The sequence below is a fragment of the Typopeltis vanoorti genome, chromosome 12, assembly GCF_054136105.1.
Source record: "Typopeltis vanoorti isolate ZY-2024b chromosome 12, IOZ_Tvanoo_1.0, whole genome shotgun sequence".
Classification (NCBI taxonomy): Eukaryota; Metazoa; Arthropoda; class Arachnida; order Uropygi; family Thelyphonidae; genus Typopeltis; species Typopeltis vanoorti.
Genome location: NC_143560.1, coordinates 63,375,009 through 63,447,097, shown reverse-complemented (window position 1 = coordinate 63,447,097; position 72,089 = coordinate 63,375,009). Strand labels below are relative to the sequence as shown.

The window sequence follows — 72,089 nt, the reverse complement described above, 5'->3', positions numbered from 1 at the left end:
ATTTGTTTTATTTTCTGCAGTTCTTTGTAAAAGGTGTTAATGTCTTCTTTCTTCTCTGGTGCATATGCCCCGATAATCTGTCCGGCTTTTCTTTGATTTTTCCATGACAAGTTGCTAGTAGTAGGATTATTACCTAACGCCTCTGAATAGGCATTTTTAACAGCATTCACTCTGTTGAGGTTATACCCGTCATACCCATCGCCGGTGCGTCCTTTATACTTTTAGAACAGGCTGGGTCGCGACAAAGTGAAGTTAGCATTTGAATGGGAGAGGCTATATGTTATAAGTATTTTAATTTAAAAATCTACAATATGGAAAGTGGGTAACATTTCATTTGACACATCTGCACGACTTCGAATTAGATTAATAAACGTATTTAAGTATTTACTTACTGAGTAGTTGATTAATTGTTCTATTAAGAACGCGAACATAAGAACAAACATTAAGTAACACTGTCGATAACACCGTTCATCTTTTGAAATATAGCGCAGACTTAATTCAAAGGGCGAATTATGCACATACCGGCCAAGAATTAGAAAACTTTATTTAATACCGTGTTCGACCTCCTTTAGCGATTAACAATACCGATCCTCTTTAATTCCCTGTGCATAAATTCATTAAATGCTTCAGTCATTACAGGAAATTGTTTGTCCGTAACAAGCCTTCTCAGACGACGACGATCTAGTTCCTGACAGACTGTCTTAGGACCACAGTTACGTCTTTTTGACAAGCAGTGGGTTATTTTTCCACTGATTAAACACCCGGGATATCTCACCTTTTGAGAAACTAGTCAACTCTGCTGTTTTCAGAATCATGGCTCCAGCCAGACGGGCATCCACAATATCCTCTATCGAACTTCGAAATATCCTTTGTTTTTCCCAGCGATCAACACTATTGACGATTACCCAGAAACAGTCTTTAATAATGGTTTAGAACATTTGGTGATGCGCGTGACCAAGTGTTTTGCATATACGCTGCGTAGTGACCAGTGGCGTAGCAAGGGGGGGGGAATGGGGCGGTCCGCCCTGGGCTGCACTTTTCACATGAGACACAATTTTATTTTTAGACGATTCTTTTACTTATGTTAACTTAGTAATTTTTATTACTTAATTAATAATTAGTTTTTAACAACTATACTTACAACTAAAATATACTAAAATAAACATAGTGTTTTAATTTATTTTCCTATACGACATTTTGACTTTCTGTAGTATTTTTGGTATATATTGAGAGGGATGGCAAACTCAAGAATTGCCCCAAGCGGCAAAAGCTCTAGTTACGCCACTGGTAGTGACGTTTACGTATATCTGCATATAGGTTTTTAATTCAGTGGCCAGTATGTGTATTTGTATAAAAATATATAAACACTGCCGGCGAACTGAACGCGCGCGAGAGATTTTTTTTTTTTTTTAAAGCAAATTAAAAACGAAACTTCAAAATTCGGGCGGAACAGTATACTAGAATCCCGATGGGTTGGTCATCATAGCCATAAAGGACTCTAGATTCATTCACAGTGATAATGAATACCTTGACTAAAGAAAGATGCTATCATAAAGAATGCCTTTTTTATTATTATATTGGATAATCTTGTTTATCAATATACAGATTTCTTGATGTTGCAGTTTCGTCCATCATTTACTCATCGATAGCTTCCTGCAGTGCACCCACTTTTCACTAGTTAGAGTTCTGACGTTTTGATTTGGCTCTGGTATTCATTCCATTCTCGAAATTTTGATTCCTGGTTTTAGAAAACGTAGGAAGAGCTCCCATAGCTGGTGAGGAGCAGCAATGTCCTTTGTTTAGAAAAACTTGGATTCAGTTCACATCACAGTACGTGTTATCCGATGTCATATAGAGAATTTTTTTTTTTTCCCGTCTGGAATCCCAAGTTTTTCATTTCACGAATCATATAAACTAGCCAGAGAACACGTGCACTCCTCAGACAATGCAGACTAATAATAGCTAAGTAGTACTACTACCTATGGTGCATTTATTGCCTCCCCCCCCCCACACACACACACGCTACGAGCATAAGTCATGGGCATGGGTAAAATCCTAGGAAACTAGGGGATAAGACAGAGGAAGAAGAGGGTGTAACACTTGTTATAGGTTCTTTCCCATTTTAAGATTATCGACGAAGAAATCTTTATCTGAATCTTGTAGTCATTTAGCTGCTCAATGAGGAAAACAGTGTGAGAAAGACTGTTCAAAAAAAAGGTAGATGGAATGAAAGAGGAGTATTAGAAGTTGCTTCAGTAGGTTTTCAAGGCGGGCTGTGGAAGTTGACCAGCAGCTGCTCGTTTTAATAGAGAAGAGTGTGTGGGTGCTATGGCATTCATTCCATCTACCTTTTTTTGGAACAGCTAAAGGACTACATCCTTCAACTGATCATGATACAGATCAGTAGGTTTTTTTTTTTTTTTTTTTTCTATTGAAAATCACAGTAGCAGTGTTTCATTTATATCATCATTCCTACAGGAAAACGGGTTTCGTTACCCGACTACCAAATTGAATGTTTTTTTTTTTTTCAAAATGTATAATTTTGATGACATTGTCTATATAACCAAAATCCTTTTAGCCATGGCAATGGTGTTTATGCTTTAAGAAGAACAGATTGCGCACGGGCGCTTCGCAGTTATATAAAAATAAAATAGTTCACGAAACATCTTTAACGTGGAAGACTCTTCATAAGGTCAACAGCAATAAACTTTCATTTACATCACTGTCTACAGATATAAATTGCAAACAAAACAGTTATAGAGAATGCAGCTGATTATATGTTGTTTGGAATTACGGCTGAAGCAGCTTAGACGTTTTAATGTTTTAGTGTATTTGACGTTTTAGTGTATTATGGTTATTAATTACTTGTATTCTTCAAGCTAGTTTTACGAAATGAAAAATCCGAGTTTCCGACAGGGAAAAAACCCTGAAACCTCTTGAAAAAACTCTTGTAAAGGTTCTTTGCATCCTAAAATGGATTTACCCAGATCCTTACAAGAAAGGTGCCAGCGCTATCGACAGAGCAGCATCTAATAATAATGTAATAATCATCGACGTTGAACTTACGCGAAGTTATTACTCGAGTTTTCTTCCAGAAAATGCAAGACTCAACGAAAAAATGGAAGCTATATAAAACATCGGAGTACTATTGCATTCAATATTATGTGTCACGTGATCACAATCATCTTTTAAAATTAAAAAAATATTACATAAATCTTTAAAAAACCTTTTGGAAAGATTCTTACTTTTATTTATTTACATTATTTCATTTATATTTGACTTCTTGTTTCTTTTATTTGTGACTTTCTCTAATGTCGTATTTATTTCTGGGCGATACAAAGTTGGGAAAATATTACGGATGACTGGCTCGTACCAGTGTTTCGGAGCGATTTGAATAGACCGGTTATGCGGATAAATAAGTGAGGATGACAATCCAATATGAATACATGCAAGGTTCTGCACTTTGGCAACTGGAAATGTAATGCTCTATATGGCATTGATGGTGTTGTATTACAGGCGGTGAAGGAAACGATGGATCTTGGGGTCTTGGTTGATAGAGAGTTGAAATTCAAAGGAAATATTGCAAAAGTGATAAAAACAGCACACACACACACACAAAAAAAAAATGTAAGTAGAGCATTGACAAACAGAAATATGGAGGTGGTCCTTCTATTCCACTATATAAGACTTTCGACACTACATAGATTTAGTCGTCTGGATTTCCAGGAGAGAAGCAAACTCTGGTGTTCAGAGATGGATAAAAGTAGTATCGGATCTATGGAATATTGACTATGATAACGGGTTGAGAGAATGTAAATAAACTGCAGAGTTTGGTAAATAGAAGGAGGAGGTGGTGATATGATGGAGACATACAAATTGTTAAGAGGAACTTACCACATAGATACCTAGGATATTTTTCAAAAGGTTGAAGAAGAGAAGGAATAGCGGCAGGTTATCATTTTGCAAATTGTGTCAAGGTGTAGTGCATAAAAGACTGAAGCATGACTTTTTAGATGGGGAGTGGTTGCTGGATGGACACGCTGGTTTTTTACCATACACATGGACAGCGTGTCGTAAAAATATCAAACGTACGGTGATCTGGTGTGCTTATGCCAAGGAGAGGCTAGAGGTGTAAGTCGAGAGGAGATATCGTATAGAGATTTAGCATTATCAAAAATGGTGATGGAGGTGATGTGATTTTTTTTTTTTCCATTAAATAAGATAGGATTGCTTTGATGGCATTCAAGTTGACAAGGGAGTCCTCACCTTACTGAAATATGACAAGTGAGGTTTGTGTTTAAAAGATTATAAAAGCGCATAAATGTAGCTTGGAATATATAGGGAAGTCAAAACTATGGATAAGATTTGAAGTCAGTAAGAGAACGTCATCCAATAGAAGAAATAGTTTGATTGAAAATGTAGAGTGCCGGGGCATTCCAGCAGGAGCGAAGAAATCTGGAGAAAGGACACCATCTACAATGATAGGTTGTGAATGAACAGAAAAGAAATAATAATTAAATCAAGAAGGGTAGATAGTAGATCGCAATTTGTTAAGTAGGCCTCTGTGTTCCATACCTAATCAGATGCCTTGGCAATGTCTAAGGCGACCCCATGGGTTGTACTGAACCTTTCATGGCTTATGTCCACAAGTGAATGATAACCGCAAGGAGATCCGCCGTAGACCGAGAGGTGGGGAATCCACACTAGTAGTCACCGATCAGCTGGTGGACTTAAGGGTCTAATGCCTATCTTATATCGTCAATACAATCTTTCGTACTTATTTAGTACTACATTACAGCATGGAAAATGCTGTAAGGTGCATTCTAGACACCTTATACTGTATGTTTTCTACAGATATTTTCATGGCTTTGTTCCTCTGAACCAGAGCAGCTGCTAGTCAAATATCGGTTAACTGTCCAGCTTTAAACATACCAAACCAACTTCTCATCCTCCTCTTTTATTCTATCTATTTCTGTTGCTTTGGAAGAGTTTCTACCCTTCAGTTTTCTGTAAGAACTGCAGCGTTCAGTTCAAAATTCATATCAACAGGTTTGATCGTTCTTGACCACTTGCTCATCCCCCCCCCCCTCTCTCTCTCTCTCTCTCTATATATATATATATATAGAGAGAGAGAGAGAGAGAGAGAGAGAAAGTGCAATTTACTTCAAAAGTTCCGAATTTCGAAGTGATAATCGATGCATCATTTCATATTTTATATGTAATTAATAATGCTGGTAAGCAGATTTTTCCACAGTCAATACTTCAAAATGAGCTTCATTCGAACGCCACAGATATTTGGATCACATTTTAAGGACAAAATATGCCCACACGTTGAGGCACTAGGTCATTATATAACAAAACTGGCAAAAAAAAAAATAATAATAATCCTTGAGTTGCTACAGTTCTTAACTCGAATCAATTTTTTTTTTATTTTTTTTATTTAAAAACTGCTTTTTTAAACAATTAATTTTTATTGCGCACTTTATTTCTTAACTTCCAAACAACATCTGAACAATTTCTTTTTCGTTTATAAACTGGTCGAACCTAAATGCAGAGTATATATATATATATATTTAGATTTTACGGGGAAAAATGTTATTTTACTTTATTTATTTTTTAGAGTAACATTGAAAATGAAAAAGAATAAGTCCCAAGTAAAAGCCAAGTTTTTTGGCTTTCTTGCTGTTGATTAAAAACGAAAGGAGAAAGAGACGTTATTCACCCAGTAAGTGGTCCTCGTAATATGAGTTAAATAGACAGACAAAAATATGGGCAGACTATTGCTATCGAATACCTGGACGTCTTTACAGTTAGTGCAGTTTTCCCTTTTTAATTTTTATTTATTTATTCATTATTATTATTATTAAACCATCTTCGACTGGCTAACGGTTGGGATTGAACTGCTCTCTCAGACTCCAAAAATTAGATAGGGCTAAAGCCGCTTCGCCTACTCCCTATAAGGGAATAAAAGGCGTTAACTGATTTTTTTAAATAATATATGTGAGTGGAACCGCTGTAATTCAGTGTAGAAGCCCTTTGGTCGGAAAGACTTGGGTTCGATTCCCGTCAGTGACGTGAGGAATAGGTGGCCCACAGTACTTCCTGTGGGCTACTGTTTAGCTGGATGAAACAAAACTTCCCAATAGCAGTGTTTTTTTATCCCTTCGTCTTCACTTCATATCTTTTGCATGTCCTATGCTTTGAAAGTGCCACATGCAAATATCTTTTGTATGTCCTATGCTTTGAAAGTGCCACATGCAAATATCTGCATGTGATGAGAGAATCCTTATCTGATCTTTTTCGACGAAAGGTGACGAAAAGTTAGCTGGTCTCATACGGAGGTAAGAGTTTTTCGTCCCCCCAGAACAGGCAAACCGGCCCTGAACACACGCATCGATAGACAGACACAGGATACACCGGGAGGCATAGGGCCAACCACCTTATCCTCGAGGCGGTCGCGGTTGTGTTAAAGAACCTCAATGAATGTGAATGAATCGATTGTATTATTTGATGATTTATCTGTCTCGTGGGCTGAAATATCCGAGTTTCCTGAAGAAAATCCCTTCAGCATTCATATGAGACTGGCTAACTCACCTTCAGTCGAATACCAAATAGAAGCTTCGAGTTCAAGATGAAATTCTAAGCCTGACCTTTCCAACCAAAGAATATAGTCGTTACTGACTCAACTACGTAGGTTCCAACTAATTACATAACAATGTAAACTTTACTCCATCGGCCATTTTATGCCTTTAGATGACCCACAATACTTTTCCATATATGCAACATGTGTGCAAAATACCCTTTTGATAGCAGTAGCAAATTTTGTTACATAATGTAATACTTAAGAAACACTACCCTATAATGGGCTTAATGCTGAATCAAAGTATCATAATCGTAAATAACTCTTATTAGTTTTTAAATGGTTGGCCGAGTGTTAGCGTATTCACTCTCCAACCCTCAGCTTTTTAGTTGGAGAGCGATATCAAAGTTAAGTATTGTAACATATTTTTAGTTTCCACTGGTCATTGTGGTATCACTACCATTCTGCATATCACTGCAAATTCCCGCAATGTGAAAGAAAAGTTCAAATATTCAAATGAAAGCGTTCGAGTTCTTCATTCAGAAAAGAAAATCTCGTTTGCAGGGAGGGCCCATAAATATAATTGAATAATTACCGACAATTCTTCTTTATATGAAATGCCAAAAGTATGTTCCAAAGAGAACGGGGAAAGGGTGGGTGCGAGCAGCCAGTACCTTTATTTTATAACATTCACTTAAAGCAGATGTAACGTATACTATATTAACTACAAAATACTTTCCCCTTTTTTCTTTTATTCCATTTTCCAAACTGTTTATCCAGCAGCTTTTGATATTGTCACACTAAAGCTTTGTCTCGTTTTTCATTAAAAAATATTTTATGTTAAAAAATAACGAGGATACGACGCAGAATAATTTAAAGAGCTCAACTGCAGATAATTTTCCTCTTTTTTTTTTTAATAGCTTGAATGTAAACTAGCTTTTTAAGACCGGTTTGAAAAATAAATATTAGAAAAGATTTGCTTATAAGTATCCCTTACTAATTAGGAGGAAGTAGACATTCTGATTTCATATACTGCTTTTTTTTCTCTTTTTTTTTTATCGATTGCAATTTTCGTTATTTTTCTGCGAGGCAAACACTGACGAAATTAAAAAAAAAAATCTTTTAATTATTTTAATTTTAAAAATAAAATGTTTGCTTCAGTATCCCTGATTTTTTGTAACTATGTTTACTTACGTAACTATTCTTAGTCAGATAAGACTACATCTTTAAGGAATAAATTATCTAGAGAATCGCATAAAAATACAATATACAAAACAACGTTAGACACAAAAATTTTGATTTCTCAATGAGAGGATAGGACGGTAATGATCCGGATTGGTTGGCCGAGTGATTAGTGTATCGGTTCTCCAACCAACACATTGTGGGTTCGAATCCCGCTTTAGGTATGGATATTTTGTGGAACGTCTCTAAGTGGAAGTGAATTTTCATCATCCGGTGTAAGACAACCATCATCATGAAAGCGTGAAGTGCCTTGAAAAAGTTCTATGTATAATCTATAGAGCAGGGCTTCCAGATTATCTAACCCTTAGCCTACTCGCGGTGCGTTAGCCTATAGTATAGGCTAACATCCTTTTGTGGGCGGGATTCGCATTGATTTAAAAAAAAAATGTCAAAATAGCAGAGTTGAGGATTTCGTGGAAGAACGGATATCGTTATTCCACAAAGTTTACCGTTTTTGAAGAACTTGAAAATTGCAACGATAACCTCGTCCTCTAAGGTTTGCTTTAGCAAGTGTAAATTAAATCTGAAGAGGGAGAGAGATTTCTTTTGTAATAAACTTGATTACAGACTCTACTGTAAGGACTTCACACTCTAATCATCGACCATCTACCTATTCCTTTCTCTCATGCTTCCTTCTGTTAAAATAATTCGATGGTCCTTGACCTCGCACCTCCTCTGGGCTACTGTTTAGCTGGATGAAACAAAACTTCCCAATAGCAACAATGTGTTTTATCCCTTCGTGCTCACTTCATATCTTTTGTATGTCCTATGCTTTGAAAGTGCCACATACAAATATCTGCATGTGATGAGAGAATGCTTTCTGTTGGTAGTAAAGTTAACATGTTTTAAGACTCTGGCTTCTTTGTTTCATTGATCATCATGATCAAGGCCAGAAGCACCGAAACTGTGTGTACGCAATACGGAACATTTTAAATATCAGTTTTAACAACTCTGATAATATAACTTGAGAACTATAGGTGATAATGCCGTTCTATAAGTGAGGTGATTTAATGTTATGCCCTACAAAAATTAAAAACAAACAAAAAAAAAGTACAACGAAATCCACTACTGACTCTTTGTAAAGTTATTTCAAATTCTCAAATGCTTTTTTCAGCACAAGTGCGGCAAAAAAAAAGTTCTCGCAAAATTTCCTTCAAGAATTTAAAGATGTGTGTTGTTGGAAAAAATAGGACATATCGGAACCTTAATATTTCTAAATAAGCAGTTAAAATAGTTTTGTGCGTTATTTGATTTCATAATGAATATATTTCACGAACTAAACAGTAATGAATTCATCTGTGGTTTATATACAATATACAATGCATAACTGCTGGCTTTGATAGGAGTTGGATATCGTCTTCTCTTTCCAAACTTTGAATCATCATGCTATGGATGATTTCGAATGTGTTTTAAACGATGAGCGATTTTTATCGCCTACTCAGCGGAGGGCCTAAACTGACTTAAAATAGTATCATATATGTGATACTTCATCTTATCCTAGTCAACATGTAGTACCAAAGTAGCATAGATTTACAATCGTTCGTAGATGGGATTATGATAACAAAATCAGTATTTCACTCGAAAACTATATTTAGACTACATTATATTAAATACAATTTAGAAATATAGATGCAGATGAAGTTTTTTGTTATTCAGACAGATTTGCGTTTTCTAATCATGCTAAACTCACTTCAAAATTGTGTTCTCCTATATGACAGGGGAGAAAGAGAGAGGGGTGGAATGGATTTTAGTTATTCATATGTGACGCCACTGAGCGCCGTATGGCCACTAGGATTTTTGGAGTGAAGCCTTCTGCTAGAAGTAGTAGGATTGCAGAATCCTTTTCCACACAGAATTAATAGGACAATCACAAACATCCACGCCCGTCGCGGAATTCGAACTACAGCGTCTTCGCTGGAGAGCAGATACGCTAAACCACTCGGGCAACAAAGCCGGCAATGATTTTTAGAATTCACGCAATTGACAGATACAATATAACACCTCAGCGGTCTTAATTTTCCCAACCCTTTGAGTTAGGATTATTATTTGACACTTCGTAGGATTCATTTGACAGACAAAAATGCATTTAACAGGTGCTGGTGTTGTATTTTTAGTAATTATTATTAATATAGTCATTGACAGATGATTAATATCTAATTAGTACTGTTACTATACCTTTCAATAAAAGTTAATATAATTATATTATTAATTAGTTAAAAAATCACTATGCAATTAGCAGTGTTGAACATGTTGGTATTGTTCTGTTGAGTACACATTGTGTAATAAAAATGATTAAAAAAGTGAAAATAAAGAATGAAAAGTGAAACGGAAGAGAGGAGAAAATCAGGTTTATGATTAGAGCGGCGCGATCGATTTGCACCTGGGACTCAGGGATGATAGGGGTGGATTTACTGAACGCTAACTACGGGATACATCCGAATGGGACCCTCCAAGTAGATGCGTTTCATCGAACCAATGTGGTGACTAATTAGTCAGTATATGGTTCACCTTGTGTTTGTTTGTTTTTTCCCTTCTTTTTTTCTTATCACTCCAGATATTATAGCAGTCTGTCTCGGCCTGTATTGTAATATAAATTATCTAACGTCCCTTCATTTCCCAAAAAAGTAGACTGTATCTTCCCTCAGTTGAATTAACTCTACCGATGATCTGTATAGTTACGAGCGACAAGGACATACAGCAGACACTTCCGTCACACCTCGTGTTCCTAAACCTAAATGGTATTACTGTTTGAAACAGGTAGTGGTCTAAGGTCGATTTCTTGAGTTAGGGGGGGGGGGGGTAACAAGCTTGGTAGCTTACTGCAAAAATCGAATAGCTCGGAAATTAATTGGAAAAGAGGCCGAGAAAAAAGATTTCCCCAATTTTTTTTTCTTTCCCAGATTTGTGACACATACTGGAATATTGTATATTTGTAAGTAGAGGGATGTAATATTTAAATTAACAATGGGGAAAAAAAATCGAACTTGACTACTGTGAATTTTCTTGCCTGACTAAAACTAGCATTTGTTGAACTGACAATGTACAGAATATAATTGTAGAGTTCTGTTCGACTAAGAACTTCCGAAACTGTAAGGATTTGGTATAACGCTCCCTCTTAGTCATAAATTTAAATCCAACGTAATGGGTATACGTTGGATTTAAATTACGTTGGTTTGAGAACTCTCAGAGCGTTCTCAGTACAACTCGCATTTGCGATAACAATAAACAAAGTTGTCTTCGTTTTGCCAACTTGAAGAGCGAGCATATGACTTTGGCGTTAAGTGGGAAAAGAAGTTTGTTCTAAAGACAGAAAAACTGCAAATGTTATCTATTAACAGCACTACCTAACGTTAGAATCATTAAGTGTTTTTTTTTTATTAAGGTAACTTCTACTCCACTCCTTAACCTTTGAAAAATAAAATCGTTTTAATAAAGTATGTATTTCCATTTTATTTCCTTACAAAAAAAAAAAAAAAAAAAAAAACATTGAGTTAAGAACTTAGTTAATTCCAGACCCTTTTAGAAACCACGTGATATAGCTTAACTGAAATGAGTTACCATTTTGCATAGATGTCACTCCGCTCGGGTATCAAGTCTGGAAGGCTAATGGCACCACTCTGGTCATTATTACATAAAGCCTACCTATTATCTACATAGAATCTTCGTAGCTCTATCAGTATCGAAGAGCCTTTATAAGGTATTTTTCATCTAAGTTGAATTAGTCGATCTCATATGGAGGGAGAGGGTTTTTTTATCCAGAAAACACGTAATTAATACTACACTCGCCTCATAGTCTTTGTTGTTTAGCAGTAATTTCAAACAGCATATACGATACAAAAATGTTCTAAATATTTAGCAGTATATATTTCCTTACTGAATGGACCTACCCGAAAAGGTTTTACATTCAATGCCTTAACTAGAAAGTAGCAAATATAGGAAAACCCACAGCGCGATTTATAGAAAAATATAGTGAAACATATAGGAAAACTGACATATGGCTGTGAAACACGGACACTGAATGCAAAGGAAATTCAAAAATTAAGAACAACACAATTTAGTATGGAAATAAGTATGCTTGGTATCACAAGATTGGATCACAAAAGGAATACATGGATAAGAAATCAAACCAAACTCTCTGACATCATAGGAAGAGTGAAACATCTGAAGTGGCAATGGGCTAGGCATATTGCTCGAAGAGAAGATCAACGATGGACAAAAGAAGAAGTAGATTGGATTCCACGAGAGGTAAAACGACCACGACGCCGACCTAAATCACGGTGGATTGATGATATCAGATTCGCAGGAGTGACATGAGAAAGGAGAGCCATGGACAGACAGTTTTGGAGTAATCTTGGAAAGGCCTTCATCCAGCAGTGGATCGACAATGGCTGATAATGATGATAGTAAAACAACGAATGTTTTAAAAAAATATGTTTGGTATTAATGTTTTAATATAATTTTCTTTAAGAAATAATTTCTAAAATAAAATTAAAAACTAAGATGTTATTTTCAGTTGGGATTGGAGGATGCATACTTAACATTCCGTCCCAGCACAAATATGTTGACTGCGTGTACCAGCTGTGCACTATTATACAATGCGAACTTTGATTGGTTGATTTCAAAATCTGCTCTTATCAGAAAGAGAACGATGCAAGTTTTCCGTGATCCCAGAGATGAACATTTTTGGAACTTTTATGCTTTTCTTCAAATCTATATCACTATAGCTTTCATTTTTGCTTTAAATCGTTATTTCCATAATGTACAGCGAGAATAATTATGACAAAAATACAATGCATTAAAACGTGTTAACCACCAGTCACTTTTTGAAGACCTTTTATAAAATAATTTTTGGGAATCTACGCCACATGCTTTCGTCTAAAACAAAATCGGGTCAAAGACATACAAACTTTCAAAAGCCTGTCAATATAACAATGTACGTATCTGATTGTGATTTCTTCGAATAGAAACGTTACCTTCTTCACCAGTATTCATTTCATTCTATGCCTACCACATAGAATCGAGCTTTATACGACTTCCAGATAAAACTTTTGGAAACTTTTAAAATTTTATAGAAAGTTGCCCCTTCAACTTTGTTGTATATTAGGAATTGCAACGAGTGCTGATACCAGTATGCGGGTACTCCACGAAAAATATCGGGTGCTGATACACTACCCGAAATTACTATTGATCGAGAAGGGGAAAAAATGCACAGAAGAGCAAGCAAAGTAGAAATACACGTATAAACTGATTTTCTACACATTTAAAAAATAGCATATAAAATATTCTTACATTTATATTATAAAGCACTTAAAGATTTTAAACCTGGGAATATAAGAAATGTTCTGCTACAGTATACAGTGATTCATTGTTTAGAGTGAATAGATTCTGTTCACGGGTACTCAGAGGCAATTTTAAAAGTCCTTTGTAATGCGGATGAAATTAATAGTATTTACATAAATATATACCTGTGTACTCTATTGTTTCCTTCCTTCATTAGGCACTCACACATACAGATGATTTATTAAAATAAGCATATCATGATTGCTCGCTATATATAATTAAAATCCTTAGATTACATTTAAAAAATAACAAACTAGCCGCAAATGTTTGAGGAACATTGGCTTGAAGTATTGATTATATTACTGTGTCAAGTTCCTAGAATCTCTTTATCTTATGCTTGGAAAGTGCAATTTGATTCAGGGCAAAGTTTCTAGCGTACAAAATAAAGAGAAAATTCAAGCTACTACCCAGAAATGTTTTTGCTATCGTAATTTTTAATTCACTTTGCCTCTTATCTAATGGCATTTACTTGTTGATCTATTGGACTTATCAGGTTTTCCTAAAGTGAATAAAACTGTCAACTGCCTAAGGGAAATTCATGAAACAAATTTACACACTTGGTTGTCATGTGACTTGGATTAATAATAATATTGAATCGAGTTGAGTTTCGTTACCATTTTTTATATGTGCGAACAACTAAGAGAACAAACTTCCCGATGTGTTGACGTGTGGCACGTGTCATTTATTGCTTCTGCCACTATTCGATTAGCTCCTGCGCAACTGATCCACTTTCAATTATTGTTACGACGTCATCATTGCTGTTGGGTGTCAAAGGAGACACCCCGCCTCCGTGATGTTCATTGGAAGCTTTCCAGTAGTTGCGATTGAGTTTCTCATAAGATCCAATAGCAAACCATCGTCGCACTTGGTCGTTTGTGTTTCTCCGAGAAACACTTGGCAGTCATATAAAACGCTCACAAGACCGGAATAGATTCTCTTAAGTGGCGGTGCAGCATACGGTAGTAGCAGAAACAAAAGTACCTACAAAGGGTGACAACAGTGATTGTTTAAAGAAGAGCTTATAAAGAAAGGTTAGTATCTTTTGTTTTCTTTCTATTTTTTTATTTTTTTTATATGTCAGATCAGTGATTATTAATGCATTTGAATGGAATTATTCGGTTTCGGGGGCCAGTATATGAGATTAGTAACGGGGAGGGAGGTAATGGAAGGGGCTAAGACCTTAGAAATCACCAGCAGACAAAATTAATTAGATCAATATGTTTCAATAAAAGTAGTGATCTGGTTACCATATTCGTGATAGTAACAGAAAGAATTACTGCCATAATCAGATTTTAAAGTTGGATGTCAAATAATTTCAAAACTTATTTGTAACGCCCTCTCCTATTTAAAACGTTTAAAATCGGTACTAACAAGATAGACATCCACCATTCGTAGAGCACTGTCTCTTCTCTATTAACAAACACTGGTATGCTCTTCCAATTAGCATCGTATTACAAGTTGTCACTGAACAACAACTTATTGTAGTTCTGAATAACAAGGAAACAGATCTTGTTTACCAATCCGGATACACAACTCTCTCTCTCTCATGGCAAGCAAGCACCTTCCTTTAGTCTTGAATAGATTTTATTTCTTAAGGTCATATAAAGAGGCTGAGAAAATAATTACGCTCATTTTTAACCAGGAAGTGCAAAATAAGTAAATTTAATTGTTTTACCTTTCATCTATTATAATTCATATTTTAGGACAATGGTTTCACACTTTATGGTGGTACCGCCTTTATCCGGAATATTTATCATTGCTTTTGGATTATTCTTTGCATTATTTTAATAAATAATTTTCGTATTAAATATTTTATTTACCTAATGCGTATTAATAAATGAATAAATACGAAGATTTATTATTACGATATAGAAACAGACAGTTAATAAAAATATATCACATGTTACGAATTAATTCAAAATATCTGTTTAATTTTTGAATTATTCAGGAATACATGTTTGAGAAGTCCTCTGTGAACATGAGATGTACAGTTTGTTCCAAAAGTCCCTTTAAACCCAAGATGTATTAAGAATGAGGGTGAAGTACTGAAAACGTTTTATAGAATAATGACAGTCTTGAAAATGATACAAAGCATATCAAACAAAACATTCCAGAGGGCACTTCTACGTACACTGAATGACCCCCACCAAAAACGATTTATAGTTCTCACATATATTGTGTGATATTTTGTAAAGCTCTGAGAATTATTTCTTTCAGTTGTACTGTTGATATATACATGGTATTGTGATTTGTGATGTGGGGTTAAGTTGTTATTTTGGCATTATTTCGCATTGATGCAAACCTCTCCTGGGGTGGGGGGGGGGATCTAATAGTTTTAGAAAGCACCATCTTAAGATGGTGGCAATGTGTGATACACATTGTTGGTTGTTAGGCAGATCGTTATGGGACAAATTTGCTCTAAGGTAAATTCCTGAAGTTATAGCGAATGATACAGGAATGGCATGAATTCATTTACATAAGGAAGTCTGCATCTGATCTCAACCAAATCAACTATTTTTACAAATTTTTGCTCAATAGACTTATTTTCTTCTGACGGTTAGCATTTCTGAAGAACGTTTGGTCCTAGGCAAATTATTTTTGCCTAGGGCAAAAAGTGCTTTCCCTCCATCCCCTATGTTAATCCATTAAAATTTGAACTGAGAAGACCACTCAATATCATAAGCTGAGATGCAACGTTATGCTGTTATACAATTATGTTATCAGGCGGTACAGAGTTCAAATACTTTCTTAACATGTGAGGTAACTTTAGCAAGATATCCTTCGATATCCTCACTGGAAAAAAAAAAAGAAAAAAAAATTGAGATCAGTGCATTTTCATAACCTTTAATATTCTGTAATGTATCTGATTAGCATCCATTAAATTAAAAAAATAAAAAATTTGGAGGAGCTGAAGAAAAGTGCAAAACAGCCACTGGCGATCATGATGACGGTGACACAGTGCGAGCATATTATAAACTTCACCCGAAGGTGTACATCCTAGGTTAATCGATTGGTAACTGCGAATTGCTGTTTCTTTTGTCGCATTTCTGTTAGTCCACAACTGGCCTCTGAAGATAACGTTACAAAAGATGAGTAACATTAGATAGATCACATACTACAGTCTGATGCTTATTTAATTGCCGATAAGAAGTCAAAATTATTCGTTACGATTTACACAGTAGATGAAGTTTATCAAATAAAAAAAAAAAATCAGAAAATATACTTAATATATATTTTCATTCCGTGACGGGCAGTCTTTTATCTATAACTTTTATTTTGAAGATCGATTAACGATTACCAAAAATGGAAATCGGTTAATCGATGGTACTGACTTCTTCAACCAACAGCTGTAAGTTTCAATCCCTCTGTGGTCATGGGTCGCTTGGTGATTTTATCATTATCTTCCTATTGGAGGCAGTGGCTCGAAAAAGTTTCGTGTTTAGTCTCTAAAGCAGTAGTCTCAGTTATCTAGCGCACTTACGGCGCTAAAATGTGATGTAAACTTTCCTTGTACATGATTTCTATTTCTATTTTTTTTTTTTTTTTTAAGTATTTGCTCTCTACCTTTCGCTATCGCAAGTAGTTCACTACCCAGAAAAGAATAGGCAAAAAATCCCACATGGTGTTCCATATAAGTATTATATGTGTAATCGTGGCAATGTTTCATATGGTAGTTTAAAAAAAAAAAAAAAAAAAAAAAAAAAAAAAAAACTGAATTTCTTCCAGGAAGGGAAAAACCCTATTATACCAGAGATTGATAAACCAGAAGTGAGATAAAATAAAAAAATAAAAATAAATAAAAAAGAGGAATCAGAGTACATACATAATATTAGTTTCATTTATATAATTTATCGTACTGTGTGGTTGATATGTTATGATGTCCACATGTAAAAGTCCTGGAGATTCATAGAACGTATTTCTTATGTGAGCAGCAAACGAGTACTGCTCAGAGAGGAATGAGTCAAATTCTTCAAGCTTGTATTTTATTTTATTTTATTTCTAGAATCATTTTAAATACCCTCGAAGGGCTTCTGCTAGATTACATTACTAATTAATTTCTTTCTATTGTAATTTGGATACTATTTTCAGCACTTACTATCAAATCTTAATTAAACGATTGCGATCATTCGTAGTATCATTCTTATCAGGATTAGAGAGAATTTTAGTTTGTAAGGCAGGTTACAGCTTATACGAAGCATATAAAATAAGTATTCTACAAAATGAGTTGATTAGGTTAATGCTGTTGTAAATTCTAATATAATGTTCTAATGTACTATTGAGCGGAATTATCATTTAAAAATATAATAAACATTATTTGTCAGGGTATTGCATTTTTCTTAGAGAGTGAAGCATTACGTTTCAAGTTCCGCAACAGTATCGTAGATCCTGATCGTTTTCCTGGTGTCTTTGTTTTATGTATGTATTACATAGTATTCTTGTTTAGCAAAACAAAATAGGGCATTTATTGCTTTTTCTTTCTTTCTTTTTTTTTTTTTTTGTCTCTGTGATGTAACTGTCCATGATGAGTCCTAAAACTTTAGAAGGTGCACTGAATAATAATATTCATCATCATAATAAATATTTTACATTGTAAAAATGAAAATGTATCATGTAAAATGTTTAACCCCTGCTTCATTTCAGTAATAATCTCTTTTCTACTTTCCAATGTTTATTTCTGGTGCCATTTGAATGAAAGAAAAGTGGCCCTTGAGAGTACATAAATCAGCCATGGTTCTGTATTTATGTAAGTTCCGAGTAACTTGATCATAGATAATACATGTTTTCTGAATAGTCCTAATAGTTTATTTGCAAATGTTCATTCTCAACGGAGTTCGAGTTTAACGGAAAGGTGATGGCCACAATATAACACATAACGAAATGTCAGTATACGTATTCAAGATACCAAGTAATTTTATATAAACTTGGTTTTTAATCCAATTTCCCAAGTGAGCAAACAGACAAGTAAGTCAAGTTTGCGCCTGCACGTAGTGCAAGTCTGAGGCAACTCGTGGTAAAGGTGGATTAAGTTCTGATCATTTTCCTTAGTATTTTTCCCTTAATGTAAAGCACATCCCCTTGCGGAGATGTATGATGCTATGCATTAAGGGAAAACTACTAAGGAAAGTGATCAGAACTTAATCCACCTTTACCACGAGTTGCCTAGAGTGGCACTACCATGCCACTCTGAGGCCACTGACGAGACCTCAATAAAGGTCGAAACCGGTATGGGTAGTGACCATTGCCTTTAATGCATAGCATCATACATCTCCGCAGGGGGATGTGTTTTACATTAAAGGAAAAATACTAAGGAAAATGATCAGAGCTTAATCCACCTTTACCACGAGTTGCCTACAGTAGCACTACCATGAGTTGCCTCAGACTTGCACTACATGCAGGCGCAAACTTGACTTACTTGTCTGTTTGCTCACTTGCGAAATAGGATTAAAAACCAAGTTTATAAAAAATTACTTGGTATCTTGAATACATAATATACCCAAGTTAAAAAACTTTCTATCGGTATCGGTATACGTATAGGATCACTGCCCTGGTTTAGGGTTATGGTGCGGCAACTAAGATCAGGGATTAACGGAGTTCGAATTTAAGATAATAGCGATTGCTTGCCCCAATACAAAACATGACAAAAGACTAGTAAACATGTTTACTGCATGAAGGATATTGCATCAGCAAGGCTATTTATTGGTTTTGTCTGGAATTACGGTAGCGGTAACGAAGACCAGAGATTTCATGGTTGATCACAGTTTGCACCTGTATCAGATTAACATATAAGCGCTTGCTTGAGGCCACAGCTTTTTAAGTTGAATGATATACAGAATTAAAAGCAAAAAGTACACTTAATGAACAAAACAAAACAAAAAAAAACGAATTACAAGATGAGAAATAAATGCTAGTTTCGTGCTGTCTTTTAAAAAAGAGAAGATAACATTATTTTATGAATGAAACATTTTTTCTGTATATCGTAGGCCTTTGTTTTTAAATAGCATCACAAATTCTAGGAGCACCAAAGTGCCTAAGGGTTTCATTGGATCTTAATCATCAGTGGTCTATATTATTCCCAAGATCAAAAACGTTAATACTTATCACCATAGGCAGCGTAGAACTGGACTTTGAAACCTGGACAAGCATTTCTCTGACGCAATGAATCTTACAATTGGCGGAAAGTATGCCGTATAGATTGTGATATGTTTCGGGCCAAAGGTGTCCAAAATATGTATGCAATCATTCGCCTAGACTCTGTATTACTCAATACTTTTGAAAACATGGGAACATAACAGTTCCCGAAAAAAGTCGGGAAGAGGGGGAGGGGAGAACAGGTTTGCCAACTCTACGATAGAAAAAGAGGACAAGTATACATATTTTGGGAGAGATGCAGAAAAATATATCCACATATATATTTTTGCAAATTCACATTACCAAGATTTTTTTTCCGCTTCGTTATTTTCAGTTCAACAGATATGTGGGGAATAATGGAAAAAAGAACAAAAGCACCATGAACTGTTTAAAATGCAACCTATAATTTGAGTTTAGTTATCTTTTAGATTGAAAGCAGTATATATTGCGGTTTTTTTTTCTGTATCGTTTTCCTATTTATATAAAGATGAATATTATGAGAAAATATCCATCTTTATGTGTGTATTCGTTATGCTATGTCAGTTTCCAAAGTATTATTTTCATAAAACAAAATGGTTAAAAAAGGGAGGATGGATATTTGTTTATTTGGAAGATTTATTTTGGAGTTCAGGAATGAAATGTAAAGGCAGCTGAGTTCAAGAAATAAGTCATTTGTAAGAGACAGGATAACAATATGAATAAAATATTAGATCAAAGTGCTCGTCTACAAAATGGGGGGGGGTGAAATATATATATATATATATATATATATAACAGCATTGAGGATCGTACTGCTGTATGCATAACATAGTCAAGATGGCGTGTGTTTACGAGTTATCAAATGTTTACCATCATTTCAGTAGTTCGACAAAAAGCATCGAAAGTAATATCTGATATTGTGATACATAAAATAGCCCTTTCCAACATTTTCAATTGCATGACAAATATGAAAGAGATGCTTAGTTTCGAATTTATCTCAATGGTAATACGAAAATTCAACTTGCGATTTTATACCTCTAGACTAAGTAGCTTCTAATATCTTTAAAAGTGAGCTGGTGATAATCGTCTGTTTCTGCATTATTTATCAATAAAGTGCATGAAGGTCGCTTCAAATTGATAAGCCATACAACAGATGTAGGTTCAAAATGTGCGGACTTATCCAAATATATTCGCCACTGAATTCATGAAAAGCAGTTTATATTTTGACTTGTATGTCATGACGTAAGTCATAATTTGGGCATAAATAACCCGTTATTCTTCCGTTTTACTTGAACAGATTTTGCATTCGTAAACAACTCGCAACACACAAAGTTGCTCAATGCAACTTGAAGTGCTTAAAAAAAAAAAAAAAAAAAAAAAAAAAAAAAAAAAAAATACAAAACAGGAATTTCCACTTGAGTTTAATTTCTTGCTCTTGGCTAAGACCAGGAAAACAAATTAACGAATGGCCAGCAGGCATATCCACTTTCTATGGGTAATTATGAAATAATATATGAATAAAAACATCTTAGCAGCAAGTTATTACGCAACGTTTTAAGAATGCTGGTTTTGTAATACGTAAGACGTATTACAAAATAGTTTTAAGAAAGAGAGAGAGAAAATTTAAAAACAAAAACAGATGTCGTTGTTCATGTGATGTAGAAGCTAAAGGAAAACTCAGCAAAATGCGTTACTAGGAAACTGGTTTAAATAAATGTAAATTGTTATATGACCTGTTTGGTTATAATTTTAACACGAGATTATTATTAATATTATTATTAAATTCGACAGTTGAAAAAAATTACTTTTTTTTCCCAATGGAATTCTGTTTTGTGAAACTGTTCAAATCACATATTCAAATATCGGCCTCTTTTTAAAGTGTGAAATATTTATTAAATTAATTCGGATTAAATTTCTGAAAGGGAAGAATTCCATGTGGGTATCCGATGGTCATTAGTTAGAAAAAACCGGGTTCGAATCCATCTTGGACGAAAAATCTTCATAAAGGTATTTTCAATTAAAAATATGGAGATAGTTTTAAAGGAAAACTATCTCCATATAACAAAGTTTTCATCTCGTAAAACAGACAAACCGACCTTGATAATGCAGATAAGATTAACCACCCCATTAGAACATTGATTACGTGTATTTTACAAGTTACTTGACCGTACATGAGATTGCTCCTATTATGTTAAGGGAAAAGTGAAATTTAATTTCCGCTAATAATTGAAATAATTTTATTTAACGTCGAAAGCGATCTTTCGCTGACTCAAATTTGTCACAGGTAATTATAAAGATGGAGACTTAGAGTGACTTGAAAAAGTGAAGAAGAAGAAAAAAAAAGTGATCCACCTACCTAGTACTAATGTATTAGAGATTTACAACTTTTGAGTTGGATTTGCATATGGGGGGGGGATATACTTAAGCAAAATAAACTCTGGGATCAGAAAAGTGTTCCCCCGCTTCTCCCCCACCCCACCCGCGAAAAAAAATATTAATTATCTGTTGTAGATAAATGCCGACTGTGTGAAGCGTGACAGCTGTGTTAAAATCCTTGGCTCATTTTCTCACACACACTATTATTCATTATATGGATATATTCGTATTTTAATTAGTAGTGTTATGATTTCTTTGGCATTCATTTTCATTGTTTATTGCTTAAAAAGGTAAGATGGATTTTGAAGATAACACCAGCATTATGGCTCAGTTTCGAAGTTCAGTGATATGGTACTATTAAAATTGTTTCTGCTGATAATAGGTTAGTTCGACATTTATTATCACCAAACCGCCATGGAATCAAAAAATAAAATAAAAAATAAAAGCACATGACTTCATTTGCTAAATTTCCATCCGACGAACAGCGTTTTAAGATGGAAAGACAGGAGGACTCATAGAAAGATAGGAAAATGTATGACGTCTTATAATTTATAGCAAAGTAACAGCAAATGAATTCAGGAAACAATACTTTTAACATTTTCATAAAGATTATTAATTTTAGTGGATGAAAATGTTATTTTAAATAGGATTCCCAAGTGTTCCACTTTTCCTAAATTATCCAGGATTTTAACAACAATTTGATGTCTCGCAAAAAAAAAAAAAGTTATAATATTTTCAGAAAATAAGGCATAATTAATTTCTAATATTACTTCGGGTAAAATACAGTCGATTGGCTAGTGAAAAGTGACTAACGATTTGTAATTAGTACCATGCGCGTGTGCGAGCTTGAGTGTAAATTATATTTATTCAGATTAAGGGGATATTAATCCCACATTGTTTTAAAACCGAATAAGAAACTCAAAGATAGAAATCAGAGAGTTTCATGCCGAATATAGTAAACTATAAAAGTATCGGCGATTACTAGCGTGAGCTAATGCAAGTAATCCTAGTACGTAGTACAATCTCGAGCAACTCGCAGCAAAAGTGGTGAAGTTCTGATCGCTATTCTTGGAATTTTCCGTAATGTAAGGCTGAAACCGGTCTGGGTAGTGACCTCCCACTATAATGTAATAACAGCATACATTTCCTAGGAAATGTGTTTTTTTTTTTACATTATGGAAAATACCAAGAATAGCGATTAGAACTTCACCACCTTTGCTGCGAGTTGCCCGAGATTGTACTACTTACTAGGATTACTTGCATTAGCTCACGCTAGTAATCGCCGATACTTTTATAGTTTACTATATTCGGCATGAAACTCTCTGATTCCAATCTTTGAGTTTCTTATTCGGTTTTTAAACATGTGGAATTAATACCCCCTTAATTTAAATAATGTTTATATCGCCGAAATGAGGCCTATTGGCTCTTTATATTTAAGTATTTATTCAGCTTTTTTTAAAAAAAGTACAAGAGTGCTGGCCTGGTTTGCCGAGTAATTAACATATCCGCTTTCCAACCAACGTTTGCTGATTAGAATCCAGCCGTGGACATTATGTTTGCGAGTCTTTAGGCAGAATGCGAATTTCATCGCCTTTGTGTGTGTGTGTGTGTGTGTGTGTGTGTGTGTGTGTGTGTGTGTGTGTGTGTGTGTGTGTGTGTGTGCGTGTGTGTGTGTGCGTGCGTGCGCGCGCCATCCCGCTTATTGGAAGCCTGAAGTGGCTCGATAAAGTTCCACATTTGGTCTTGGTTTCTAGAGCAAAGTTTGGGACTTTTAAAAAATAAAAAATTTAAAATTTACAAAAATAAAGTCCGCGCGGTTAGCCTAGTGGCTGTGCGCTTCGCAACCATATGCCTGGGGAAGGAGTGTCCTAGGTTCGATTCCCGTCGGTGACGTGAGGAGCTGAAGGATCTTCCTCAGCCATAGCCAAGTTAGCCAGTCTTGGGCGTGGACAGCAGGGTTTTTTCCCCAGTTTATTCTGGGGGTTTTCATCCCGCAAAGCAGGCAAACTGGCCTTGAGAACTCAACACTACAGGCCATGGGATACACCCGGGTATAAGGCTGACCACCTTATCCTGTAAACGGAGTGAGGTCCGACGATCAATGGACCCTCGACACCGCAAGGTAAAAGAGGGTATAAGATGATGATGAAAAATATAAAATTATTATTGTTATCACTTGACACCTCCAAGGATTACCAGGACTCATCATGGGATGAGTCCTGGTACTCCTTGGGGGAGGGTAACTTCTCACCATCTCCACTACTTAATCCTACATTAACACAGAACGGTACTATACGCCATCTACCATACTAAATAAAAATTATCCTGCCTACTGTACGGGCGGAAGATACAAAAAATAAATAAACGTGGCGAATAAGACTTGGAGGATAATAATAACTAGTGTGAGTACATACTTGCAACACAGGATTGTCAGAATTACCAGTGTTGCATGCGCCTAAATTAATTTTCCACCAAGGTTTGAGAATTTTATATATATATACAGTATAAACGTCCATAGCTGAAAGGTGAAAGCAATGAGCAAATACTGTACTGTAGGTTATTATTATTATTTTAGCCGTTACTGTTGCGTGATATTGATCAACGTTGTAGACTAATATGAAACACGTTGACAAACACACAAAATTCACGTGGAGGATGGCAAGAAAAATTTCAAAGGTAAGAGTTATATTTGAGTGACTTACTACATTCATAAGAAATGGTATTATTGCTGTGTATTTATTATTATTATTATTATTATTATAAAAAACCTACATGGAGTCAAAGACTCATCGTGAGAGGTCCACTGTTATACACACAGTTTATCATACTGTGCCTTAAATATATTCACTGTCTCTGCACACACTACACTCTCGGGCAAAGCATTCCAATCACTCACTACTCTCCATTTAAAAAAAAACCTGCTCCTCACTCCCTTGCTCACACCCTCCTTATACAGCTTCCAGGAATGACCTCTTGTTCTCCTGCTATCCTCGTCCGTTCTGTGCAAAATCTCCCCGACATTAATCTGGTAATAACCTCTTAACAGCTTATATGTCTCGATCATATTCCCCCCTCCTCCTTCTATCCACCAATTTCTGCAAATTGCATTTTGTCAATCTGTCTTCATACTCTACATTCCAGAGACCAGAAACCACCTTAGTCAATCGCCTCTGAACTTTTTCCAACGCAATTTCATCTTTTTGAAAACCAGGTGACTGTGCACAGTAATCCATATGTGGCCTGATCAAAGCCTTATACAAAGGAACCATAACATCCTTACTTCTACAAGTCAATGTCCTCTGCATCATTCCCATTATCCGCTGTGTTGTCTTCACTATTATTAGTAGTAGTGGTATTACATATTTCCAAGGGGTTCTAGGGCTGTTGTCCTTTTTCTTTAAATCTTAATTCTAAATTCATCATTAACTTGCAATTGGAAGGTCTGCCTTAAAAGGGGCTTATTCGCAACAAATAACTTATGAAATTTATATAATGGCGTGGTCCTGTTCCTATAAAGATTTTTTTTCTTTTTTGTGCGTGTGTGATACGTTAATTGAATGATTTCACCTGAATGCAATCACTAAAAGAATTTTGCAGGATCTCGAATCCCTGTTGAAAAATAAATATGTTTAAACTGGCTACATCCCCTCAAAAAAAAAAAAAAAAAAAAAAAAAAATTGTACAAAAACCCTGAGGATCTTGCAAACTTAATGAGCAATTCTATCTACTACTTGTATGGCAACATTTGTTGCGCAATTGAGCGATTTTGCTGTTTCATGGATTTAGTTAAGGTTTTGTAGCTTAAGGTCAGAAATCACTGATCAACAGAACATAGCTCACGAGTGGCGCCCGCTATCTTGCGAATAAACCCATAACGGAATTTGATCGGTCATACTGCGTTCATGGCCGAAGAAGCAGAACACACATTATTATTGACTAATTAGAGATGTACTTCATGCTGAACTTCGTTTCAGCATATTAGCACAAGGCCATCGCTATTCATTCGTTTATTATAAATAAAATTAAATTGCGATCTTTTTAATGCAAAAATAAATAAAAAAATTTTCATTAAGTATAATCATACGAAGACTTTATAAGATGATTTAAGAAAAAAGTAGTGATAAACGCTGCGTAAATAAATTCTTAATACATAATCAGATTGTGTGTCGTATGTAGAAAATACTGGTATGGTTAGTAGTTTGATTGCATAGCAACATTTTTATTCTGGAGATATTCTTCAACATGCTGTTCCAAGTGGAAGCTCTATCAGCGATCTAAGCTGCTACTTTGTGTATTGTATTGAGGAGCAATGTACGAAGCTTTTGAACGGACGGACTGAGAAATACCGAATTATCACTCCGTACATCTCTTTATCTCTTTATTCGCTGAAATGAAAGCGCGTTTGGATGTTCATAGCAGACTACCAAACAACCGATTGTTATTATGTGGGATTCCTCCCAATTTCCTCATCCGTCAATTAGGACTGGTCGAGTCCTCCTAATGAGGGATTTAGTATGTATTTTTTGACTGTAGATCCGTGTGTGTTCACAGTCCGGTTTTCCGGGTGAATATACCCTTTACTTCTGTATGAGACCGGCTAACTCACCTTTAGTCAAAGGGACCAGATAAAGGTTCCTCACGTCATGGACGGGAATCAAGCACTGAGCTACGGAGGCTGAAACAACCGATCGCATTACATGAAAGCAAGCTGAGGGGAAAAAAAAAAAAAAAAAAAAAAAACGTAACTACGGTTGCTTAAATCTTGTACAACAATTAATGAAGTTGATTATATGTCGTATGCACCAAGACGTTTTTAGAATTCTTTTTTCCTTAAAAAAGACGTTACAGCTTCTTAACTTTCTTTTATCGTGTACATCTAAGTACGAGGGTGGTCTGAAAAGTTCTTGGCCTCAACCATTGATAGTAACACTGTCGGCACGATTTTTTTTTTTTTCTAAGTTACATCTGTCATAAGCATCCATGTGCAACTGCAAGTCATTCTATCAAGTAGTCTGTTTTATACAGATATCTGAAGCAAAAGTGTTGTTTATCCCTTGAAATGGATAAAATTGAGTATCGTGCGGTTATAAAATTCTTTGTAAAAGAAGGTTTAAAAAGAAATTCATTCGAAGTTCACAAAAGTTTATGGTCACTCTTCTCCTTCGTTTTCGACAATTAAGAAATGGGCTGCAGAGTTTAAACGTGGTTGTACCAGCCTTGAAGATGATCCGCGTGAAGGACGTCCAAAGAGCGTAATAACACCAGAAATCATTGACCAAGTGCACAGTATGGTATTGGAAAACCGGCGAGTTAAAGTGCGTGAAATTGCTAAGCCTATAGGCATTTCAAAAGAAAGTGTAGGATATATTTTACATGAAGAATTACAAATGAAAAAGCTTTGCGCAAGATGGATGCCGCGCTTGCTCACAGCAGATCAAAAACGCACTCGCATGAAAATCTCTGAAACAGTGCTTGGAGCGTTTTAACAAAAATAAAACAGATTGTGTGCGTCGATTTATTACTATGGATGAGACTTGGATTCACCATTACACACCAGAATCCAAACAGTATCCAAAACAGTGGAGAGAAGCCGGTTGTTCAACGCCAAAGAAGACAAAGTCGGTTCCATCAGCAGGAAAGGTCATGGCATCGGTGTTTTGGGATGCTAAAGGCATTTTGTTTATTAATTATCTTGAAAAGGGTAAAATAATAACCTGGGAATATTATTCCGATTTTTTAACCAGACTAGACGAAAACATTCGTGAGAAAAGACCCAGTTTGCAGAAGAAAAAATCATCTTTCATCAGGACAATGCACCTGCACACAAAGGTGTTTTGGCAATGGAAAAATTATGGGATCTGCACTATGAATTGTTGGAACATCCGCCCTGTTCCCCCAGATTAGGCTCCCTCTGACTTCTATCTCTTTCCCCAAACTAAAACTCTTCGAATCAAGAGGTGATTGCAACTGTAGAGGGGTATTTTGAGAATCTTACTGAGAACCACTGCAGAGACGGGGTAATGGCGCTGGAGCATTGCTGAATAAATGTATTAGTCTTAAGGGAGATTATGTTGAAAAATAAAAATAATTTTGAAATTATAAATTCGTTTTTTCATTGTTAGGCTGAGAACTTTTCAGACCACTCTCGTAAATTTTCTCACATCTTTATGTGTCGCTAAACATCGTATTTTGAAGAATGCGCCGTTTGATTTCAGTCCATGCCAGTAGCGACCGATGAAAATTTTAAGTGGGGGTGCTGCACATACAAAATAAGAAAAAAATAATTCATTTTTTCCTAATCAGTAACCAATATTAATAAGTAAATTTACATATTACAAAAATTGCTTTATTAAAAATATTTCACCCTCACTACGAACACACATCAATAATAAAAGTTTCGTACACAGAAATAACGCGCGCTCGTATAAAATATATCTGTAGAGACACTGCTCAACGGGAAGTGCCGATTCGCCATTCCTACACTGCATTAGATCGCGGTGCATTTGTTTCGTGTAACGATAATTAAGAAAATATAATTCTTTTCGTATTTTCAACAGTTACACTCGTCATAATTCAGCCTTGTAATAAATAATGATATGTTATTTTAACAGCATAAAATAAGATTTATCAAAAATATTTCACCCTCGCCACGAACACACACCAATAATAAAAGTTTCGTATCTCACAGAAATAACGCACGCAAGCATATAATTTATCTGTAGCGACACTGTCAACGGGCAGTGTTACGTGCGGCGACAAGTGCAAACGAATATCGGCGAGTCTAGCTGGAACTGACCGAACGTGATAATTCCGACACTGCGTTAGATCGCAGTGCATTTGTTTCGTAATCTAAAGCGTTAATCGAACAATTCCAATTATTAACTATTCAATCAATGTCGAAACATAAGCTGTAACCTTTAACATGTTGTATTGCATTTATATAATGTTGTAAGCATTGTTATTATTTATAAACACAAAAAAAATTAAATTTGTCATTTTTCCTTGGGAGTGTCGCAGTGTTTATGTACAAGCCGCCACTGTTCCATGCCCATTTCACCGTTGTTGTTTTTTCAATATTCATTAAGGCTGAACGAATACTGAGAAAGTTTGGAGTTTTAAATAAAATATTTTGAGAATATTTTATTAAAAATATCGAAGGCACCTAAATTATGCAAAATGCTAAGACATGATAATAAATATATGTCTACACTATTGTCCCAAATACAAAAACATTTTGGTATGCAATTGTAATAACGAATAAGTCGCAAGAGAAGAATGCTTCGTATTTCTCTAGTTAGCTATGACTAGTGGCATTATTATAGGACTAACGATATTTTATAATCTCTTGGAAGGATAGTACAACTGCCTAAGATATACTCATGGATCTAGAAATTTGTAATATTACAGTAATTAAGTTTATTCTCCTATATTTGCGCATGTTAAAATATCAGAGAAATATTCTGAGCAAATCTTATAATTGTTAGTTATCCCACTATGCCACTCTAGCCATTACGTCTTTCTTCAAATCTTAACAAGGAAATGACATCCAACAGTTTAGAATGTAAATGCAAGATATAAAAAAGTGAGATTACACGCAATATTCTTCTACTCATTAATTGTGCTTGAAATATTTTATACCAGAGTTACTGGATGATGTATATAACCAATCCTCAATGAGTTTGGGGGAAAGTAACTATGCAGATGCTAAGCATACAAAGTTTATTATGATTATTATTAATGACCACCTCCATGGAGTCCCCTAGACTCATCGTAGGACTACTAACCATCATTTGCACAATACCTGTTCTCGTGAACTCACCCACCGACAAAGCTCTCACAACTGATTTTGGCAATCCACTACACTCATTCACCACTCTTCAAGCAAAAAATATGGTCCTCATGCTCTTGCTAATTACGCTCTTACTTAATTTCAAGGAATAACCCCAAGTTTTTCACACAGTAGTCATGTACTAAAAAATTTCCTCCGTATCAAGTTTATAAAATCCCCCTAAGCAACTTACATATACATCATATCCCCCCCTTATTCACCTATCAACCAGCCTCTCTAACCCATAATCTTCGATCTGTCATCATTTGGAACATCCCATAGACGCGCAACCATCATGATCACTCGCTTCTGGATCTGTTTCGCCTCTTCCACATCTCTAACAAAGCCAGGTGATCAGATTTGTATACAATACTCCAGATAGGACTGTACCAAGACTTTATAAAGGGATATAATAACCTCTTTATCTCTGCTTGTCAATGTGTTTTACAATAACGAAGTAATCCTATAAGCTATAATGATGAAGATTTTATGATATTAATGGTGTCCAGCAAAGGTCATACTGCGCCATATCAAAGGTTATAGCAGTATACAAGGTAAAAAAAGCTCACCGCTTATTTCGCTAAAGAATATGAGCTAGGAAAGGTTTTGGTTTTCATTTTGCAGAATCAAAGCTTTTGAAAAATGTCCTGAAAGTTTCCTTTCTTTCGCTTGTACTAATTATACGCTTATACTATCTAGTGGTGTGCATCAGTATCCAAAAAATGTCGAGTTCTCGCTTATGCTTGGAGTGTTGTCACTTTAAGAACTACCAGTTCTTTTGTTGTCTGTTTCAGATTCTTCGGATTATGAAATACAGTTCATGCATTTGGGATAACGAATTTATCTCCGTAGTGTTGTAATTAGCGATACCTATTGTATTAACTCTCCCAAATTATGGAGGGTAGTGAGAGGACAATGCTGTCTCCTCCTGTACAATTAAAATTCATTAATAATTATTTGAGATGAGATTCAAATACTGTTCAGTTTCATGAACGAATGGTAGCAGAACCATATAGCTCATTAATGCCATATATGGGAAGTGGTCAAGGAGAGAGAGAGAAGCCTAGTGATGTGTTACTCGACCATAGTTTTTCTGAGGAATAGAAAATAAAAGTCATTCCGTTTCTCGTAAAAACACTCCCTGTAGGGATATCCAGCATTTTTCCATTTTTTATGTAATTTATTTATTATATAAATAACTGTATATTCATATTCTTAGAAGTGTTTATGAAAAATACTTTTCATAAACACTTCTTCCGCTCTCAATGATATTAAACAACACATTGCGTGTAGAACTACCGGAACGCAAAGTGTATAAGCCAACTGATTAGTGAACAACAGAAAAACATGTTTTCTAAAATAATGGATTAGTGGGAGCAGTGTATGTCTATGATTCAAAGAGAAGAAAGGTATGATTTTATTTTGTTCTATTCGGGTACTTTTTTAGTTATTTGTTAAATGTTGTGTTGTGCGTTTTTTTTTTTTTTCGCTATTTTTTTTCCCTTCAAGACAATACTGATTTTATCTGTAAAAATGTATTGAAAATTTATTCAGAAAATTATGAATTTCAATATAAATTGGCGGACCGCTTTGAAAAGTATCAGTGGGCCGTATGTTAGGCATGCCTGGCATAAACAAATAACTAATTTCCTATTCCAAATATTATTTTTAAAATGTTGTATAATACAATTAATAATTTAAAATAAAATGTACAATAAAAATCAATACTTTTAAATATATATAAATACCGCAAATTATATAATGACCCTAAAATGAAAACTTCACTGCAGCTTATAGCGCATAATTATTTATCAGGGTAGTAGGAACCTACTAAGTCGGTCACAACTACGGCAATGCCGTAGTTTGGAGGGCAGCAAAATTGTCTTTAACTATTGAAAAACACGTTTATTTTTTTTTTAATTTTACATATTTTCTTGAATTTAAGAGCGGCAACCACTGCAGATCTAGGAGTGGCATATAGCTCAACAGCGGTCCTGTTATTTATATTCCTAAATAAGAAAAAAAAGATGTCACTGAAATAGTGTGTATGAGCATCTGTGATTTCGGTACTGTTCCTCTCCCCTTTCCTCGAATTATTTTTTTTTTAAATGGCTTTTTTTCCCTATTATTATTATTATTGTGTACAATAATGAATCACACAAGAGCTCGGTCAGTATAGACATGAAGCCCTTTTGTCGGAAAGACCTGGGTTCGATTTTCCCGTCCAACTAAAGTCCAGATAGAGGTTCTTCATCTGGTCTCTTTGGACTAAAGATGAGTTAGCCGGTCTCATGCGGAGGTAGGGATTTTTTCACCCGGAAACTCGGGTTTTTCGTCCCCCAGAACAGGCAAACCGGTCCGGTGAACACACGCATCTACAGACATAGGACACACCGGCAGGCATAGGTCCGACCACCTTTCTCCTCGAGACGGTAGCGGTTGTGAAGTCCACAGCTAAAGAACCTCAATGGTTCGTGAAAAGCTTAAGACAAGACAATGATTCACATATTTAATTGTGTGATACTAAATGGGAATTTGGTGTCTACACGACAGTGAAATTATGAACAGTAAGAAATATGTCCACATGTCACAAATTAGGCCGCCCAATATGAGTTGAAGAATCAATCGTCCTTCACTTCATGTAGCTTGGTCAATTCACCTAGAAACCATAGGCAACAAAATCATTTAGGTGGGCAATTGTTTGCGGTTCACTTCAGCAACAATGACATGGAGCAGTCGTCAGATTTGTGGTACAGGTAGACACATCTACAGCAGGCTGTTCTGAAGCAGTCGAACGTGGTCAAGTTCGAAACTATGCATTCTTTCATTAGGATCATCGTGTAACAAGAAATCTGTTGAGACATCAGACTCATCCCACCCCGATTTTTTAAATCATTCAATTCCAGAAGAAGATTTGCTGTGTTATTGAAGTTTTCTCTACTTAAAAAGTCGTTCAAACAAGGATGGAGGGGGAAGTATCGTAATCATGTAAAATAGATAGAGCGTGTATAATTCTGGCACAGCCGATGATTATGACAGATCGCTAGCATTTCGGTGATAATCCTTATTGTATCGTTCGGTTCAATGTCTAGTTAGGATATATGTTATTTCCAGTGGAATACAGAACAGTTTTCAGCTGTGGAATACAGAACTGATAACTGATGGGTCCAAGCCATCAAGAGTATGTTCGCAGGCAAATCCGTATCATACAAATTTATTATTTGTGAAAATGCTATTGTTTGGATATTCATTTCACCTGCGGATCGGTTCTTGGGGACTGTTTGTATTAATTATTATACTAATATATTTCCTGCGGTGACTTTCATTGTGGTTTTCTTCTGAAACATTTGATAATTAAAAGAAAAAGTTTTGTTCTCAGCGTAACACCAGATAGGTGTGGAATCTATACTTGAGTAACTTCTCATCAAGAGTCGTCATAATAAGCACAATGTAAACTGAAAATTATAATCCGAGTGCTACAACAGTCTTCGAAAAACCTGGTAAAGCATCAATAGATTCTGAGATTGTTCACTGAAATCAAAAAAATTTCATTTGATTGTGGTATATAGCAGACTTACAATGTTTCGACTATAAATAAATAGTGATATTCTAATGCAATAAGAATATCGTACTTCTCAAAGTCAAATGATTTCTGTTAATTTTATTGTGATTACTTATGTATTAATTCATCTATGTTCATGACTGGTAAAATTAAACACATTCGTATGGAAGTTTAAAAATATTCTGCAAATACAGAAAGAATCCTAAAGAAACCGCATGTTCTGTTATTTTTATCCCCTTAATTGGCCATATTCCAAAGTAATTCGGCCTCAACCTTGACAACTTCCCGATTTTTTTCCTCTTTCGTTTTACCTTCATTCAACTGCCTTCTCGCTCTACTGTCGGATTAAACATGGCATCTTTGTTGACTTCTATTTCAGGAACAATGGTTTAACACTAGGTGTGTTTGGGTAGCGTATTTCGAAAATCAATTAAAGTAGAAAAATAATAAACACATAAATTGTGCTTGAGTTCGTAAAGTGAGTTCTGTATGTAACAGTATTCCAGCTAATGTGCTAATTTGAAGTTTAGTGTGGATTTGGTGGCAACAGGTATCTTAGTGATTAATGATCACTGCAGCTGCAACCAGGTAGGATAAACTTTGGATATCGCTTCTTTAACTCATCGCAGCGCAAAGAATTCTTTAGACAATAACCTTCTTCTCTTTATTAATATCTTTCTTCAAGATTTTTGATGCATTGTTTTAAAGCATCATAAATACTACATAATTATAGTTTCTTCATGATTCACAGATATAATGAAACTAACAATACACACGGCAATGAACTTGCGCTTTGGGATGAAATTAACTCATCACACATGAGGAGTTCAAACGTCAATCAAAAGTGGACAGTGTCTAGGCCCAAACTGTACGGATGTTTAGGTTTATCCAGCCGCTAAACCATTAGTTTGAGAGTAAATTCAAAACCACTAAATTTAGTAAAAACTACTTGCTGAAGGTGCACTAATTTATAACGCATATTTGCAGTATGCACCCTCAGGAGTTAGCAACTTTAATACTTAAACTATCAAGTCCATCATCCGTTTGGATATAGGAGTGCCTAAGGATGATCGATTAAGACCTAATTAGATCTGCAAGTTAAAATCATTTTGTGGATATTTTGTTTTATCGAGAGAGAGAGAAATGTGGAAAGTCTCGAGCTTCGGTTTAAATACAACGCTACATCAAACACATGTGGAAATAAGTTAAAGGGATAAAAATCCCTTATTGTTTTTCAGCCAGTAAGCGAAACTAAGATCGAAAACTACGATCTGAACGTTTCATGCCGACGAACTGTCGGCAGATCCAAGCGTAAGTGACCACTTGGTAGTGCCACACCAAGGCAACTCGTTGCAAAGGTGGAGCAAGCTTCCTCACTATTCTTGATATATTCTCATAATGTAAAAACACACAACTTATCAACCTCACCAGAAAAAAATAGCAGTTTGGCTTTTCATCTTAGTTATAATACATGTGGAAATAACTTTTTCAGCCTATGAACTACCACATACAATACAATACAATACAGTATCCTACGTTGAGACCTTGAGATCTTATATCCAAAACAAATAAGACTAACCAGACGTGGAGAGTTTTTAATGTAATGAATTGTATGGTATAATGCAAAACTATTTTCAAATAGAGGAAGTTGTTTGGACTCTGCAAAAATAAATTAAAAAAAAAAAAAAACTATTTTTATCATGACCTTGATTATTACCTGCGTGGCGTCCAGACTCCCGGTAGGTCCATTCTACACATATGAGCTTATTTACATTATAATCAACTGCTTACAAAGATTTGCAAATAATTTACACCTACCAAATAACAACTTTCATATGGCTGGCCTAATTTCCACAGTGCCTGATAATAAATTACAGTAAGACTGTCATTGAAATTCACTCAAGGAATATTAACATTTAGCTAATCTAAAGAATGTTGCTTATTATAAAATTATACACTCAGTGGCTACTTTAACATTAATTCCTTTCACCTTCACCTATCTCCAAAATGAACATTATCGACTTCTCCAGTTAAATCGGTCCAATATTAAGATGTCGAAGTATTCCCACCTAACGAAAACTCGACTTTTTACTTCCAACAAACAAAAATAACAATAAAGGATTTGAGTATTTTCCAATCTAGGACAACGCGAAATGATATCCATATAACTTCAATCGCATAATTTGCGCTTAGTGACATGTATAGTGTTTGCTTTTCAACATCTCTTTGACTTTCTTCATAAATGTCATTTAAAATAAATACATATTTGATTTAAAATATTCATTTTCCAGAGTGCATTCAAGTAGGAATCCGAAAACTTAATTTCCAAACTATAAGTGTAAAAATTAATTACTATAAATAGCACGTTACAAGGACACGAAAAACTGACCACAAAGATCAGGTCCACCAATCCAAAGATGGGATGATGAGATGAAAGGATATTATTACCATTTGTTGAGCAGGGAGGTACAATATCGGTTAAATAATGAGTCATGTATTCGTCCAGCAGTGGTTACAAAAAACTGTTGATGATGACGATGAAACTATAAATAGTAGACATTTCTGACGCAGTTTTATATAACAAAAGTTGTGGAAATTATTTTCAATCCGTGTTAACCATTTACATGCTGATGATCATCAATATTTTCAACATGATGAAATTTAAAACAAAATGCTATTTTAATGCAGATTTATTATTAATTACTATTCCGGTTATGCTCATTAACCTCAGCACTATGTCAGGCGGTAAGTTATGAGCCTCCTAGATTTCAAAGACACAGTGAGCAGAATAATACATTTTAAATTATATCTAATTAGCCTCAGTTATAATGTTATTCGAAATATGAAAGTTTATGCATTCGACTTCTTCATACATATTAATACTTATCTCTAAAATGTATTAATTTATTAATATGTTATTTTATATAAATAAAATACTTATTATTTATAAACCAATGTAATAAGGTTTATAAATAATTATATTATTTATAAACCTTATTAAATGAAAAAAGGAGAGGAAGCAATGAAAATGTTTCTAAAGACAGCCCCTCATCTTTTCCACTAGGTTCTCCTCCCCCAGACCATATAAAAAATAAAAATTAAAAAAATTACAAAAAAATACATAAAATTGACAAAAAAATCATGCCCCACCCACGGTACGATTGTACTATAGGTTTAGTAATAACCTTTCGTGGGTGGTAACCACATTAAAAAAAAAAAAGCAGAAGTAAACTTGGTTTTTATAAACCTAATGGTTGCTAGATAGGGCGATTAATTCTTATCTCCAGGTCTGTTATGTATGTCAATGTGTGTCCTCTTCCTGTTTACTGCCTTGCGGGAAGGAGAGAGAAATCCGTACGAAACTGGCTAACATCAGTCGAAATGCCCTCATCTTTTCCCACTAATTGCGCTACGGTTAATATAATTTTGCTACATATGTTAACTACTTATTAATAGTAAAACGTTGATATCTTTTAATAAATACTTTAAATGAATCAGTATGTTTTTTTTTTCTATCTGTGTGAATTTTATTGCCAATTTTCTTTGATTGCAATACAAGAAAACTAGTAATCAAAGAAAATGAAGTTTTGAAATGAACTGCTAGATACTGAACTGTTTTAAACAATGGAACAGTTAAACGATCTGTTGGTTGTCATTTCATTAATTCCATAAAACGGCCATATATTTAGAAATATATGGCCGTTTCTAGAATGGGCACACAGTTCTAAGGCTGTGAGGGATAAATAAGTATGTTAAAAGCTGAAAGTTATACATTATATCATAGTGTGAAATTATAAATTATCTTTAATTTCAATTATCTTTTGGAAAATTAAGAAGTTTATTTTAAAATTTAATTAAGAAGGATCGCTAAAGGATCAAAACTATGATATGTTAATTTTATTAGGAGCCTTCTACATAGTTTTTAAGAAATGCAAAGAATGGATTGAAGAAATGAATGAGAATGGGTTGGCAATGCGGCACTTAGACAACTAAATTGTATTCTGTATTCGCTTAAACCAGAAACAAGCATTTATGGTATACACCATGAAGTGTCATACCGGCTAGGGTGAGTCGCCGGTTAAAAACACCTCCGTTGTTTTCGTCAAGAACCAGGCGAACGGCGAACAGTGAAAAACTCAATGTAGGCAGAATTAAAGACAAGCACCATCTTCACCGGGCAGGATTTAAGGTTGCTATGGCCATAAGCTATAAATTTTAACAGCTCCCCCTCCCCCCAGTGTGTGTGTGTGTGTGTGTGTGTGTGTGTGTGTGTGTGTGTGTGTGTGTGTATTCTATGCTATATTCGAGAAAGAGCGATCAGAAAAATGACGGAATAGTGATAGCTTTCAACATAAACATTAAGATAAACCTTGATTGCAGGCAATTTCAGGTAGTTATGTAAGCATATTTCAAAACATGGAAGTGGATGGTGAAATTTGTGCCTATGGCCCACAAAAGGTTCTACTAAGGAGGAATGTGGAAACGTTTCAAGCCATTACAGAAGGCAGGTGACATAAAGAAAGCAGAAAAGCAGCTTACACAAGGCATTTAATTGCTGTGGGCCCTACTGCCTCTCATATGTGGGATTAATAATAATAATAATAATAATAACGAATCACAAACACACAAAAATGTTTTGTAAAAATCTAGAAGAAAGTAATGGTAACAGTCTGGTCAAAAGGTCGAATTCTGGGCGACTGGAGTAGATCTATTAATTCCCAACTATAAAAGGGAAAAAAGCAATGAGAATTACAGAGGAATTTCTATATTAAGTGTTCTAGATAAAATGTATGCATTGGAGAAAAATTTGGATTCGAGAAAATTTGAGAAACCCATATTCGAGAAAAATTTGGATAAGAGAAACTTAGAGGAAGAACAAACTGGATTCAGGCCAAACAAAGGCTGTCAGAATCAGATTTTCACTTTATAAAAATTGTTGAGAAATCATGGAATATAACAAGGATCTGTTTTTAAGTTTTGTAGATCTGGAAAAAACACACTACAAGCTGCCAAGAGAAAAGATTTTAGAAATGTTGCAATAATTGGTGTAAAGAACACTATATTGAGTAGTGCACAGTGTCTATATTTAAGTTGTAAGTCAGCAGTCAGAATTCAAGGATGTACAAGAAGATGGTGTTCGATGTAAAAGCAGGTGGAAGAGAATGATTCACGCTATATCTGCTCTTATTCATTATCTACATGGATCACATTATCAAAAAAAAAAAAAAGTAACATTACACCTCATATCAAAATCGGAGAAATTAAACTCAGCTCTTTATGCAGATGATGTTATACTCCAAAACAAAGCAAATACAAGTCTGTGAATTCCTTAACTAAATTGAATTAACAGCTGGCATAAATCTGACATGAATCAGGTAAGAACATGGAAAAATTCAAATTGCATTCTTAATGGAGAACGTATAGAACTGGTAAAATATTTCGGTTATTTAGGCACGATTTTAGTTTAGTTAGCGAATTAAATATGAAAACAGATAATAAAATAAGCAAAGCCAGTATGGATCTGAGAGATGGTGTTGTGTCCCTATCTACTATTATTAAACTTTCCTTTATCCTTTCAAGTGAATCGCACGAAATATTGCAAAATTCGAATATAGCTTTTTCTCCCCTTAGTGTCCCTAATATTTATATTATACTGCGCCTTTCAGGACATTTAGTTTAAGATATATAATTCGAAAACAAGGAGCAATTACAAAAATATGTCTGAGTGTGAAACTATCAAGCAGTCGTGACCCTTTATCTCATAACTTAACACATAAATTTCCCGCATGATTAGATTCGTACGTTTTTTCAAGTGGTGCATTAGGCAGCAATTTCAGACAACTGTATTATTAATGAACAAAAGTTTATTTAAGATCTTAAACATGGTACAATTCAATTTCTATTATATAAAACACAATTCAATACTAAGAATAAAATTACAAATTTGCACAAGCAAATTACAAGTATTAGGGAAAAATCCTATATGGGAATTTGCAATCATGCCATCATATCAGACTTTATACATATAAATATACACATATAAATCCTGGAACAGATTACCACTTTACTTAACCTTATACTAGTCAGAATGCTCTATATTGCTATAATACCATGGGCATTAATGCTTATTTTCAGTTTACCTTATCTAACTCACAAAACAAAACAATATAGGTTAAACTATCCTTTCGCTATGCCCATACATACATTTGACCTTTAAGATACTCTCATATGAAATACCATGCGCATACATAAATCTCTAGCACATGATGCTTATCAAATAATATAAACTAGTTTACTCTCATTCTACTCTGATTTGTACTAAAGTCCTAGTATATCTTCGACTGTCCAGTAATTAACAATGATTGCAACTATATGCGATTTCAATTGATACAAGATTTTACAGTACCTTTCTAGGATGAACCCTGGTTTTCACGATCTATACCTTTTGCTTGAATTAAGGACACACACAGGATCTTCTACTCTATCACTATGGAACTCATCACGTGGGCACGGACTTCTGTATGGCTTTTCTTTCCCTCGATACGAGTACTGGATGATGAGATACATAGACAATTTCTTCCTTCTTGTAACTATACGGCGTTCCTCGTCTCTTGCAATAGGGACACAGAATTGAATTCCCGCACACTTTGTTTCCTTGTTGTGTCGGACAGAGATAACTCCTACGCCGTCACTCAGGAAAACCGCGTGTTACCTATACGAAGATTTCGTGAAGAAACTCTCAGGAAAAAAAAGCCTCGTGGGGGTGGGAGCTCCTAACCCTTTTATCTGCATGGAACCTATTGGCACCTTCTTCAAATTCTTTTCTTCTTCCCCTAATGGAGTCGATCTCACTCACCAATTAAAGTCGTGTTTTTCTGCCAAAACATGCTGCGGTTCCTTGCACGCGACAACGTCTCACTTCGGGAATTGACCTTGAGTGATCGTCATTTGTTTTAAGCTAGCCTCTATACTAAATTAATCCCATTTTTAGAATTTACTTGAATATTTTAATCTCCTTTTCCAAGTGTTAAACTAGCCTCTCACATACAAATTCTTATCTCTAATGTTCTTTGTCTTACTTAACCTATTTTTTTCATATCCTTTTTTGTAATAAGATTCTCTTTTTTTATTATTTGGTTAAACAAACAATTTCTGCTAGAATTATTTTCTTGGATCCAAGCATATTTTCTGTCTTTAAATACCTTGTATTAACTACTTACATAGGATTTTATATTTTTATTTTCTTGTTACACCATGATAACTGAAATTTTTACATTCTTGGTTATCAGGGTGTAGCAATGGGTTAGAAATAAAACACTTGATCGAAAACCGGAGACAACAGATATGAAAGTTCTGAGAAAAACTACAGGGGTGAACAGATGGCACCAATGGCAGAATCATATTAAAAATGAATGTATTAAAAGGGAACTTGGCATTTAAGATACTAGAGCTGATGAGATACGAGTAGTGTAGTCATAAAATATAAGATGAAAGATTAGCAAAACAAGTGTTTGATGCTAAGATGGCAGGCATAAAACATAGAGGAAAATCAAGATCTAGGTTAAGAGCGCCCTACAAAACAGGAGTAATAAGGTATGACACCATTGGAGTGCAGGTTAATTTGGAGCAAAATTGTTGATATTATTATTATTATTATTATTATTATTATTATTATTATTATTATTACGTAACACCTCCAGGAAGTCCGAAGACCCATCAAGGGAGAGCACCAGCTCTACATCTCTCTGTCTCCACCAAGTACAATGAACCGTAACTGCCATCATCTACAACAATGCCATCTACTGTCCACCACCACCACTAATATTTTCACAGACAATCACAAACATCCATGCCCATGGTAGGATTCGATCCCGCAGCCTTTTGATTGGAGAGCGTATCCGCTGACCGAGTTATTGTGATCTTCTTTTCATATTGATTAATTCGTAATTGAAAGTGTTCTACTATTACAATGATGTCAGCGCCAAAGATCAAACTCTGGAACTTGCTGGAAAAGGATTAGAAGGTCAATGTCGTGCGCGACTATACTTAAATCTATAACGGTCTTACTTCTATCAATGCAGCTGTGAAATTGACCATGAATTATGCATCCATTATCATTCCTTTTTTATTTATTTTATTTTATTCATTATTTTGTCATTTATTTAATTTATTACTTTATTATTTAATTGGTCATTACTTATTCAGAGAAGGCTTTTACAAGTATCTGTCTCTTAATTTAAATTCGAGCTAGTAATTGTTCACTATACACGCTCAGATCAATTTGAGAACTACAAGGAGAGGTTGAATTCCTCACTTTTCTGAGATACTTGCGGATCTTCCTACTTTGCACTACGCGATATTGATAAACGTCACCAAGCTACACATAAAATAGACAGTCACGTGAAAAGCCAAAACTCGTTAGACAGCTCAGTTGGTCTAGCGATAAGGTCTCCATTCCTCAAGCAACAGGCTGTGAGATCGAATCCAGGGTGTGTTTGAAATGTTTATGAAAGTCTTAGTTGTAGATGATTTTCATCGACCGATGCCAGACTGGATTATCTTAACCTTAGTCAACTACGGCACTAAAATGTGCTATAGTTTTCAACCATCATGGATTGGAATGACACATACACACACACACACACACACACACACACTCCCCCCGACGGATTGGCGTACTCGCTCTCTACGCATTCATCACTCGGTATGAAACCGCCGCTAGCTTATCGGAGGCGATCAATAAGCGGTGCCCATGTTTGTCCTCTGAACCAGGTTCCTGGTTATGTAAAAATATTTTAAAAAATAAATAAAAGTAAAAGGGAGAAAATGCAGCCCATTCACAGAACTAATATACTACAGTTTTCCAACGTTTCGTAGATCCCATATAAAAAAAAAGAGGAAAAAAAAGAAAGAAAGAAAGAACACGAGCTATAATGCAGCACCATATTGTTGAATGAATTATCTTTTTAGTCAGTTACAAATAAAATTTGCAAATTCAAACTAATAATGATTAAAAATTCAGCAAGTACAGTTATATTACAGTTTAATTTCTGCAAATAAACACAAAAAAACGAAGTGTTTTGAGGTAAGGTGTGACGACCAACTCCTTGCCGTATAAGCTAATCAACCCGTGTTCGCTTAAATTTTGCACGCAAGACATTCCTCAGCCTCAGTCATCAACAAGTTTAAACTTAAAAGCATATGTTATTATTATTGTTGTTGTTGTTGTAAGTGCAGACAATGGATGACAGAGAATTCGTTATCTGACACCAAATAATACAATTATGCTAACGCTACTGCACAACTGCAAGTACATCACTGATGTAAAATGCTCATTGCTGATTTTCACACGTGGTATAATTCTTGTTAGTCATTTATTCGAATTAAATTTTTCGATCCCCCCCCCCCCATCTTTACTTATTCTACAATCCCTTTTATTTACTTGCAACATCCTATTCGGTTCATAGAAGTCAATAAATAACCATAATTAAGCAGAATGGAAGTCAATTTGCAGAAGTTTAATTAAACATAATTCGCATCACGACAATCAAATAAAAAATACATAAAAAAGTGAACACCGAGAATGCGGAAGAGGAATTTCTACTCTACACGATGTGATTTGTGTACTAATGAGATAAAACAAGGTCAGATATATATATATATATATATGTTTTTAAAATACACACACACACACACACACACATATATATATAATATATATATATATATATATATATATATATATATATATATATATATATATATATATATATATATATATATATATATATATATATATATATATATATATATATATAAATAATAAAATAGTAAAATAATAAATTATAATTGGATCAAATACTCCCTTAATGTTCAACGACGATTTTGGGAGAAGATGATCACAAAATTGTGTGTATTTTAGACTGAAGAATTTGTGTGAAATATATCTAATTGACCAAGTATTGTTCAACGAAAAAAAAAAAAAAAAAGCATAACTGTCAACTAGGGGAAAAAAATACTTGATTTTGTAAAATGAATATACCAGCCAAAATTCAAACCAATTTTACTTAGCACCTCTGTAGCTCAGTTAGTTTTGGCAAAACACTTCAACTGGAAAGACCTGAGTTCGAATCCCGTTTAGGAAGCAAACATTTATCATGGCTTTAACTAAAGGGTAAGTTAGCTAGTCTCATCCAAAAGTGATGAGTTTTTCCTTCCATAAACTCAGGTTTACAATCCCGGAACCAAGGCAAACCAGTAAGTAGAACATACGCAATTTACACTTCAAAAGATATGTTTAGACATAATACTAATCACTTTATCTAAAAATTATGGTTACGCAGTGGCGTAGTTAGAGCTTTTGTCGCCAGGAGAGGTTTCTGAGTTTGTCGCCCCTCTCAATACACACCAAAAATACTACAAAAAGTCAAAACGACGTATAGGGAAATAAATTAAAACACTATGTTTATGTTTATTTTAGTTGTATGTATAGTTGTTAAAAAACTAATTATTAATTAAGTAATAAAAATTACTAAGTTAATATAAATAAAATAATCGTCTAAAAATAAAAGTGTGTCTCATGTGAAAAGGCCGAGCGGCACTTTTCACTCCCTAGCTACGCCACTGTGCTAACAAGAAATAATCGGTGTACTTAGAAATACCTCGGATTACTATTATTATTCTTATGCATATTTTGCTATATTTACAATAAGTAAGTTTTTAAAAAAATGTGAAAAATACACCTATATTTTTTAAAAAAGTCAGTTTTCTCTTGTATGCATCTTCGCTTCTATCTCTCTCTCTGCAGTGAAACTAACATTAACAGTAGTCTTCCATCATAGCAAATTCTATTTTTCCTGGTATCGTTACTCCATTATCATGATGTCCTGTCGGAACTGTTATTATTATTATTATTATTATTACGCAACGTGTCCAAAAACGCATCATGGGAGGACACACTGCTTCACTACACGCAACTCAACGCCTCCCCTATTTCATCCTCCAACTATTTTGCCGGCCTGGCTGGTCGAGTGGTTAGCGTATCCGCTTTCCAGCCAAAGGCTGCGGGTTCGAATCCCGCTGTGGGCATGGATGTTTGTGATTGTCTGTGGAAAAAAAAACAGTGGTGGTGGTAGTCTGCGATAGATGGCGCTGGTGTAGTTGCGCTCAGTTGGGGAATTGAGGTGGAGACAGAGTTGTAGAGCAGGTATCCTCCCTCGATGAGTCTTTGGACTCCCTGGGGGTGTCAAATAATAATAATAATAATTAACTATACAACGACATTACTACCATCAACATACAGCGCCATCTGCCGCCACAACAACAGTATCTTTTGTCTGTAAATGGCTGTGTTTTCTTAGCTGATTCGTCTCTGTATGTGTGATGAAAAAACCCGAAATTTCGGGAGAAGAAATCCTACTACCTCTTTGTCATACACTGTACAAAAGCATTCAGGAAAGAACTCTAGTCAAGAATGAAGAAAATAAATCTTCAGTAACATTCTGATCCCTATCTTGTAGGCACTTTTATTATAAATCAACAATTAGTTATTTACATTTTTTTTTTTTTTTTTAGCTTTGCTGTTACCTCAAACCCTTCAACAATATCTGTGAATGATTTTCAGGCTTCTAGCTCTATTTTGGTGATATTTTGGAAATCTTCATCTTGTAATAGTTTCTTAATTTGGGATCCAACAAATACATTCTCGTTCCATTCGTAATGTGAAATTTTTGAAATCCATGCAATTAAGTACTGCTATGCAAATCCTTTTTTTTTTTTTCAGTTCTTTATCAAAGCTTTTTCATGACCCAATTTAATATGCAAAAGTGGCAGGAATGTTTTCTTGAAGTTAAACAGGGGTTGTGTTCATGCTGTCTCTCTCTTTCTCTTCCTTGAATAAAATGTTTTTTTGAGCCACATGTTTCATCGTGGCCTGCTGTCCCAAAAGTACGAAAAAAAAGCAGCAACATTTGCTAACCCACCCTAACATATCCTGCTGTAATGTAATTACTTGTAAACAGCCAAAAATGTTCCGAGGTAAATCAACTTGGACATATTTTAAATTTGTAATAAATTTCTTAACGAAGTTAACAAATTTATTACAAAGTAAGAAATTATCACAACTGCATTTGGTTAAATTATGTCTTAAGTTTTATAAGAATTTCTCATTATACTTCCATAAATATATTTTCAACATTTTTTAATTCAAGCGGATATTACTGATGAAACTATTTTCCGTTTAGATCATGGCTCGCAGTCCAACACTTCTTGACAAAAAAACTTTACTTCGATTCCTTAGCCTACCTCAGCCTGAAGACAAAGTTCAGTGCATGTATGTCTGGATTGATGGTACAGGTGAATACCTAAGATCAAAGACCAGAACTCTCAACTTCATTCCTAAAGATCCAAAGGGTGAGTTCACTATAGTATTTTCTATAAAATTATATACAGCTTTTAATAAAGTGTTGCAACGATGCATCTCATTAATCTGCAACATTTGATTCAATATCAACCTTCCCTATTAAGGCTATTCGAGATTTTTATTGACTAAGTTTTTAAAATTTTCATCAATTATCAGTGCGTTCAGACGTAGCTGATATTTTTGCAGACTATAATATGAAAGCTCTAATACTGATCCATCCAGAAGATATTTTCCTTTCTCTCCGCCTAACTTGTACGTACTTAAAGCAATATGTATAGTCAACAATTTCTTTCCAAAGTAGTAAACGAGCGCATTTCTACTTGGATTATGCACTATTTTAATGACATATGCTCTACATGTATATTAATAATTATTAAAAAATATCTGCAATTTTAAACTACATCTATCAAACCTGGTATTGTAATTCTTTCAGTTTAGAAAACTTCTAATTGTTTTCAACATTAAAAAAATAGCTTACAAGCATCACTTATATTCACTTACGTAAGAGGCCACAATATGGCGCACCGTCAACGGATTTTTACGATTTGCAAGTCATTTGAACCTAACGCGGTTTGTAATTGAAAAAATTATTAAGTTACGGTAATAAATTATTAAATTAGAAAAATATACATGAAATAATCATTTTAGTTTTGTGCTTTTAAACGTGTTATTTTGAGGTATATTTTAAAACCCGATCGTTGAACGATTAATATCGAGTACAATTTAGCTTCAGGTTCTGTAAAAGCGCCATTCGTTAATGCGTAAATTTACTATGTAATATTACACGCAACACGCTCGCACACATTGTAATTTTTCAATAAAAATTAATAAAATGAATTAAAATGATATATATGATTTACTGTTTATTAATGGATTATGGATGAGTAGTATTATCAGGCTTGATCTACAAAAAAAAAAAAGAAAATGTTATGGAGAATTTACAAGGAGAAAGGTCTTTTTAATGCCAAGCCTCCTCGTCCTAATCTTTCTTACTCTGAGTTTAAAGCATTGAAATCACTGAAGAACACCCATAATTTAAGTATCACGAAAGCTGACAAAAGGAAGGCGGTAGTGATTCAAGATAGAAAGGAATATGAGAGAAAAATGTCTCTATTACTTCGCGACTATTCAACTTATAGGCCTCTTACATCGGATCCTACCGGGAGTCAATTGAAGAGACTTAATTCTCTTATAGATGATGTATCTACATGGAATGAAGATCAAAAGAAAAAACTTCAAACCTTCTTCGGTCGTCCACCTAGATTGTATGGTCTTCCGAAAGTTCATAAACCAAGCATTCCGTTGAGACCAGTGGTAGATTTTATAGGTTGCCCCACTTACAAAATCTCAAAATTTTTATCAAATTTACTCTCCTATTCAATTAGAAGAACTGATACTTATATAAAAAATACTTTGGATTTCAAAAATAAAATTTCAGATCTTCATTTGGACGTTTCTGATATCATGATCAGTTTAGATGTTGTTTCTTTATTTACAAATGTGTCTCTTTCTGAAAGCATTGAATTATTGCAACAGGAATTTCCTTTAGACATTGTAAAATTATTTGATTTTGTAATACATTCTGGTTATTTTCCCTTTAAAAATAAGTTGTATCAACACATTGAAGGAACAGCAATGGGCAATCCTCGTTCTCCTGCTATCTCCAATTACTTTATGGAACATTTTGAACAACGTATCTTTGACAACATTTCTCCCAGACCTACTCATTGTTTCAGATATGTCGATGACATTTTTGCTGTATGGAATGGCTCTTCTGATGAACTTCAACAGTTTCTCACTAGTTTAAACGCACTTCATCCTGGGATCCAGTTTACCCCAGAAGTAGAATCAAATAAGCAGTTAGCCTTTTTAGATCTTCTAATTCTTCGTCAACCAGATGGTAACCTACATTTCTCAGTCTATAGAAAGAAGACTCATACAGGCCATTATATCCATACTGAATCTTATCACCATCCCAGTCAAAAGGTAGGAACTATTAAAACACTGGCCCAGTCAAAAGGTAGGAACTATTAAAACACTGGTTCATCAGGCCCGCTCCTTTTGTTCTTCAAACGATCTTTTACAGAAAGAACTGCAATATATAACTTCTTCCTTTCTATCTAATGGTTATAAGGATTGCTTCATTAAAAGAGCTTTGAGTAGTTTTAATATGTCTTCCTCATCAAATACAGAAGAAATAACGCGCATTCCTATCCCTTATGTATTAGTGATTAGTGAACGTATAGCAAAAGTTTTAAAACCACTAAATATTTTTGTTGTCTTTCGACCGTTTAGAAAAATCTCCACTTCTCTCTTCTCCTAAGGACAAGCTTCCACACCTTAATTATCCAAGTGTCTACCAGATTCCGTGCTCTTGTGGATTATATTTCGGACAAACAAGAAGATCTGCCTCTATTCAGCTAGAAGAACACCAATCTTATATTAAGTACTTTAAACCTGAAAAGTCTGGACTTGCAGAACATGCCATCTTCACTAGACATAGAGTTCATTGGAGAAAGACAAGAGTCCTTCGCAAAAGTCGGTTCATCATGCAACGCCTTTATAAAGAAACATGTGAAACTTTACTTCATTCTCCTAACTTAAACGGATCCGACGGCTTACGTCTATCCCCTTTATGGGATATAGTACTTTATAAATCAGCTAATCTTTCCTAACCTTTTATTGTATACATTTTTTTTTTTTTTTTGGTTAGGAAATTTATTGACCTTTTTAGTTATCTTACACCAGCTACTTAAGTGGCGCTTTTTGGAATTGTCAGTTATTGTGTAATTTGAGCTTAAAATGTACTGAAGATGCCTGTGACATACAGGCGAAAATTATACTATTAAATAATCTTTGTACGTGAGTTTTCCGTTATTAATTTTGTATCAAGGAGAAATGTGATCAGTACCCTCATGAGCAGTACAAAGCTCAGGCTAGAAAGGTTACTAGCATACTAAGAAAAGCAAAATCCGATTATGAGAAGACCTTAGCTAACGGGATCAGGGGTGATTCCAAAGAGTTCTTTCGCTACGTGGCAAATAAAAGGAAGAATGACTTTGGAAGGGTAACCTTAGTGGGTGCCGATGGTATTGAGGTGACCAAATCAGATGTAATAGTAGAGTTATTGAGTGAACACTTTTCAAAAGTCTATCACCTAAGTGAGGATATCTCTGTACCTGTAGCAATACTGATGTGAGAATTCGAGTTAATGAAACAGGGGTACTTAGAATATTGCAGAATTTAAACCAAACACAGCTCTTGGTTTAGATGGAATATCAGCTCGGGTGTTACATGAATGTCCAAGGGAATTGTCAACTCCTCTTACTTGGTTATTTAACTTGAGTTTGAACTCTGGTATGGTCCCTAGGAAGTGGAAGGAAGGCAATGTAGTTCCTTTGCATAAAGGAGGCTCCAAGACTGCGGTTGTAAATTACAGACCAATTACCATCTCGGGAGTGGTGGTAAAAGTACTGGAAAAGTTGCTTAAGGTCAGAATTCAGGATTGGGTGGATCAGAATATGATTCTTTATAAGGGCCAACATGGTTTTGTTAAAGGTCGGTCCTGCCTTAGCAATTTATTAACTTTTTATAATAGAGTGACATCTGAGTTGGATAAGGGGAATGCTACACAGGAATGCTTCTGGATTTTGCAAAGACTTTTGACAGGATACCCCATGGAATACTGTTGCGCAAATAAGAACAAATGGGGATGGATACTAAACTTGTATTATGGATAAGAGATTGGCTTATGGAGAGATACCAGAAAGTAGTGTATGGAGGAGCAAAGTCCAGGATGAAGCAGGTGATTAGTGGTGTGCCTCAGGACTCTGTGCTTGGGCCATTATTGTTTAATTTGTACATAAATGATATAGGAACTGACTTGAAGGGAGATTTAAAATGGACAAAGAGTAATGGATGTCAGTTCAATCTGGAGAAGTGTAAAGTTATGCATTTTGGGGTTAAAAGATTTCCATCTGTGTACCACATTGATGAAACGGTACTCCAAGAGATTAATGAGGCTAGGGACTTGGGGGTATTAGTGGATAGGAAATTGAAGTTCAGAGGAACTTCAATTTCCTATCTTGGACACCTTAGCAATAATTCATTGCTAAGGTGTCCAAGATTGCACATAGGATTACTTGGTTATTGAAGAACACACCAGCATCCAGAGATAAAGAGGTATTTATTCCTCTTTATAAGGCGTTGATACTTCCACATTTGGACTGATGTGCTCAAGTCTGTTCGCCTGCATTCCTTGAAGATGAGAAATTGGTGGAGAGGGCTCAGAGGAGAGTGACTAAGTTGGTGAGTGATGTAAACAATGCTCCCTACATTGATAGATTGAGAGCTTGTGGATTACAGAAGTTGGTTGATAGGCGGAGAAGAGGAGATATAATAGAAACATTTAAATTACTTAAAGGTTTTTATAAGATTGATGCAATGGAAATATTTCAGCTGTGTGATAGTGATGGAAGAACAAGAGGTCATCCCTGGAAATTAAGGAAAAGTGTGGTTAACAAGAGTGTGTGAACTAGATTTTTTGCTTGGAGAGTGGTGAAACAATGGAATGCATTGCTTGACTCAGTTGTGAGTGCTTCGTGTGTAAATGAATTCAAGAAGAGGTATGATATATATTGTTTTGATAGTTTGGGTCTCCCGCGATGAGTCTTCTGACTCCATGGAGACACCCATATAATAATAATAATAATAATAATTATTATTATTATTATTATTATTATTATTATTATTATTATTATTATTATTATAACACCTCCAGGGAGTTCAAAGACTCATCTAGGAAGGGTACCTTCTCTATAACTACAGCGAACCGCATCATCTACAACAATGCCATCTACTGCACCCACCACTTGTATTTTCACAGACAATCACAGACACCCATGCCGGGATTCGAACCCAAAGCCTTTTGGCTAGAGAGCAGATACGCTTTACCATTCGGCCAAACAGGCCAGCATATTTAATCGAAAAAAAAGAAAAAAAAAAGAATAAGCGACATAAAAGAAAAATTTACTGATAGGAAGTATATAAGTAGAAATGATAGGAAAATAAATGTGAGCACAAAATAAAATCCCATGAAAATTAAGAAAACATAGTAACAGTTATAGCATAAATACTGAGTTTAATGTGTATGTGTGTGAATATACATAAATGCATGCATGTGTGCTTGTATTTATACAAACCATACCATTTATGGTTTATATAACACGTTTTGTGTGCGCGCGCACGTGTGTGTGTGTGTGTGTGTGTGTGTGTGTGTGTGTGTGTGTGTGTGTGTGTGTGTGTGTGTGTGTGTGTGTGTGTGTGTGTGTGTGTGTGTGTGTGTGTGTGTGTGTGTGTGTGTGTGTGTGTGTGTGTGTGTGTGTGTGTGTGTGTGTGTGTGTGTGTGTGTGTGTGTGTGTGTGTAGGACTTTAGCATATACAACAAAATATGCTTTCTACAAACATTAAAAAAATCCTTAAAAAATGGTGCTATTAATAGTAACACAACTGCTTCCCTATTTGGAGAAACATTTGCAAGAAAAGCCGAAATGTACACTGCCAAATTTTCAAAGCATGGAAATGTGACAGCTGTGATTTTAAGTAGTTTCAAAACAGTTTAAGTATAAACCTATTCTATATCACAGGCCAACAGCTTGAAAATGCTATTTATAAAGCTGCAATCAGCAGATGGGATGAAATCATTATATATATAGATAGATATTATGTATATATAACAGAGCAGAGCAGGAGGGAAAAAATTATTGGATAATATCTTTGATATTCAAAGAACATAACAGCCATAAAATATGACAAAATATACATTCTAACATATTTTGATGATATCAACAAAAGGATATTCCTGATTTCAAGTAAAAAACAATAAAAAAAATTATTTGAATTTTATTTCTTACAGTAAATGTCATACTGTATGCTTCATCATAAAAAAATATCACATGTATCTATATGTACAATCTTTCAAGCAACATATGTGAAAGACAACAGAAAACAAATGTTATAGAGATCACTGAGAGGTCATTGATACAGTCCACAAGAGGCTCTTCAGAACCAAGACTGTCCATGTCATCACTGTCACTATCAGCTGAGGTATCATCTTCTGCTTCCATCTCTCCATCATTCAAAGCCACTCTTGCATAGTCATCAGTGTCAATGGATTTACAGAAGTGAATAATAATAGTAATAATTTTCTGTTACCGAAATTTTCGAATCTCACTGGTGATTCTTGATTTTAGCTAACGAACTGCAGGATAAGTTGCAGAATTTGATTTATACTAAATATGTATGAAGTTACGGTTAGAAACCATTTAGAAATAGTCAACGCGAACACAAGCGCTGACTTTTACTGTTACCATGAGGAAGAAAATTGTATTCGAATAGTTTGTGAAAAGTCATATAAATATGATATAAATGTGACTTTTCACAGAAAAATAACGCATAAATGGTCCTTTGTTGATGAGTAAAAATCACAAAATCACTGTACTCTTGATAGTGGCATTGCTAGAGCTTTTGCTGCCTGGGGCGATCCCTGAGTTTGTCGCCCCTCTCGATAATACTAGAAAAAATCAAAACGACGTGTAGGGAAAACACTATGTTTATTTTTGAAATAAAACTTTAATTCCAACATTCTAAAATGTTATTTTTCTTGCTTTTCTGTTAGCAAAATCGTCGATGACATTGGCGAGGTCTATTTCATAGTAATGTAGGTAATTCTTAATCAGTTTTAATTTAGAAAAACTCCTCTCACAACTAGCAACACTTACAGCAATTGTGAGAAAATTCCCAGTAGTATTACAATATTTGGAAATGAGTTTTCAAGACTGTCTTTTAGAATTAACTGCAAAAGTTCAAAAAGGTTCAAAATGTCGCCCGGCGCGGACCGCCTCCTCTAGCTAAGCCAGTCTTGAATGAAATTTTTTGATACATTAATTATTAGTCATTTATAATACCAGATTTTGAACTTAATACCAGATTTTGAAGTTTAGGACGATTAAAATGCGTGCTGAAAGGCACGCAGTTCTATACATATATCTAATCTTGCATTTCGCTAACCAAACACAACGAACCGATCGAGCGAATCTATTATACTGTCGCAATGCTTACATAGCACAGACCGCAGCTTTACTAATAGGCCAGTAAAATAAAAACCATTCTTTGGTCCAAAATAAATAAAAAATGAATAAATAAATAAATGACTAAATAAAATAGGTAATAAATAAATAAAAATAAAATAAAATAATAAATGACTAAATAGATAATGAAAATAAAACAAAATAATAAATAAATAAATGATAAAATAAAACAATAAATGAATAAATAAATAATAAAGCGAAATAATAAATGAATGAATAAATAATAAAAATAAAATGCATAAATGATCCTTTGTTGATGAGTAAAAATGACAAAATCACTTCACTTTCCATTTTTCTGGTTAAGCTTTCGAAGATTAATGCGTGATATGCAAGGGCTTTTAAGATTATCTTCCTGCACTGCAGCTTCTTTTAGGTTACTTGTAATATCTTAGGTGATCATATTAAATTATTTGAATGAAACATTAATATTTCACTTAAATTTCTTTAGCCGAGTGGTAATGATAGTTCGCTTGTCTTTCAGAATTACCCGTATGGGATTTTGACGGTTCTAGTACGTACCAAGCAGAAGGATCGAATGCAGATGTTTATCTCAAACCTGTGGCCCTGTACAGGGATCCATTCCGAGGAGGCAATAACAAACTCGTCTTATGTGAAACCTACAAATATAATCACAAACCCACAGGTAAAGTCTAATTTAATTTTCTTAACATGTAATTTCTAAATAATATAAAACAGAATTACACAGTGACTTGTAATTCATCCTAAATGTGCAGTTTTCAAACTGGATGTCTGAAGAATCTCTCCAATTTTGAAATAATTTCTGCAACATAATTAATTACAGAGCGACTTTTTTCAGTAGTACATCTGCGTCTGCCATCTTAGATATATAGTCAAATTATTGTTTAAATCTGATTGTAAAGAATGACTTGTTTACTCACTTCTTTGTTTAATGGTCTACTTTTTTACGCTTGTTTTCTTATTTATTGAGTGATTTCTTTGTTGTGACGCTCCTTGAATGTAGTATTGAAGTAGAATGTAGTAACGTGAGGAACCTTTATCTGATCTCTTTCGACGAAAGGTGAGCTATCCGATCTCATACAGAGGTAGGATTTTTTTTCGCCCGGAAACAAGGGTTTTTTGTCCCCCAGAACAGGCAAACCGGCTCCCTCAACACAAGTATCTACAGGATACTTCTGGAGGCATAGGGCTAACCACCTTATCCTTGAGTTATAGTTGAGAAGTTCAAGAATAGTTGGAAGGTCGTGGGAGCTTTAGTGCCTGTTAGAACCACTGATGGATGGATGGCGTGTGTAACATACAGTTCTGATATATTTGGTTCCGATATAAATAATGACCAATCTTCGATCATTGTTTATATCAAAGGTCTTCAACCAACTTGTTTCGAATTTATGAACCCTTTTCGTTTTGCTATAGAGTTCAAGAGATGCGTTAAAAAATACACTTAGTACCAAAGATCGACTAACTAGAGAACTGTTAGAAGAAATGCTTAGAAAAAGTTCCTTTAGTCAGTGACTAGAATCGAACATATAATATAACGATATCTTTCTTTGAGCAGAGAAGTGCTATGGAAGGAAAAACGCCGTGTCTACAGGGCTACACAGGCACCCAATTTTAATGCAATTAGGCATTACATTTTTATATGATGTAGAATAATACAGTGAGCTGTATATTAAATATAATGACTTCAAAATATTTTATGAAATAACAAGGATGTAAATTATCTATAGAGATTTACAAATATACATTGTCCTTCCTGAACTATCTTTTTAACTTCGGAAAAATTGAAAATATATGTTTATTTAACATAAACGTAAGATGGTATCATACTCGTGATTGATGTTTGAAAGATTAAAAAAAATGCAAAAAGAAAGAAAGAAAAGGAAAATCATTTAAAATGCTATTTAATCAGTGCACTGGAATTAAATAATCACAAAATCTGTTTTACACGTGTGCACACCAACACAGAACCATGCAGACATTCAAAACCACACCTGATGGCATAGATTAGTTAATCCTTTTTTCCCTAATCTCCTGTGTGCATATTGCGTATATTCTTCTGACCAGTTTGCCTGTTTTTAGGGATTAAAATCCTGAGGTTTCCGGAAGAAATGAAAAAATTTCTGCATATGCATGAAACTGGCTAACTTACTTTCCTTTGAAAAGCTTTTAGGAAGGCTTTTGTTCTAGAAGGATTTGAACCCAAGTCTTTCCAGCGAAAGGGCTTTGTTGAAACCGACTGAGCTCCGAAGGTGCTTCACTAAATAAGAAATGAACAGAACAGTAGAATTGAAGATCCATAACCTTATTGCTTACTTGTGTTCAAAGATCGTATTAGAAAAATAAAAAAGTAAAATAAAAAAATGAAAAATATTTTCTCGCTAACAACAGAAAACCTTTGTATTATGTAACATAATCTTACCCCCCCCCCTCCTTTTGTAGATGTCACACAAATATAAGTACCCATCTCTGAAAATGTTATGCAATTTAGACGAATTATTTTCTTATATGTAAAATGTGTTTTTGAAAGAGAGGAGTTGGTTCCTAGTAACAATCTTGGTTTGTGAATTTGCAAAGCTAAAATTGTCACTAATTACGATTTTTTCCCCTTCAATATTGTCTTCAGAATCTAACAAACGTCATATGATGGTGGAAGCTATGGAACGAGCTAAATATCAAGAACCCTGGTTTGGATTGGAGCAGGAATATACGTTTTTGGATGCCGATGGACACCCCTTTGGATGGCCAAAAAATGGTTTTCCAGGACCACAAGGTAACAATATTCTACTATATTAAGTATTCAAGGGGGGGGGGGGGTTCTTGCTTTCTCTTTGCCTTATTTCGCATAGCTTTGTTTTTATTGGCTATGTGCGAAGTAGCTTAATCAATGGAAAACAGAGGTGATAATTTGCACAGCTGCTCAAGGTTCGATACCAAATGGGGGCGTAAAATCGTAGCTTAGTCGTAAAGGATTAGTTTCATAATCCTTTCCATCACTTTCAATTTATTTTTTATTGTGTTCTTCAGTCCATATTAAGCTGCGTGTGAATTAGCCAAATTTTCTTTCAGTGTGCTTTGTAATATAGAACTCCGAAGATTCGGTATGTAGTGTTGTTACCTGAGGAATATTAAATAAAAAAATATTTCCTTGTTGGTAGCATTTTAACTCTTCATATCCTCGTTATCCGTGACCTCTCGTGAGTCTTCATTTCCCGACGAAGATAATTAAAACGAATTGGGAACTTTCACTTCCTTGTTAGATGTACTCATGAGCGGCATATTATAACATTGCAAAAGATTAAATTGCATTCTCTGATGATGGCTGTACAGAGAAGGCTAAGTAATAATAATAATCATTATTATATAAGTTCTGCTAAGCGGATTTTTTTTTTTTTTTTCATTTGGAGAACGAAGAAGATGAAAACAATTACCCGTAGAGGTGAAGTGTATGTTCTTACACCTCTAAGGGTAATTATTGTATATAATTATTATTATTACTGAGTCTCCGAGTACGAGATTGAGAAATCTTGCAACTAAGTATAATTTGCTCAATGAAGAGTTTATTCTTAATATTAAAGAATATCTTTAGATTTTTTTAAAAAAAAATTAGATCATTGTACAGAAGAGTTTTTAAAATAACTAAATTTAAGTTCGACCCGCTTACATTAACGAAATATCGCCATTTTAACGCCATTCACACACTTTAAGATTTCGATACGTATATGATCAAAGATCGGATAATTTTTGTTTGGTGATTTATTATAATGAGAGCTGGGAGTATTCATCCGAAAGCATGGTCCTCAGGTCGATCTCCAGTTCCAGGTTCACTTGTGCTACCCCATTCAAGACGACTCCGATATTTTAAAATCCCTAAAAAGGTCTTAAAATTCTCCTGTTTAGGGGGCATTAAAATATCGGAACACGTTTACCAACATTGTTTAGCTTCCAGATTAGGTTCTGGATATTTTCTCGTCCTCCAAATTCAAGATCTATCTTAGCCCGCCTTGCAATCAGGGTCTTATCTTAGATAACTTCTAAGGTGCTATAAACTAGTACCTGCACGAAAGGCTCTTTGTGCAGACCCGATGCTTTTTGCTCTATATTTTCAGGCTTTTTTTTTTCTTCTGTGGGATAAAAGATCCGAATTATCCACTACGAAAAGCAGTGCCTTCGCCGTATAACATTATCTAATTCTTTTTTTGTTGAAAAATCTCTTTTATTTTAGAGAAATGTCGCTCACTTGACCAAGAATCCGACCTAAGTCTTTTCCAGGCAAAGGTGCATTCCACGACACTAAAGGATTTTTAAATCCTTTAGTGCACTAAGGATTTTTCATTTTATGGAGAGTGAGGAAAGGACAAGCATCCTTGGAAGCTGGGAATGAAGGTCGCTAAGAAGGGAGTGAGGGTTAGATTTTTCTCTCATAGGGTGTACGTGATTGGAATGGATTGCCATTGGATGTTGTGAGTGCAAGCAGTATGAATGAATTCAAGAATAAGTATGATAGCTCTTGCATGTAGAATGAGGCTCTCTCGATGAGTCCCTGGAGGTCTCTCAAATAATAATAATAATAATAATAATAAAATCGTCACTTTTGTTTTACTTGCATATAACAAGAGCGATTTAAACATAATTTGTTCTCTAAAATTTCAGCCATGAATTTTGATCAGAATGACACGAGGATTCCGTTCAGTGTTGAGGAAACATCAAATCAATAAAGATATTTTAATGCCATGAAATAACGATGCTGCTGTTGGTGTTGTTTTAAGCTAATGCCACCATGGTGATTAAGGTCATGACACCAGTATAAAGTCTGTCAGATAGCGTTTATGTTCTCTGAACGGTTGATCTATTTTGCAGTAGTGCGAAATCGAAGTTTTCAGAATGACAATTTTTTGTCATCTAGGTAAAATACTCTGTCATCTAGATAGAAAAACTTGTCTGAATGAAATAAAATTATAATCTGTTGTTGAGAAATGCTGCATTAGACAGCTTTCTCTCTCTCTCTCTCTCTCTCTCTCTCACACACACACAAAACTTTATACACTTCAAAATGCATACATTTTTTAATATTTACAAAGAAAATGCTTTCATTTAAGAATGCTTGTTTTCCAGATCATTCATTCATAAAAATTATCTTTCATTGGGTAGTAAAGCATAATAGCAGGCGAGCAACTTTGAACTGTCGTAATTGAATTGACACTTTTGTATTCTGCACAGATTCGGTCTGTGGTGTCTGTTAAAAAGGAAGCGGACCTTCCTAACTGTTAGAGTTAACACTTACAGTAGCACGAATTCCACAAAAGTTCTTTAGGCTTCAATTCTAGAATTGTTTAATCCATCTCAAACTGCACCTGTGATGCAGCATTTTAATAGTTTTTTTTTTAACTAGATACTACATACAGTTTGGTGTACATGAAAATTTCGCTAAATACTGACAACGTGGGATTATTGTGCAAGTCACTTTTGTTAGTATTCTTTTCTAAATTGCTACCTTGTTTTGTCTAGGGCCGTATTACTGCGGAGTTGGTGCCAATAAGGCTTATGGCAGAGACATCGTGGAAGCTCACTACAGGGCTTGCATGTATGCCGGACTAAATATTTGTGGAACCAATGCTGAAGTAATGCCAGCTCAGGTAAGATGAACGAATATTAGCTAATAACGAAACCAAAACTATAGTTTTTAAACATAAAACAGTTCAAATTACCGATACATAATCTTATTCAGCAATATTAGAACTAAAGCTTTTCCTAGTGTGAGGCAAGCATTGGCGCACTCAGGGAGGGGGGCGAGGGGCCCTGGCCCCCTCCAAACAGAAAAAAAAAGACTAGAAAAATTTCCAAAAATCTTTTCCTAATTAATTTTTTTTATTATTATTAGTTATGTTGTGTCGTGTTTTCTATTTTTATACTACTTATGAATTAGCATTCACATAAGGTGGGAATACCCTCTAGCTCTTGGGAATCACGGCCGTTGTGAACGCAAGGCGAACAAAGTAGCGCTCGGGCGATACTTTGTTTTCCCGAGCGGGCCAGAGATTACGGGTATCATGTATTGGCGATCACTGCAGATGCTCAGTCATAGGTCGTATGCAATGCGTGGTGTGTATTCTCAAATCGTTTACTCAACTCAACCCCCCCCCCCCCCAAGATTAAATCTTGAGTACTCGGTCCCCTCCAAGATTAAATCCTGAGTGCGCCACTGGAGGAGGCAAGACATCGTTTCGTTTCTATGCAGATCCCTGTAGATTAATTATTCGGTAGCGGAAAAAAAGTTCTATATTTATATATAAAAGCATTAAATGCTAGGACACTTGATTAATTAATAAACGTAATTAATTAACCAAATATTTGGTTTTGTAATTTTTTTGTTGTTGTCATTTTGTGTACATCCAATTAAATGTTAATAAAGAAATAATTAAATAATTAATAATACAATATATGTGGCATGCTGCAAAACCGATTCATCAATAGTATACATTCTAAACATTTCAACTAATTATAATTTATATATGAAATGTTTTTTAATATCAAACTCTGTAGCTTGTTGATCATTAAGCACAACCTTAATGATCGATAAGTCTTGAATTGATCTTAAAGATTTATTACATTGATTAATAATGACAAAAATTTTTTTTTTCTTTTTCTCTTCAAACAGTGGGAATTTCAGATTGGACCCGTTGAAGGACTGGATATAGGAGACCAAGTGTGGATGGCCCGTTATATTTTGCATCGTGTAGCAGAAGAATTTGGAGTTATAGTTTCGTTTGACCCAAAACCGATGCCAGGCAACTGGAATGGAGCCGGAGCCCACACGAACTTTAGTACAAAGGCCATGAGAGAACCCAATGGTCTTAAGTGAGTAATAATTTAATTTCAATGGCTGTGTGCACATGCTTTTGAAGGGATGGATTCAACATAATTTAATTATTGTCTATGAAAGCACCATAAAGGACCTGTTTTCAGTCTTAAGGAGAGAACATTGCTGTGTGTTCTCTCCTTGTTACCTAAACCTTCGGACAAATGACCACTAGATGACAAATAATGAAAGCGAATGAATTAACAGAAGCAGAGAACAAATTAGATTTATCTATTTCAAAGTTAGGATCAAAGTAAATTATCTCGTTCCAGATTTAAGTCTGCCAAAAAAATCCAGGGCAGAACTTCTAGAGTATAGACTGCGAATTTGGGATTTACTTGAGAAAGATATTTCTGTTTTTTTTTTTTTTTTTTTGTGATAATCGCAAATGGTCCTTTTTTATGAGTGTAGCTTTATACTGTAATGATAGTGATTGATAGGCTTAAAAGCGAAACTACTAAAAGAGAAACTATTCATGAATTCCATTAAATTCAATGGCATTATTACAAATTAGAAATCTAAATATATATTTCATACAATTTCAAATATATAGCGATTTTTCCATAGGACTATTTTTGACTTTGCGACTTGAATATTTAAAATCTTTCTGCTTCATTTATGAATTGAAAAGCAGAGACAAACACTCTAAGTATAATGATAAAACTTTTCTTCTCATTACAGTTTTGCAATGAGACAAAAAAGTCACCTCAAGATCATTCGCTAATTCAAATGATATTATGTTCCTTCTTTTCATGATAGTTGAAATATATCTTCTTGTATCAATGATGAAAAATAAAATAAAATAATGCAGTATATTTATTAGCTTAGAAATTAGAAAATTTAAAATGTGAATATTTCGAATGGGCACTGGATTCATACAACCAGAGATATACATAACATAATGTGTCATAGGAAACAAGGGCTTCTTGCCAAATTCTAATTGCAAATTGACTCCGAAACCGAATATTGTCGTGTTTATATCTAATATCTTTAAGACCAGCAGCGCGAAGAAATCTAGGTGACAATGAATTATGTTTTCAGTATATACGCCATAATTTTCTATAGTCAATTTTCAGTCAGAATTTAGTAAGAAGCCTTTGTTTTCTACATATTCTAGATATTTCCTGACATATTCTAGTTCGAATTTAAAACACACTCAAAACACTCGTATTTTAACTTCTGGTCCTAGCGGGGAAAAAAAATCTAAAATTACTCTGAATCTAACAATTAAATTTTTTGTTTCCTTCTGATATGAAATTTTGTTCTTGAGTTTACATACGATTATTAAATTCTTGAAAAACTTTTGCAGCCTATAAATGATTGTATAAATAATACGTGTTATATTTAAATTTTATTGGTTACAAAATATTAACAACTGAGATGTCTTTTATTAAATATTAAGCATCCTAATCGATTAATTATTGCTCCACTAACATCTTTTAAACAATCTCCTTCTAACACTACTTTCCCGAAAACTCGGGTTATTCATCCCACAAAACAGGCCAGATGATCACATAGGTAACTTACAGACGCTTTACAGACACACTTGCCTCATAGTCTTAGTTGCTTCTGTCTGAGTTCCAAAACAATAAATACAGGTAGCGCTCGTATAACGCGGATGTTAGGTTCCACAGAAATGCCGCGTTATATAAATCGCGTTATGCGAGATTCAGATCACATAGAAAAAGTAGGGTTATGTTCCGAAATCGGTTTTTTCTTAATTATATAAACAACAATGACATATCCAACAAAAAACAAAATAAAAAATTATTTAATTCAGATAATTCATGTAAGTTAAGAAAACATAAACTATGAAACAAATATACACATAATGCATAAATGTTTTACGCAAAATAAAATAAAGTGCATATTTTAATCGTCATCATTGTCTTCAAAACTAACATTTCGTAGATGTTCTTTATTTATGACTGGCCGGACTCGTCATCACTTGAAACCTCTTGGACAACATTTGTATAATTCTCATTGCATACTTCGGCTAGTTTAGTTATCAAGAAGTCAGTAATAAGACCTTGCTTATCACTATGCTGCAATTTTTTTATTAAGTTCCTAATATGGAGCTAAACAAATATCCAATTATCTAGTGAATTTTCCGGAACGTTCCATTGAGGGATCATTATCCGTAAAATAACTTCCTAACTTTCTTGCCAAGTCCAATTCTTCTGCTAATTTCTTTAAACTGAATTCTTTAACGGATTCATCACAATCAGAATCTTCGGCAGAACTTTCCCCGCCATTTGATTCGACATAATCTATTAATTGTACCAATTCCTCCTAATTTAAATATATTTCTCCATCAATTATTTCACTAATTTCGTTTTCAACCATATCGCAAAAGCCCTCTAAATGTCCATTACTATAAAAATTAATTTTTTACATAAAAAAGCATTATATATTAATTATGTATATATTAATTATGTATATCATCAGAAAATAAAATGCTGAGCTTGAGATTAACATACTTATGATTTTTAATGCGCTCTGCCAGAAAAAAACGAAGACAATTTTCAACCATAAACACTTTATACGGTAAACAATTGACGTACATGCGTGCTGAAGGATATTTCCCCTAATATAAATTCGCTACTTATAACTACATGCGCGATATGGGCAGACACAAATATAACGAAGATAAAATTTGATTTTTAAGTCGCGCGGTGAAAAATATATGAAAAGATAAGGGGTTATCTTTTCATATATTTTTAAACTTTATCTTTTCATATATTTTTAAAGGGTTACTACAATTTGTAGACCGCGTTATACGAGGGTAAATTGTACTTTAAAAATTGCGTATTAGTCATTGGATGGACGATGTTGATAGCTGTGTTAGGCGTGCTTAGAGATATAGCTGAACACAAACGTAATTATCTAAATTTAATATAAGGGACTGGCTAGCTAATTTAATTTAAGAATTAATTTAATTTAGTCTAATCTCATTTACATTCATTCAATTTAATCTAATTTAATTTCATTTAATTTACAAACAAAAATACTATTAGTGGGGTAGATGGCAGTGTGTGGTGCGGTTGATGGATTCTGACGTAGAGCGTAGATAGTGACGTTGTGTAAGATGGAGGGATTATGTATAGTGCAGTACACGGTGGATTCTGTGGAGTGGAGTGCCCTCCTGCGATAAGTTCTTAGACCCCCTGGTGGTTAATAATAATAATTTAAAAACGCCCCCCCTCTAATTTAAGGGGGATGTTTTTTGTTGTTGCTGATAATTTTATTTTTTTGCAATCTCTCTCTCTCTCTCTCTGTTTGTGACATGAGTCTGTTTTTCATTCCAGGGATATCGAAAAGGCAATTGAAAAACTTTCAAAGAACCACGAACGCCACATCAAAGCCTATGATCCAAAAGAAGGCAAAGATAATGAACGCCGCTTAACCGGACTTCACGAAACTTCCAGTATCAGTGATTTCAGTGCAGGTATCGCTAATAGAGGAGCCAGTATTCGTATTCCTCGACAAGTGGCTGAACAAAAAATGGGATACTTGGAAGATCGTCGCCCATCATCGAACTGTGATCCATATTCAGTAGGAAATGCGCTAATTAGAACCTGTTGTTTAGATGAATAAATTTATCACATCGAGATTGAATTCGAATTTGCAATTATTTTTTTAAATAAATTCTGTGGAATGTATATTATATGCCTTAAAAGAATGGTTTGTTAACCTTTTGGCAAAACGGGAAAATGAAATATTAAACACGATAAGTAGTTTCAATGATGTAAATGAGAAAATTGCCATTTATATATATATATAAGATCTAATTCCCGGGACTGGCTCGAGATAAGCCGGAATATTTTCGCACAAATCTTTGAAAAGCGACTTTTTTTTTTCCTTTTATAAATGTTTTTTTTTTTTTAATTTTTTAGATTATTCTCGAAGTATCCGATGACCCTGGAAGAGCCTGCTAATTTGTAAAACAAATTCCAATCTATTCTTTAATAAGCTATTTATAATGATTTAAATTATTTTTTAATTACAATATTATATTTCTATTTTTAGAAGCATACGCTGCTTAAAAGAAAATGACTACTGATAAAAAAATAATAAAAATAAAAACAAGAAAAGTCATCATTACTACACTTTAGGCATATATTTTCTCTTGATGCTTTTTATTAATAAATAATTCCAGAAATACTGGTAACAAAATACGAAACGAAGAGGAAACACGACATCATGAAAAAGACATGCGCAATACAATATTATTATTTTTCTCGTATGCTGTGCTATTGCATTCCTTGAAATTAATGCTCGCAGTGAGGAAGTGTGCCTTAATATTTATTCGTTGTGATCACATATCCTTGTTGATAAGCAGTTAGCGTTCTAAAGATGTTTTCTAGTTATTCCAAGAGTGACAGTTTTGCAAAGTTGGTATGTAGATATACTTTAAAATGTATAAACAACAAAATTCTACCTTGAAGTGAGTCCACGTTAAAATGATTAGAATTTTACAATTTCTATGAAAAATTTACTTCATGAGGACTACCTACCGTGTTTAATTTCAAGGTATGTTTTGTTTTCAAAATAGCTTTGAAATACTTCGTATTTATAGTACTGCAATTTTCAAATGTCACCTTAAGAAATGTTATAACTGCACATATATATTCTGCAAGAGTCAGTATTGTCAAATCATACATCGCAATCAATGGACTCGATATTTTTTTGTAATATTGTAAATAAAATATTTCGAAAACTTGAACAAGTATTTTAGTTTTGTTTCTTTTATTATTGTTATGAAAGTGAGAAATATATTTGGTATGCCATTATGTGTCGTTATAAAACGACACATAATGTCTGGTGTGAAATAAGTGTTACCAGAGAGGGATATTTAGTTGGGGGGGGGGGGGGTTACATACCTGGGAATAAAGAACGAGATGAGAAAGAAATGTATTGTATAGGCAAATTAGTTTAGTTTTCACAAGCTAGTGAAAAAAGCGTTTTCAGTAGCTTATAGGAGAAAGGAAAGAGAATTTCTTGAGTTTTTAAGGGATCACTATCTCATATAGTTGGTAATGGAAGAAACTCGTAGGCGAAATATACTGGATTTAGTAATAGCGTTGGATAACGTAATTGTCAACAACATATCAACATTGCCACCAATGACAATGATCATATAGTCCTGACCTGGAAGGAATAAAAGCATACAGAGGCAACCAAAGTAAAAGGATACATGTGAAACTATAGGGCAGGAGATTACGGAAAAAACTTAGAAAACAGCTTGAAGGAATTCTATGAGGAAAAGAGCTTGAAGGAAAAGAGATTAATATGGCGTGGGTCGTAGTTAAGAAGTATTTGATGATGGCAATAACAAACTGTGAGCCTAAATCAAAAAGGATTAACCAAATATGTGTTAAATAGATGAATAGGGAAATTAAGCATGAACTACAGTAGAAGAGACGATTATGGAGAAGCTATAAACTTGGAAGATGTGAACAGTTACATGAAATTTATTAAGTGCAGGCAAGAAGAGTGACAAGTATAACAAGAAAGGCGAAATTAGATTATGAGAGGAGACTAACGAAACAGGCTGAGAAATATCCCAGGCAGTTTTTCTGCTATTCAGCTAGCAAGAGAAAGAACGATTATGGGAAGATAACTCTGCTGGATAGAAATGGCGCAAGAGTGACCAAGGAAGAAGTTATTGTGGAGTTGTTCAGTGATCATTTTGCTAAGGTTTTTCATCCTGATGGTAATGATACTATTCTTAGGAAACAGGAAGTTGAGGAACCAATACTTCAATCCAGTTCCTTGAAGGTGAACGAGGTAGAAGTCTATAACTGTTATAGTCTTTAAGTCATCTTGATGTGAATAGGGACTGGATGGAATTTCACCACGTGTTATGAAAGAATGCGCTAAGGAACTGACACTTACATTGACTCGGTTGTTTAATGAGAGTCTAGTGTCCTCAACAATCCCCCTAATGAGTGCAAAGAGGGCATAAAGCTGGAAGCAAAATAGACCAGTTTGCATTTCGGAGAGGTTGTTAAGGAATAGATTGATTGGAGAGATTGATTAGGAATAGAATACAGGATTGGGTGGGAAAGGAAAGGCTTCTGAATGGAGGTCAACATGGGTTTGTTAAAGGGAAGTCTTGTTTTACAAATCTAATTATAGTTTATAATAAGTAAAATGACTTATTGAATTTGAATAAAGTGGCTATGTGGGCTACAAGTGGGGATGTTAAATTATCACCACTAAATGTAAGGTTTTGCACTATAGATCTCAAATAAGTAAAAGCTGTGTATCATATTGGAGATGTACAGGGTGACCATAAAATAAGTTTCCATCTTTGGAAGCATCTGTAGCTAAAACCAATAAACGGAATGAGAACAAATTTTATATTGAGAATTTTGAAGGCATGGGGAGATGATTTCCGCGAAAAAAAATTTAATACTAAAAGTCGCCGATAAGGAAATTTTGGCGCTGGCGGAGACGAAAGCAGTCAAAATATTTGCAGTAAACGCAGGTAAAAAGGATTATGCAAATTTTACTGTGCGTACGTGACTAGCGCCACTAATTCCACTTAAAAAGGGATTGGAAACTTTCAGGCAGTTATTCGAATGACTGACGAATTGTGCTCAATATGCGTCCTACCTTGCCTCAGTGTACTTTACTTGTTAAGTTGTTTTACCTTAAACAGTGCAATGCAGTAGCGGCCTTTCGGGAATTTAGAAGGCTTCATAACCTGCGTGCAGGTCCTATGTCAGCTGTAGCACTGAGAGCTATGATTAAGAAGTTTGAAGAAACTGGATCACTAGGAGTTAGACCTGGCAGAGGACGGAAAGCAGTGCAAGAAGAGACAGTAATAGACGTTGCCACTGTGGTGTTCGACGGTACATTATTTCCTGTGAGTTCAATGACTACATTAATTTCTGTATCTCTCGCAAGTTGTTGTTTTAGTTTTATTATTATTATTATTATTATCATTGTAACGCACCACATATCCAGCTGGAATGAGTGACGCAGCTGTCACTTACACCGTCGAAATGTTATTATTCCATTTTATCTGCCTTTAATGTAATTATCCGCTTTTTTTCGGCTCCACCAGCGCCAAAATTTTCCCTATGGGCGACTTTTTGTACTAAATCCTTTTTTCGCGGAAATCATCTCCACATGCCTTCAAAAGTCTCAATATAAAATTTGGTCTCATTCCGTTTATTGGTTTTAGCTACAGATGCCTCCAAAGAAGGAAAGTTATTTTATGGTTACCCTGTATTACAGGAGGTTGAGCCTCCGTAGCTCAGTCGGTATAGATGAAGTTCTTTGGTTGGAAAGACCTGGGTTCAATTCTCGTCTGTGACGTGAGGAACCTTTTTCTGGTCTCTTTCGACTTAAGGTGAGTAAGCCGGTATCATACGGATGTGGAGAGTTTTTATCTTCCGGAAACTCGGGTTTTTTCGTCCCGGCCCCATGAACACACATGGATCTACAGTCAAAAATACATACTTAAGTCCCTCATTGGAGGGCACACCCTCAACTGCTCCTAAAGTGTCGGATGAGGAAAATCGGGGGGGACCCCACACGACAAACAAAAAACAACAAACATTACAGGAGGTGGAAGAAGCAAGGAATCCTTGGATATTGGTGGATAAAGAATTGAAGTTCAAGGGACATATTGCAAAGATGATAGCACAAAGAAATGCCAGTATACTAAGAACACTGACAAGTAGAGATAAGGATGTGGTTATTCCGCTGTACAAGGCTTTGATTAGACCACATCTAGACTATTACGCATCGATTTGGTCACCTGCGTTCCTACGTTCGAAACAAGCTCTGGAAAGTTGAGAGGCGAATAACAAAAGGAATATCGGGATTGTGGAATGCTGACTATGAAGACAGGTTGAGAGAATGTAAATTAAATTACAGACTCTAGTCAATAGGCTGAAGAGAGGCGATATAATCGAGACATAAATTGTTAAGGGATACTTATCAAATAGATACCCAGAATATTTTTCAGAGAGTTGAAGGAGGGAAGGGAATAGAGCCAAGAGTCATTCTTGGAAGTTGTATAAAGGTGTGGTGAATAAGAGAGTGTGGTATGACTTTTTTGGAATGGAGAGTAGTTGGTGAGTGGAATTCATTGCCAAATGAGGTGATAAATACGCAAGCATTGGACTAAAGATGAGTGTGATAAACATTATCTCTGTTAGTATAAATGTCATCTTACTATTGCCTGCATTGGTGAGTCTTGACTGCAGGAGGTGTTTATATAATAATAATAATAATATGTCTTGCATTATTCAATAAGCTACATCTACAATTTGAGCCATATACAGTTATTTTATTCTGCACAATAAAACTACATAAATAACAGAGAGCGAAGGCATAACTGAAATTAGAGCTAGCTCGACAGGAACTTTGTAATATTATCTTTATTATTATTATTATATGACAACTCCAAAGACTCATGGATGCCCTACTGTACAACACACAACTCACAGTCTCCACTGCTTGATCCACCAACTACTTACATGCCATCTATTGCCCACCACCACCACCACCACTAATATTTTTAGTCTGTAAACTGCATGCATTCTCTTGGTCAATTTTCCTGTACGTGAAATGAAAAACTCGAGTTTCTTGATTTTATTTTATTTATTGTTTTGCTAGGAGAAAGAAATACTCACATACGTTATGAAAAGTAGATATGCAGAATACTTGTCTAGCCTTGTGGCAACGTTTCTGTTATAAATCTAGACCGTTAGACGAAAGACTTATCGGAGCAATTCTAGTCGCCAGCTAAAGGAGTTTTATCTACGCATTTTATTATTTTTTTCCCCTACCGATTTGCGAGTTAGTCGATCACTGTCACAGGCAAGTAGTGCCTTTTCTTCCAAAAACTCGGGTACTTAATTTCCAAACATGGAAAGAAAATTAAAGAAAAAAAAAGGGGGGGGGCGTGGAATTCGTGCTATTCAGACAGTAGTATGAATGCTTAAAGTCGATGATGATCACGAGATACTGGTAGTGATCAGTTGTCAAATGTACTCTGTCCGATTCCTTGAAATAATCAGATAGCCGTGAGGTTAGTTATTGGTGACGGAAGGATCGAGATCATCCGTCCATTGATGTCCGATAGTTAGGGTTAAAAGAGACCCCCTTGGTGAATAAAAATGCGTTAGATATTTATTTGTTTTTACATATTTAAAGAGACTCCGGTATTTTCAGTAATCGTACCAAAACAATATTCATCATGGTCAATAGCTCTGCAAGTCCAGCGTGCACGAAAAACTACTGGGAGACAGCGTGAACAAGCGAGTTCAAACTAGTTTCCCAGAAGTCTTGTCAATCATAGATATGAAAACGTTGCGTAGGTCACCATGTCAGCATCATGTAACACACTTTACTCATCTCATCTCATCTCATCTTCCTTTTACCCTCTTTTACTTTGCGGTGTCGAGGGTTTATTAATCATCGGATCTCAAACCGTTCACAGGATAAGGTGGTCAGTCCTACGCCCCGGTGTATCCTATGTCCGGTAGTGCTGAGTTCTCAAGGCCGGCTTGCCTGCTTTGCGGGATGATAAACCCCAGGATAAACTGGGGAAAAAACACTACTGTCCGCGCCCACTAACTTGGCTATGGCTGAGGAAGATCCTTCAGCTCCTCACGTCACCGACTGGAATCGAACCTAGGACGCTCCTTCCCCAGGCATACGGTTGCGAAGCGCACAGCCACTAGGCTAACCGCGCGAACGCACTTTACTATCGATTGATATTACCAGGTATTATGTGACATTGTGTATTTCGCTTTGCCTTTGCTGCTTAAAATCATGTTTTCCTAAAAGCAGTCCCATAAATAAAACCAAACAGTATCAACTGCAAGAAAAAGTACGCATACAGTGGTGTTCCAGAAAATCTGAATAATCACTCTCCCACTGCTTGAATACCTTAGACATTCTCTAGATTGAATCTTTACCATTGCCGATGCGCTTCTGTAGTGTATTTACGAGGACTATAAATTTTGGTTCTTTGATGAACCCGAGTTCGAATGAATCCTGTCCAGAACGCGAGAAATCTTTATAAGGATTCTTCAGAATAAACTAACTGGCTATCATAAGGAGACAGAAGAGTTACTCAAGTTTTTCATCTCACAAAACAGACAAATCCATCCAGAAGAACACAGGAGTGTAATTAAGAGACGTAATACATTAATATAATCTCTTTCTGTCATAACACCGTCCACCTAATCATCTTGCTGTACCATGGATCATGAAGACAGATTTTTAGTTATAACAGCAAAACGTAATCGACGCACCACGCAAGTCAACTTGCAAGTCGGCTCCATTCAAGCACAGGCACGCAGACAAAAAAACTCAGGTTCATCAAAGAACCAAAATTTATAGTCCTCGTCTGCGACAAATAGGCCCATAAGCCCGAAGGCCTGAAGTCTGCATCCTTTTACCCACAGCTCATCGTAGAGCCCATTTTGTATCCATAAAAACTGAACAAGACATCGATGGGTTAGTGTACTCCACAGGTAAGAGTCGTTTTAGTGTTCCCATCGATTCTAGACGACACTTGATCTGGCGTGAAAGTGGTACTGCTTACCATCGCGAGAATGTTTTTGAAAGGGATAGATATGGCGGTTTGGGGGTCATGGTGTGGATAGATATTATGCTTAATGGATGAACCGAACTACAAGTACTGGCAAAAGGGACAATGACTACTGAAGATATTGCAATGAAGTTCATCAGTGTCATGTTCAATTGTTCTGTGGTGCTGTATGCGAATTCATTTTTATGGATGACAATGCCACACCACATCGTACACGACCAGTGGAGATACTTCTGGAGACCAAGGATATTAATCGAATTGAGTAGCCAGCACGCTCCCCAAATTCAAACCCCATAGAATACGCTGAGATGCAATAGGGAGACGCATTGCTGCTCGAAATTTAAATTCCCCTCCAGAAAACAAATAAGGCCTTCTTGCTGGGAAGGAAGAGTGGGTGAGTTTGCCTAAAGAACTCCTGAATCACTTCTTGCTAAGTATAGTACGACGTTGTGAGAGCTGCATCGCAGCTCGGATGGAAATATTCCATACTGAAATGTCTCTCCGCATTGTTTTCTGTTAGCATTGTACATTAATTCCTTAACTACGTCCTTAGGAAATTTGTAACTTTTGCCAAAAACGTATTGCAATTTAATTTCGAATTGCAGTACGAATTGCAACTTTTGCAAAAACGTATTGCAATTTAATTTGTATGAAATTTATAACACATTTTTTGTGTAATATAATTTATTAGTATGCTGGCAATAAATTTATGTCCACATTTGGATGAAAATTTTTTCATATACAGATAAAAATGTATTTCGTCAGTAGCTTTTGGACACTAGTGTATATAGCTAAGTGGTACTCTCTACCGTTCTTGATGGTTCAGCGACTTGGGTTATCAAGCAGAAAGAAGAACAAAGATTGATAGGCTTTAAAACGGATAATTGAGTAAAATACATAAGCACAGCTTTGATTAGACTAAAACCCAATCAAGAGGCCAGAAAATGATTGCACGAACATATTCCAATAATAACAAGAATCAAAGAAAAACATGAGTATAGATATGTGCACAGAATGCCCAATAAAAGTTCCTCAAATTCTTTAAAAAAAGAAGAGTAGAAGGAAAAATGCTGTGTCAGAAGGAAAGAGATAGAAAACATCAATAGTATAAGTGGTCTGAATTCTAATTGAAATTTCAAGAACTTAACTGCAGATAAATTGAACTGGAAAGCTGGCCTCAACCCTCTTTAGGCGGAGATGAGAATGATGATAAATATCTCAATTATCATGATACGACAAGGTCACAGTATTTTATTAGCGCGTGCCCCGGAGACGGCTAGGAGATGATAGCCTCAGAGTGCTGTTGTTAGAAGGGGAAATTTTTAGGGTGCCATTTTTCATTCTTTACCAAACGAAACGATTTTTACAGTCAAAGGGATATCATGTTTTCCTCGTTTCAGAGCACCAGTAAGTTTAAAATCCACACTCTATTTCTTAAGTAACCTTCCAACCCCTTTGCATCTAATCTCACGTTTTTGACTGTAACTTCGAACAGCCTAAAAATTTAATAAGGCTTAAAATCTTACACGCAGAAATTTGGGTGTCTGAAAGGATAAATAAAACTGCGACCTGAGCATGCATAATCATTTTGTCCCTCACTGCAAGGTACTCCTTTAATAAAGGGAGGTAAAAATTAAGACAGCTATGTAGGACGGTATTTATTATTTTTTTTTTTTAAATGCAACAAGAGTATACATAATTGCCTTATGACGTGACCTTATAAAATGGATTGCATAATTAAGAAAAGTTAGTAACAGAATATTATAATTAATAGTATCAGTGGCGGCCCGTACATAAGCACTGCGACACTGCAACACCCCCAAGGAAAAAATGAAACTTTTAAATTTTGTTTGTGTTTATTAATAATAACAATGCTTACAACATTATATAAATGCAATACAACATGTTAAAGGTTACAGCTTATGTTTCGACAGTGATTGAATAGTTAATAATTGGAATTGTTCGATTAACACTTTAGATTACGAAACAAATACACTGCGATCTAACGCAGTATCGATATTATCACTTTCGACCAATCGCAGCCAGTCTCGCCGATATTCGTTT

At 35.0% G+C, this 72,089-nt stretch overlaps 1 protein-coding gene across 2 annotated transcripts; it reads left to right on the top strand.

Moving 5' to 3' along the window:
• The first annotated feature begins 14,038 nt into the window (after nucleotides 1-14,038).
• Nucleotides 14,039-64,175, top strand: LOC150100841 (glutamine synthetase-like). Of its 2 annotated transcripts, none has more exons than XM_090401699.1 (7): nucleotides 14,039-14,193; nucleotides 45,279-45,447; nucleotides 53,087-53,248; nucleotides 55,211-55,357; nucleotides 58,093-58,220; nucleotides 59,243-59,442; nucleotides 62,752-64,175. In XM_090401699.1, exons 2-7 carry the CDS (start codon nucleotides 45,282-45,284, stop codon nucleotides 63,038-63,040), a joined length of 1,092 nt encoding a protein of 363 aa, XP_090257825.1. In that variant the 5' UTR covers nucleotides 14,039-14,193; nucleotides 45,279-45,281; the 3' UTR covers nucleotides 63,041-64,175. The 2 variants fall into 2 exon arrangements, with proteins under 2 accessions (XP_090257825.1, XP_090257826.1); XM_090401700.1 differs by lacking the exon at nucleotides 14,039-14,193 and adding an exon at nucleotides 30,739-30,883.
• Nucleotides 64,176-72,089: the final 7,914 nt, after the last annotated feature.

Coding starts and splice junctions, on each gene's coding strand:
- LOC150100841 (XM_090401699.1), top strand. CDS start 45,282: ATGGCTCGCAGTCCAACACTTCTTGACAAAAAAACTTTACTTCGATTC. Junction 53,249..55,210: donor ATATAATCACAAACCCACAG/GTAAAGTCTAAT, acceptor TATTGTCTTCAG/AATCTAACAAACGTCATATG. Junction 59,443..62,751: donor AGAGAACCCAATGGTCTTAA/GTGAGTAATAAT, acceptor TTTTCATTCCAG/GGATATCGAAAAGGCAATTG.